The sequence below is a fragment of the Durio zibethinus genome, chromosome 24 (assembly GCF_047325235.1).
Source record: "Durio zibethinus cultivar Kanyao isolate XHJ-2024 chromosome 24, ASM4732523v1, whole genome shotgun sequence".
NCBI classification, from domain to species: Eukaryota; Viridiplantae; Streptophyta; class Magnoliopsida; order Malvales; family Malvaceae; genus Durio; species Durio zibethinus.
In genome coordinates, this window is record NC_143185.1 from 6,395,451 (window position 1) to 6,467,539 (window position 72,089).

General features: G+C 28.6%; 4 protein-coding genes across 8 annotated transcripts; all 4 read right to left on the minus strand.

Annotated features, from left to right (window-relative positions):
* Positions 1 to 6,362: 6,362 nt before the first annotated feature.
* On the minus strand, positions 6,363 to 11,915 carry LOC111316790 (shaggy-related protein kinase zeta). 5 transcript variants are annotated; one of them, XM_022918933.2, is made up of 13 exons: positions 11,609 to 11,648; positions 11,439 to 11,482; positions 10,231 to 10,323; positions 9,860 to 9,919; positions 9,492 to 9,764; positions 9,341 to 9,415; positions 9,202 to 9,258; positions 8,420 to 8,560; positions 8,262 to 8,312; positions 8,077 to 8,172; positions 7,747 to 7,830; positions 7,372 to 7,473; positions 6,363 to 6,896 (listed from the first exon to the last, which is right to left on the minus strand). In XM_022918933.2, the coding sequence occupies exons 3-13, from the start codon at positions 10,318 to 10,320 to the stop codon at positions 6,801 to 6,803; spliced, it is 1,125 nt and encodes a 374-aa protein (XP_022774668.2). In that variant the 5' UTR covers positions 10,321 to 10,323; positions 11,439 to 11,482; positions 11,609 to 11,648; the 3' UTR covers positions 6,363 to 6,800. The 5 variants fall into 5 exon arrangements, with proteins under 5 accessions (XP_022774668.2, XP_022774665.2, XP_022774669.2 ...); XM_022918930.2 differs by lacking the exons at positions 11,439 to 11,482; positions 11,609 to 11,648 and adding an exon at positions 11,848 to 11,915; XM_022918934.2 differs by lacking the exon at positions 11,439 to 11,482 and having other exon boundaries at positions 11,609 to 11,915.
* A 2,280-nt stretch (positions 11,916 to 14,195) lies between these two features.
* On the minus strand, positions 14,196 to 15,099 carry LOC149511886 (secreted RxLR effector protein 161-like). Its single transcript, XM_089753446.1, has 3 exons — positions 14,761 to 15,099; positions 14,524 to 14,640; positions 14,196 to 14,210 (listed from the first exon to the last, which is right to left on the minus strand). Exons 1-3 carry the CDS (start codon positions 15,097 to 15,099, stop codon positions 14,196 to 14,198), a joined length of 471 nt encoding a protein of 156 aa, XP_089609572.1.
* Positions 15,100 to 26,868: 11,769 nt separating this feature from the next.
* On the minus strand, positions 26,869 to 29,850 carry LOC111316031 (Protein kinase superfamily protein). The gene is made up of 6 exons (XM_022918044.2): positions 29,532 to 29,850; positions 29,076 to 29,314; positions 28,705 to 28,840; positions 27,812 to 28,070; positions 27,587 to 27,719; positions 26,869 to 27,370 (listed from the first exon to the last, which is right to left on the minus strand). Exons 1-6 carry the CDS (start codon positions 29,704 to 29,706, stop codon positions 27,095 to 27,097), a joined length of 1,218 nt encoding a protein of 405 aa, XP_022773779.2. The 5' UTR covers positions 29,707 to 29,850; the 3' UTR covers positions 26,869 to 27,094.
* A 24,111-nt stretch (positions 29,851 to 53,961) lies between these two features.
* Positions 53,962 to 59,546, minus strand: LOC111316791 (Ribosomal protein L1p/L10e family). Its single transcript, XM_022918937.2, has 10 exons — positions 58,851 to 59,546; positions 58,598 to 58,675; positions 57,320 to 57,361; positions 57,130 to 57,232; positions 56,814 to 56,878; positions 56,681 to 56,725; positions 56,487 to 56,594; positions 56,310 to 56,397; positions 55,200 to 55,246; positions 53,962 to 54,402 (listed from the first exon to the last, which is right to left on the minus strand). Exons 1-10 carry the CDS (start codon positions 59,466 to 59,468, stop codon positions 54,322 to 54,324), a joined length of 1,275 nt encoding a protein of 424 aa, XP_022774672.2. The 5' UTR covers positions 59,469 to 59,546; the 3' UTR covers positions 53,962 to 54,321.
* Between the last annotated feature and the right edge of the window lie 12,543 nt (positions 59,547 to 72,089).

Below are 72,089 nucleotides of genomic sequence, written 5' to 3' on the forward strand. Positions count from 1 at the left end.
TCTTCCTTATTGTGGTCCATTCTCTACTTTGTTCCAGAGGTTTTCTACCTCTATTGATATGGCCTGCTTAAAAAATCAATAAGAACATTATTAGTTACTTTGATATATTCAATAAAAAAATTGTATTAACATAAAAAATTATACAATCTAATTATCCTAGGATTGTCTTCTAATTTATTTTTTAAGAAATCCTTTACAACTTGATTATCTATTCTAATAACAAATTTTTTAGGTACTATATAAATATGAAATCTAGTGACAACATTTTTTAGAGCAATAACTTGTTTTCAAATATTATATAATTTAATTCATTTGGTTTAAATTATCCTAAATTATAACCAAAAACTGACTCTTAATTGTGTACTTTAGATTTAAGTACACATCTCCAATGTTGATCTAAGATGTCTATTCCAAGAATAAACAATTCTTCTAGTTTAGGAAAATATACTTTAGGTATAAATTTAAGATATGATTTTATTTGTTTAATAATCTCAAAATTATTTTTTGTCCATGAAAAAAGTTTTTTTTTTCAACTTATCTTGTAAAACCTTTTCTTTTTTAAACAAGGTATTTATAAATTATCTACCATAATTCGACAGACCTAAAAAACTTTGAATTATTTTTGTCTTCCAATTGTTCTGGGAATTCCTTAATTTTTACTATTATATGATCTTGTAAAGTAAGATCTTTCTGAAAATAAATTTAATCCTAAGAATTCTATATATGTTTTTTCAAGCTTTATCATTTTAGGATTTAATATTATACATGTTTTGTAAATTCTTAAGCTATAAAATTTAGGTGTTTCCTATGTTCTTGTAATGTATTTGAAAAAATAAGTATGTCATCTATATAAACTACACAAAAATTTTTATACTTTCCAAATATTGTATCCATCCACCTTTAGAAGATTTGTGGAGTATTGCAAAGTCCAAATGGCATGACTTTCCTTGATAATGGCTTTTTGATATGCTAAATGTTGTCAATGGTTTTGATTCTTTAGTTAGCACTATTTGCTAAAATCCTTACTTATAATCAAATTTACTAAAATATTTAGCATTTTTTGCTAAATTAATTAATACTTGTTTTCTTGGGATAAAATATCCTTCGAAATCTAAATTCTGATTAAGTTTTTTATAGTTAATTACCATTCTATGCTTTCCTTAGTTTTGTTTAGCATGGTTTCTTACCATAAATGTTAGACTAAAGTATGGACTATTAGTTGGTTCTATAAGTCTTTTTTAAAGTTTAGTAATCTATATTATCAAATTCATCTATATCTTATTTAGTATAAATCATTGGTTTGACTTTAATTATTTTATTAGAATCTAAGATTTATACATTACAAAATCTAAGGCTTTGAGACCATAGTTTTAGCGATTCTTCACTAAAAGTTTCTTGTGGTACTTTAAATAACCAATGTTTTTCACTAATTGGTTTAACTTCTACCTGTTTGGTTGTATGGCAAAAACTAAAATTACATATATGCTTATGAGTTTTAAGTAAAGGAATTTCTACAGATTCTTTATCTATAGTAAATATTATATTATTAGAATTTAAGAAAAAAAGTGAATAGCTATCTACAAAGTTATTTCCTAATAATATAACGTCATGCATAAAAGGAAACATAAAATTTTTGGAGTTATAAATTTTTTATTCATAAAGTAAATTGATTCTATATATTTTTTTTGTTTTAATAACCTATTATGGTTTCTTTACCATCTATTTCTATTGCCACTACAAAATGCTTCATTGGTTCCCATTTTTCTAATGGTAAAGTATTACTTCTACAATTACATATAGTGACACCCATATCTATTAAAACATTTAAATAATATGACTTATACTTTATAAATTTAAATTTTGCTGAATATAATTATAATGCCTTTTTAGTTTATTATTAGAAAACGTAATAACTTCATCATCTCGAATTTTATATAGAGTTATAGTGCTAAGACTTCTTATAACTTGTGCTTCTAGAGGAAACAAAATTTAATACTAAGTTTACAGAATTGTAAACAGAGTTTTCTTGATTGTTTATGAGGCTAATTCTTGGAAAAATAGGTATATTAACATTTTTTATTCCTATTTGAGATTACAAATGAAAGGAAGGTCTATGTGAACTAAATGATTACTTATTTGCTATACTTTTAGGATCTTCATTTTCTCTACTTGAGAAGGAAGGTATTGAAGAGGATGAAGGTAGAACTAGATTTATGCTTGAACTACTACTATCAAGGTTTTTAAAATATAGGTTATTTCTTTAGGGAAAAAATTCTATAAGTTTAATTTTTCTATTAGAAGGAGTAGGTTTTGTGATTCTTTCAAATAACCATCCAATTGGTATTGACAAATCTTTAAGATTCATTAATCTTGGTTTGATTTTTGAATTAAAAGATCTAGGTTCAAAATTTTTTATAATCTTAGAATCTATTTTTTTAGTAGATGTATATGTTTGATTTGTGAATTCATTTATGGCAGTCCAATTAATAAACAAATCATGAGCCATATTTTGAAGTCCTGATTGTTTTGTCATTATTCAAAGTCTAAGGCAATCTTCTATTGATGTATCATCAATAGAGATAAAAAGTAATTTGGCTTTACTTTAAACCAAACTACTTCTATTACCAAATTTGATTAAATTCCTCTTATTAGAGCTTTAATAGGATTTTCAAATCTTTTATCTACTAGAACTACTATAATTGGAGTATCATTACTAGTTCTTAATAACAATTCAATAATTATCATTATAATTCCGAAATGAATATATCTAACTTCAGGATATTTTTGTTTAATTCTTCTAAATTTTTCTTTAGTAAATAGTGGAATATTACTGATCCTTGATTAAAATCATCAGCTATAGTGTTTCCACTAAATTTTTCTATATGTCTCTGAACTCAAGGTTTAAAAAAAAAAATAGAAAGCTTATATTTCCTGTTTTTTAGTGATTGTAGTTTTTCTAGCTTATCATCTAAAATATTAAGTTCTTGACCTAAAACATCATTTAATTTTGTCATTTGTTATTCTTCAATAGGTATCTCAATTGTTTTAGAACTAAGTTGATTATTAGTTTCAAAAATATTGCTATTGCTTATCATAAAAATATACTCATCTTTTTTTGAATCTAAATCTATTTCAAAGATTAATTCATAAAAAATTTCATTTTTTGAAATTCTTTTCCAAAGCAAAATTTTAAATATCTTTCTTTTAGAGTTTTAATAACTTTTTTAGCACTTTTCCCTTTGTTGGGGGTAATCCTTGGCAATAAGACCTTCATCACAAATAAAACATTTACATTTGGATTTCTTTTTAGAAGTTTTTCTTTTAACAATTTTTTTTTCAACTAATGCTTTTATGGCTTCCATTTAACTAATTTATATCTTTTTTTTTTTACTTTTTGTATTTCTTAGAATAGGTTTTAGATTGAGATTTACAACTGAATTTGCATTCGTTATCTAATATCTTTGTATACTATTTATCACTTAATCTACTTTTAACTTACTTAGCAGTCTTTGCTTTAATGTAATATTCTATGATCTGTTTAGAAATAAAATAAACTTTATTTCCTATAGAGTCTAAATAATCTTTATTTTTTACTGTGGGATCGTGGGGCTTTAGATATCTCGTGTATTGTTGATTATAGATTTTATCCCAAGGTAATGGTAATTTATGGAAATATAGTTATTTCCAAAATGTTGAATATGTTTCATCCAATTTTTGGTATTCAGTAATATATTTTTTAGAAAATTCTTCTAACTGTCTTATATCACAAAGTTTTATCATTGTTAATCTATAATTAGCTTCACTATTTTGATTAACTAGTTCTAATATTTCACAAAATTTATTTTTTAATGAATTTGTTATATTTTTTAACAAATTTGGTATAGTAATAATTTGATTTATAAAAGTTACCTTTTTAGCTTTTCCTTTTTAAGGAATTTCCCATTTTCTTAAAAACTGTAAAACTTATCTTTGAAATGTTTCACAAAAATAATTTAAAACCAGCTGTTTTTATAGTTGTTTACTACAATAGTCATATTGTGCCCAATCATTTATGATTTTTCTAGTCATTAATGGAGATTTTTGAAAGATCTAAATATGTACTTCCTTAAGCTACATTTTTTTTGTTTAAAGATTCTATAAAACTAGATTACAGTATAGGTTCTCTAATAGCTCTACAAAAGGTTCCAGTTTGTTTTATTTCATCTTTATAAATATCATCTTCAGTTCTATTTTCAAACCTATTTGAATCATCTGTTTCTTAGTTAGAAATTTCTCCTACTTTTTGTTTTCCTTTATCAATCTTTTGTTGATCAAGATCCATAGGTATAGATTTAATATCGATATCTTCATCTACAACTTCAAAAGATGAAGATTTTGTGCTACTAGTTTCTTTTTTTACTATTGTATTAATAGTTAAAATTGTATCTATCTTTATGTTCTTCATTTGTACTACTTTTAGCTGTAGTATCATAATTAAGCATATAATAATAATTAAATTTTTAAAAAAGCTTTTTATCAATTTCATAAAGTCCTTCTATCATATTTAAATAATCAATTATTTCTTTAAGAATAGTTACTTTTTCTATTTTATATTTAAAATGTTTTATAAGACTTTTATAAGATTTAAAATCAAACTTTTTTGTTTTAGAAAATTGTGATGCTTGAGATGATGATGGTTTATCGTCATTAAATGTAAGTATAGGTATAAGTATAGTATTTCCATAATATAATGGTCCAAAGTCATTTGTTTGACTTTTATCTACATCCAAAGATTCTAATTTTGGTTAATAGTTACTAATATAACTATTTAGATTCTTGGTTTGAATCTAAACTAATAACTTGTTCTAAACTATCTATTTTTTCTTCTAATATGTTTACTTTATTAAATAGTTTTTAAAGAAAGAAGTTGATAAGTTTGTTAAACCATTTATACTGTGGCTATCTGTAGGTATATGGTTTTCTAATTGAGGCTCAACATATAAGATATGATTAAGAAAATTTTTTGGACAAACACAATTTTCTACTTCTTGTTACATGTTCTTGGTATTTAAAATCATATGATTACCTTGTGAATATCTCCTAAAACTAGTGTAAGAGACTACTTTAAAGCCAAAATGCCTACACAAAGACAATAAATGTTTTGAACATAAAATCAAGAACATAAAAAACTGCATAAAATACTAAAAAAAAAAAGTCTTGCAAAGAGAACTCCAACTAGAATCTATTTATATATCTGCACTATATTTACAACCTAAGGTTTTGATAGCAATTACCAAGGGAGTACAAAAGAAAAGATAGTGAAAATTTTATAAAACTAGATCAAGAATACTAAAGAAGAAAATTATTCTAGAAGTCGATGCCCCATTATCATAACAAACACTCTTATTTGTACAAAATTTTTAAGGTTTGTGCATTATTTCTTCATTGATTTATTACTAGAATAGACAGGTAAACATTAGATCACATCTGATTTAGCAAGGGCAATGACAATCGGTGTTGGGAAGTCCTTATAGTTTTTTTCATTTTTGAAAGCCTAGTTAGAACATTGAATAATGCGAGTCCTATGTATCTTGCTTGCTAATTTTACGAGAAACAAAACAATGTAATTAGGGATTCATGGCAGCTAGCTAAAGTTGATGCCTAAGATCTATACTTCTATCTCAATACTTAGTCTACTTAATTACTCACCACTAAATTTCTCTATGGTATTATGGTCAGCTCCTTTAGAGGTTCGTAGCAGTGTGGAAACAAATTACCAGCAGCAGAACTTATTCGTGAATAAAATGACGACAAATTTTGCGTCAAGCTGATCTTTCAACTTTAATAAGAGGAGTTTCTTAGTACAGACTAAAGTAGTAAAGGTCATACATAAACACAAGATCTCGTAAAGGTCATACATAAACACGATCTAGTAAAGGTCATATAGAAATCCAAATACAAGATCTAGTAAAAGTCATCCGGTAATACAAGATCTCATAATTCATATATTTATATTATGTTTATTTCATATTAAATGTATAAAATACAAAAATAATCATATAACAATTTTATGTTAATATATTAAACACAAAACATATTATTTTTATCAAATTTATAAATAATTCTTGTAAAAACTTTAAATTATATAGCTTTCGTATTTTTTTTGGATCATGCCTCACTGATACTTGTAGCCCTATGTCAATCAAAGGGCCAGAGGAAAATTCTTGGCGATCTCTTGCCTGGCTGCTCCGTTAACCAAACCAAACCCCCCTCCCCCACAAAAAAAAAAAAAAGAAAAGAAACCTCCAGTATAAGTTCGTAATGTCATTTATAAGGTTCCAAGCAAAACTTAAAACTATGCAAATGCCAAAGTAACTCGACAATGGAAAAAAGAAAAGATGACTTGTATTGATGAAACCTAGCTTATGTTCACATGCCACAAATGAAAAATAAATAAAAGTGGCAGGATGTTTAAGAAGCCAGCCGAACTACCTTCAGCTTCTGCTGGGCTATTTAAAGCCCTTTACCGAGCTTCAAATGGATTCCATCACCTTTTTATACTCCTAGCTTCTTGGATTTTACCGATCAAAACAATGTACAAAAGCAAGGGAACAAAGTATGTTACAGCTAAAATTACGTAGTAGACAGATATCGCCAACTTCCATGTTGAGCCAGGAAAGGCAGTATCTGCATGCACCTTTGTGGGGCAAGAAATCCACTGAATAGGGCAAAAAGCTTGGCTTAATGACCAGGAGGTCCATCCTTTGCTTTGAATCCATCCGCTAATAGAAGAGTTGGTTCCTTGTATCGCATTTTATTATTTACGTACCAGCTGGATGTGGAAAAACAAGACCTACCTGCTGCCTCACATGCTCAGGTATCAGCCGGTTAATTAGCTCAGGGGAAGCTCCAGCTAACTAAAAATGAATTAGACATGAAAAGTCAGCGGATAAGTGACTACCAGCAACAAGAAAATAAGAATGCCCAACGAGAATGGATTAAACCAAAGAAAATTCCAAAAAAACATCATGCATTGATGAATGCATGCAATCCCATTGATGTTTCATGCAAAATGTTCTCAAATGCACGAGAGGTTGAGAACACAGGAGCCGATAAAACCGAAAAGAAAAAACCAACTGCTACAAAAGAAAGGGTCTTATGTTAATAATAGAATTGCAGACGGTGAACTAAGAAAGTCGAGGACCAAAAATCTCTTCAATCAACAGTATTAATGTGCTTCTCTCATTTAAAGTGCACAAAACTGCTTGGCTTCCAGAGATCCAAACAATCTAGTAGGCATGCAAACAGTCAACAATACAAGTGCTAAACATCAAAACTGCATGAAAGTAAAATAATAAAAATAAAAAATAAAAAAGATAATGAGAGACATACTTCTTGTTTAAAGTTGAAAAGTGGGGGTAAAGGGTGGCCATTCGGAAGGCGAGCATTAGGTTCACGGAGCTCATCAAAGAAAGGATGAGCTAATGCTTCTAGCTGTAATAACAAAATATAGAACAAGCTCGTAAGGAATACACTAAGCATTCACATCATTAAATGAAAAAATATCGAAGACATGCCAGAATCTTCATGTTGAAACACAGAAAATATTGCAGTCCTGACAAGAGATCTTTTTTAGTATAATAATTAAATGACATAATTTCTCACAAATATAGCCTTTTAACTTTGGAGCATGGTGATAAATTTTCATCGAAACAAGGCAGAAGTTAACTGCATCTTTACTATTCAAATAAAGAAAAGTTAACTCACTGCAGTACATCGAAGACTTGGTGAATATTGAAGAAGGCGTGATGCAAGGTCAATTGCTTCAGGAGGCATACGCTTGTGGAAAACCTGAACCGAGGACATTATTATACACATAGTCAACTATAAAAATATTGAAAAAGAAATCCCAGTCCAAAGTAATACCTTATCTTCTAATGGCATTATCCATTTCTCACACACACTTCTAGTAGAGGCACACTTTCTTTATTTAAAAAAAAAAAAAAAGATCCACATATTTTATGCCAGCTCTAAATACATATTCCAAAACTATCAAGCCACATTCGTAATCCAGAATGCAAATAATAAAAAGGATACCTTATGCCAGGGGTGGGCTTTGATCTGAGGGAATCTGAAATCTGTATAGTTGGGATTCATGCATCGAATTTCCTCTCGCGTTGGCGTACCAAGAACCTACAAGAGGACAACTATAAACACAATTATAAGACTAATAACTTACAAGAACCTCAATAACATAAAACATTAGTAGCACGCCTTTTAACCTTGATAATCTCTACAAGTTGGCCAACCGCATTTTCTCCTGGAAACAAAGGCTAAGGAAAAAAGAAAAGCAAACAAGATATTATCGAAGATGGCTTTGAGTAGCATTTAGAAAATTGTTAGTAACTGCTCTGTGAAGATCACCATGGAAGTTACTAACCTGGCCCAAAAGAAGCTCGGCGAGCACACAACCAGCAGACCATATATCAATTGACATCGTGTATTCTGTAGCACCAAATATGAGTTCCGGAGCCCGATAGTAACGAGAACATATATACGATATGTTTGCTTCACCCTTCACCTGATGGAAACCATGAAAAATGTATTAGAGAGAAGTCAGTGAAACATAAAACAGAAAACAACATACAACACCTCAGTTAGGGACACATTTATGACTATCTAAGAAGATCCAAACTTGTAAAAAAAATGCTACTCCAGTAAAAAAAAGATTTCAAAGATGTCACCCACAGCAAGAGTTGCTTCTGCACATGGCCTCTCTGAAAAAAAATAGTTAGCAGCAAACAGTCTAAGCATAACTGAAATGTGTGTAAACTTAGAGATACATTTATCAAGAATTAAAATGCCCCATCCATCCAATTGAACAGGCACAATAAACAAGTTCCAAAGGGAAAGCATAACCAAGGCTACCCTGCATGATGCTGCAGCTGAGCAACAGCCTAAGTAAACATTAATCATGAAACGGATTTCTCAACATAGAGAAAAAATAAATAGCCCACATGTATGCAATGCAAACATAGAAAATTGAGAGTACATCCATGATACAAACAGGAAAAAGCAACTTGTGATTTAAGGCTCACATATAATTAAGTTCAACAGAATAAATTGCAATTTCCTAGAAAGTGTCAGGAAACAGTTATCACTTCATGGCGTATATCATTAATTGAGAGACACAGGTGAACAATAATAAGGGAACGCACATACCAAGACTTTTGCACTTCCAAAATCACAAAGCTTAACCTGGTGGGTAAGAGGATCAACCTAAAGAATTCACACGTATTAGGTTGGGAAAAGTTGATATTGCTGAAAACTGAAAAAGGAAAAAAATCGAAAGAAAGCATACCAAAAGATTTTGAGGCTTCACATCTCTATGGCAAACCCCTGGAACAGCATGTATATACGCCAGCCCTCGAAAAATCTGAGTTACGTTTTCCATTTATTATCAGGATTTAGAAGTTAATAAACAAAATGTCCAGAAAGAAAGCAATCCATACTTGATATGTGTAGAGTTTCACATAGATGAGGGGGATTTTCTGGTTCACACTGCTGTAGTGCTTGAGAAACCCGTACAGAGTCTCAGGAACATACTCCATAACCAAATTTAGAAAAAGCTCATCTTTACTTGTGGTGGAGAAAAAACAGTGCTTCAGAGACACTACATTTGGATGATCCATTAAGCGCATCAATTGCAGTTCACGGTTTTTATACCGCCTGTCTTGCAAGACTTTCTTTATTGCCACACTCCCACCAGTTTCCAAGCATTTTGCCTGTAGATCAGTGAGATAAGGAACTCATTATTATTGACCAAAAAGATTGGAATTTACTTCATTGTCAACTAGTCCGGAAGCATAGATGTTTGCACCTGAAAAACAATTCCAAATGACCCGGTGCCAACAACCCGTTCTGCCATGTAACTGATGGTCTGCAAGCAATTGTGAAAGAAACTACTATCAAGTAACCAGAAGAACCAAAAAACCACAGAAGAAAACAAACAAACATCAGCAAATTTTTAAGTCTTGGTTCTCAATTAGGTTATATACAATGCTTAGATAGAACAAAAGAAGAAAAATGAGAAATCATCTAAAACAACCACAATACTTACATGGCAATCATCAGTTTTCAGGGAAAATAGACAATTAATATTTTAACTTCAAATAAGAGCATGCAATCTGACATAATATAAAAAGGAATACAGTAAGAAGGTATAAAATGGAAAGCAGATTGGATGCCAACCTCTTTTGGTTCACCATTTTTGCCTCCGATAGTGGTGGAAATGATGTGGCCTGTGACTTGATCGTTGCCCTCAATAACTGGTGCAGACATTTCCTGAAATAAGAGTAACAAACAGGATTAACTTAAAAACTATAGGCTGCTTTACTTCTTATAACACTTTTTTTCTCCTATAGATGATTATTTCTGACAGCAACACCAATGGACAGCTGTAACTAGCCGGTACTATAATCCATGTCAACTTGACCATAAATCATACATAAACACGTTGTAAAATGCCGTTACATAGCAAAAACGATTGTTGACATTAATCATTACTTCAGTAAACTGTAACCCATGTTCCATCATTTCCATTATTGCATTTGTGAAAAACAGATATTATGACCTTGATCCTGATTGCAATTTTTAGTAGGTTACCATTTCCGGAACCAGGTTTTCATTAGACTGTATGTGAAAAAGGCCAATCTACATATAGAAAATATCTTACATAGGGAACATCAATTAAAGCTATGAACTGTAAATCAACAATAAAAAATAAATACTTACAAAGGAGAAATATAATCAAATACTACAAGCGTATGGGTATTATTGCATGGAACCAAAAGGCATCTCAAGAGTGCAAAATTGAAGAAAAATAAAACGCAAAGATCTTGGTAGTACGTAAGGCAAAGCATAATATAACTGACCATATTTTGCAAGAAGGAATCACATGCCCCAAATAAATAAATAAAGGTATCCATTGTAAACAAGAAACTTGTTATAAGAGAATCAAAAGACATTCACTTCCAGAAGCAAGCTACAAGAGATTGAACAACAATCTACCTAATGATAAAAAGAGGAGCTACAAAAAGCTTTCAGAAACCACAGCAGCTTTTCACAATACAAAGGAAACTCCTATAAATTAAATCATACCCAATTTTGGTAAAGAATCAAAGATCTAGCAACAAAGTTCACTTAAAAAAAACATAATTAAATATACAAAACAAAGAGGAAATAAGCTAATAACTAATAAGAGAGCTTATATGATAAAATAAATAGGGCAAAAAACCCTAATGCTCTGTTTGGCAGCTGGCAAGAAATGCAGAGAACAATAAAGATAATGAAGATTCTAAAACTTTTTTTTCCCTATTATTTCACTTGAACTAAGCAAATGCAACTATAAAAACGAAACCCCAAAAAAAGTAAAGTTCAAAATTCAATTCTTATTTCACCTTTTTCTGCCTAGCTAGATTTTCTCAGAAATGAAGTGAAGTAACTGAACCAGAACAAACAAACTCAGTTTCAACTTACCAGATCAAGATCTTCATGAAGCAAAAATAAAAAATAAAAAAATAAAAACAGTATCACTAAAGAAATGAAAATTAATCACAACAGAAATTACCTTTAATTTATATTTAAAAAACAGAAAAAAATTGATCACAAAAAACTTCTAAGACAAAAAAAAAATGGTTTTAAAAGATAGAGAAACTAACAAAACATTTAAATCTATTAAATTTGAGTGAAAAAAAAATAAAAAGAAAAAGAAAGAGAGAAAGCTAGATCAAAGAAGATCTAAGCAAAAAAAAAAAAAAAGTAAATCTATTTTTACAAATATAAAGACAATAACGAACAAAAGAAAACCTTATCGGAACGCGTATTTCAGAGAGTCATTGTCTGCTGATGGTTGTTTTTGTTGAAGCTGAGGCCCCAGGTTCCGCTCTCTTCTGTATTTTTTTTTTTAATTTGTTATTTTTTATATTTTAAAAATGAAAATAAATCAATAATCTGTCTAATCTAATTTCTCTCTCCTTTGCCTGAAATGTTGTTACTCCACTTAGAGAGTACGGATAACGCTCCGGTTAAGTTGGTTTATCGCCGTTTCAACCCCTCCGTCACAATTTATTTATTTTGTATTGATTTTTACAAAGTTTTAAAAAATTTTAATTTTAATGTATTTAATATTAAAATTAATTTTTTTATAAAATTATAATTTTATGATTTTTAATATTAAAAATAAAAATTTTTAAAATATAATTTTAAAATATAAAAAAATAAAAATTTTAAATATTTAAAAAAATAAAATATAATTTTAAAACATCTAAAAAATAAAAAATCAACAAAAAAAAGGAGCATCATCTTTTAATTTCTTTTAGCATAAATCCTCATTTTTCTCATTCGTTAAATTTTTTTTAGGCGTGTATACTTTGATAAATCTATATAGTCTACATTTTATTTAGATTTGTATTCTATGTTTTTATCAAATCATGTAAATTATATATTTTATTTTATTTTTATTTATTTTACATATTATTTTTAATAATAAATAAAAATAAAAAATTTAATAAATATTTTGAAAAATTGCTAATGAATCATGCTTAATATGATTTGACACAAAAAATAATGTCTAGCTTAACACTATTCATAAAAAATTACAATTATATATTATATTGGATCATATTTTTTACATTTTTATAGACCGTATCAATATAATCATTAAACAAAATAATTTTGAATTGATATAATTTAGTGACACATAAATTAATATTTAAATAAATTATATCAATACAATACATTTGACACCTCTAAAATGGAAGGTTTTTGAATTTTATATTTGTGTTACTTCACAAATGACTGCGAATATATCAAATAAGGATTTATTGGAGTGTTTATATTTTTGTTGGACTATTTATTGCTTGACATTTGGCTTGATATTGTGAGAACATATCATTTCTACACAAAGAGTCTGGGTCGGTTTTTGTCGGATGGCTTCTATAAGTAATTCTCAGGTTAGGTTTTGCCCAAGCTCTCAACGGCACAAGTGGCTAGTTTGTCTGACTATGTTAGGGTAAGAACCAATGCTTCACCACAAATCACATTGTGAAAATTTTTTATCATGGTTCTGACTGTTTATAACTCTTTTGTCAAATATAACTCTCATATTACTTTTACACAAAGTCTAGGTCGATTTTTGTCGAGTGACCTTTATAGATACCTCAAAGCTAGTTTTACGAAGAGCGTTTCGACTATGGATAATTCATAGGTTGGGTTGACTATCATTTGTCTAAGTAATAAATTTCTAAAATCTTTTATTTTTTAAAATAAAAATATATTGAAAAAAAGAAAATAAAGGAAAAAAATCAATATTTTTTTTGTTTTAATTTTTGAATAAATTCTATCCAAATCTTGGAATTTTGAAGATAATACAAATCAAGTTCATTAGTTTACTAAAACGCGAAACCCTCTGCAAGTTTGCTTAACACATCATATGTCCTGCTTCCTCATTCCAGCAGAGAGAATTTTTAGGATTTCAAGAGGAGGCGAGTAACTAAATGCACAGTTTGTGCGACTTTTGTGGGCTCAACCAGACCTTTGCATTATGTTTTTCTTTTACGAATAGGATGGCTTCAAACTTAAACTCACTCGAATTGCCTAGGATTTTTGGGAGTCGAATTTGATGTCCTTTTCAAAGCTGATTTTGGCTGTATTTTTCACCTTCACAAGCTTTCATCATTACTTCATTGCTTTGAACCATTGTATGTATGCAAATTAAGCTTTGAATGATTGTTTCTTTCTATGATGATTGTGATCTGAATATTAGAAAACCTATATGTGATATGAAGAAAATTTGACCGTAAATTAAGTCTCATTTGTTGTGCGTGATTATAGTTTAAAGAATATATAATTAGAGATGACAAATTAACTTATATCAAGTAAATTTCAATCAATTTTAATCTGATAAAAAATTTTTAAATAGAATATCAAATAAGAAATAAATCAAGTATTTTTTTTTTAAATGGATAGAATCAAAAGCAAATTTTAAGATATTTTGTTTTGAAATATATATTTTTTTATTTTTATTTAATTTTACATATATTAATAAAATTATTATTTCATATCTTAAATTAAAATATTGCTCGCTTTATAAATATTGATGTAAATCAAACAAGGAAGGACAAGGCTGAAAAAAATTCATTCTTTAAAAACGGACATCACAAACTGACACACTACATTCACAAATATCACACACTTATTTACACACACAAACCACACCGATTAGATAAAAAAATAAAATAAATAATAATTAAAAAAAAACAATGTTTGCCACTAACTGATGTTCTCCCACTACATATATTTCAACAAACCAAAAATCTTGACTTACTACATTGCCTCCCTTAAGACAAGATTTTCTATTTTCATCATTCCAAGCTTCTCCTTCAATTTAAAAAATGTCTCTGACTTCAATGGTTTTGTAAAAATATGTACGAGTTGCTCTTCTGAAGAACAAAATTCAATAGATGTCTCTCTTTTTTTAATAACCAGCTCATGAATCTTATGAAACATTGTGTCTATATGCTTCGAACGACCATGGAAGACTGGATTCTTTGTCAATGCAATTGTTGACTTGTTATTGCAGAAATTTGGTGCAAGATCATTCTGTTTATGAAACAAAAACTCAAGAATTTTTCTCAACCACACTACTCGAGTAACACAACTAGCAGCTACTGCAGTTGAAAGAGCCACCACCTACTGCTACTTTGAAGACCATGACATTACCCCTGTTCCAAAATGAAAAGCATAGCCTGATTTACTTTTTCTACGTTCAAGATCACCAGCACAATCACTATTCATATAACCAATGAGTTGTGAAGCATTAGTAGGGTAGTAAAAAATTCCTTCACTTTGAGTGCCTTTGACAGATATCAAAATCTGCTTGGCTGCTTGCAAATGAACTCCTTGTGGTGCTTCCATGAATCTACTCAGAAATCCAACTCCAAAAGTAATATCTGGTCTTGTAGCAGTCAAATATCCCAAACTACCTATCAGACTTTTAAAATTTGAGAGATCCACATCTTTGCTAGTTCCATCCCTCATCAGTTTCAAGTTTTCAACCATTAGTGTCTAGATTGGCTAGGAATTCTCCATTTTGAACTTCTTTAGAATATCTCCAGCATATTTCTTTTGTGAAATAAAAAAGCATTCATTCATCTGCATAACTTCAATACCCAGAAAATAAGACATTAACCCCAGGTCAGTCATTTCAAACTGACTGATCTCACTCCTGAATTCTGCAATTATCTTTGAGTTGTTGCCAGTAAATTAAATCATCAACATAAAGAGTGACAAAGAGAATGTTACCAAGCTCATTACTTTTGATACATAAGGCATGTTCATATGGACATCTCAAAAATCCTTGATGTACAAAATAAGAATCAATGCGTGTACTAGGCTTTACGTGCTTGTTTCAACCTGTACAGTGCCTTTTGCAACTTGCACACTATATTTTCCTGCCTTTTCTTCACATACCCTGGAAGCTGTTAAACATACACCTCTTCTTCCAAAAAAAACCATTCAAGAAAGCAGATTTAACATCCATTTGATACAATTTCGAATTATTCTGGGCAGTAAAAGAATCATCATTCGAACTGTATCAAGTCTAGCAACAGGAGCAAATACCTCAAAGTAATCAATACCAGCCTTTTGCTTGTCCCTTTAGCAACCAACCTTGCTTTGAAGCGATCAATTTCACCATTTAAGTTGTGTACTTTGTTTTGCATACCTATTTACTCCAATTGGCTTCTTACCAACAAGTAAATGTGTCAACTCCCAAGTGTCATTCTTTAAAATTGCTTGAATTTCTTTGTCCGTGGCCTCCAACCACTGAGAATTAGTTGAAGCTTCTTCTAAAGTGACAGGATCACAATCTGCAAAAAAAGCAAAATTAACTATCTCCTCGACAGATAGATCATTATCATTACACAGAACATAGTCTTCCAATCAAGCTGGTGTAGAGGGGTTCTTTGTTGAGGTGAGAAAGCGATGTAAACAAGTAAAATAAGATGTGCAGGGTAATGGTGGAGAGGAAGATTGGAGCATATCCTAAATTATTGAGTGTAGAAGCAAGTGATGATAGGTGGTGAAGTAATGCTGAGTAAGGAAGAGAATGAAACTGAAAAAAAGATTTAGGAAGAAAGAATTACAAAGAGAATTGACTAAGTTTACTAAAAGTCTCGAAAGTCTCCCAATGACTATTGAAAACTCCTATTTATAAGTTTCAAAAATAGAAGCTACATATTTTGAATATTGAATAGGAATAATGGTAAATAATGAGAGAATTGACTATTATAAAAGTTATTAGGTCATGTTTGATATATAGGATTATTGATAGGATAGGATGATAATCATCCTATATCATATTTAATTTATATCTAAAGAGAGGGATAGGGACTGCAAGGAGGATTAATACCCTTTTAACATAAGATTATTCAATCCCCCCAAGTAGAGAGGATTATTTTTAATCCACAAGATTAAACTTACATGTCCAATTATACTCTTAAAAATTACATTAATAATTTAAATTATGTAAACTTTGAGAAATGATAATTTTGACAAATAAATAAATTATCTTATCTTAATCCTTACATACATCAAACACAAAATAAGATAATATTGTTTAATCTAATCATATTCATAATATCATTTTATCTTATCTTATCTTAATCTTGTATACCAAACATAACCTTAATGTATTGGTTAGTGAGAGTTTAATTAGCTTTTTGGTAATAGGCATAGTGAATATAGAAGTTCATTATCTGTTCTAAAGGAAATGGAGAAGCACTCATATTTCAAGAAAAGGTTGAAAAAAAATCTCTTAACTATCTTCATATTTGATCCACCAAACCAAGCTTTATAGAACATCCCAATAATGGAATCAACCTAAGAACCTGGTCATATTCCAGAGTTATTTTCACTTCTTCTTTTGATGAAATAACATTTGGTAAAGCGTCTTTTATAGAATAATTCTTAGTAAAGTAACATGTGTCTCAAGAGCTTTCGGTAAAGGTGTTGGTCTTGTTCCTTAAAAAAGTTATTCTGAAAACAACTATTCTGTGAAGATGTTGTTCTATAAATGAATTGTTCATTGAATAGTTGTTCTGTAAATAGTTATTGTGTAAAAGAGGTTGTCCAATGAACATTTATTCCATAAAATAACCTTTGTTGAAATAGTCTTACACATGTTCTGTGAAGTACCCTTCGCTAAAATAGTTTTATCACCTATTCTGACTTATCTTTAATTTTAACAATTTTAAAAAAATTTTAAAAAATAAAATATTAATAATAAAATCAAGTATCTATATTTTGCTCATTATATGAGAATTCTTAGTATAAGAAATTCTCATTCACTAGTATAACAAAAGAGTAAAAGCAAAAAAATATGAAAATAAAAAATATTTGTTCTTGTAATTTAAAAATATATGATATAAGTTTCATGAAAAGAAAAAAAATTATATATATTTTTTGTGACTGTAAATGTGTGGATTCATTATCTCTTGCATGAATATTGTTTGATGAAAATCAAAGAATGTTTCATGTATATAATAAGCAAATTTTAATATTGTAAATAAAAAAATTACCTGTTAGATAGGTTATGTATGAATGTGTAAGCCATACTATTAGTGTTTCTAAAAAAACAAATAATGCAAGTTTTTTCTTAGAAAAAATAGATGAACAAGTGGTGGAAGTGTTTTCTTTTTTTTTTTAAAAAAATAAGTAATAAAAGTATTTTTTAAAAAAAATAGGAAAACAAGTAATGAGAGTATTTATCTAAAAAATAGGAATAATGAAAAGAAATAGATAATAAGTGTGTTTCCCTAAAAAAAAAAAAGGAACATGATTAGAAAGAATAAGTAATGGTAGAGTTTCTCTAATAGAAAAATTATTAAAAAAAATAGATAAGAGAGTACTTTCTTAAAAAAATAAAAAAAAAAATTTATTAAAAAGAATAGTTAATGAAAATATTTCTTTAGGAAAATATAAAAAATAACAAATAAGGTAAATGGTGGCTAGTTTATATGTCCCACGACATTAGGTGGCTGTCCAAATGCACCCATCAAGTCATTCCTTGTGCCTCTTGTGAAGCTTCCAAAAAAAAGGAAAAACAAATTGATGTATCATCCATTCTAACCATAAAATGAAGATATGTGCGAAGATGCTGAGGATTTGCATGTCTCTATTATATCATTCAACAATGCCATTTGCATGTCCGATCATTCTTTTAAAAATTTTACCGTGCCCCTTAGCCAAATCAATAAAAAAATTAATTGCAATATAGTAGAATTTTATATAAAATATCGAGAGTATTAAAATTTTTAAAAAATAAAATCTGATGAAATTCGAAGAATAAAATTAAAGATTTTGAGATTTTATTAAAAAAATTTTCTAAATAAAAAAATAAATATTTATTATTAAAAAAATTGATTCTCTTGACCCTATAAATATAAATATAAGAACTACATTAAAAGAATTTTCAGTTAAGTGAAAGTTTAATTCCTCTAAAAAAAATGATCTTTTGAATAGGTAAGTGTTCTTTCTTTTTTTTTTTTTCAAGAATATAGAGTTTTGTACTAATAATTTTTAGAATTGTATGTAGATAATTTTTAAAAAAAAATTTTGTAGAAGTTTTTCAAGTTTAATGGAAGTAGGCACTGTTCTTTCGTCTTAAAGTCGTATGCTACTTCATAAAAGTTTAATAGAAATTGTTCTTATTCTAGAAAATATTAATAGTTCTCGTTCTTAAAAAAAGAAAAAAAAATAATTTTCATCATAATTTCTCTCTGACAGTAAGTTTCTTTTTCCTTTTTTTTTTTTAATGGGGACACACAAGATTATAAAAGATAAAATCCAATGCCCAAGCTAATTAACTTCTAAGACTCGACCACTTTAATACCCCATAAGTCTGCCTAGTTGTTTTTTTTTTTAACTCTACGGTAAGTTACTAGAATGTTTATATTGGTTTAGAATAATCTTAATTACCTCATTTAATTGGACATGCATGAAAACCATAATAATTTTTTTTTTTATATAATTTTCACTGCATCTAGCTCGACGCACATATTCTTAAAAATTTACACCTTTGTAAATGTTTGTTATTTGTTTAAAAAGTTCCAAGTTGCTGGAGTCTTAATTATTATTATTATTTTTCGTTCTTTTCTTTTTTTTTTTTTAGAGAATGTTAAAAAAATATAAAATAAATATGAATGAAGACTTATCTGGGTTTCATTGTTGATTTTTTTTTTGTAAGTATTTTTTGCTCTCTATGATGTAAATTAATTATGACTTGCCTTCCCACACTGCTCAAACTCTGTGAGGAAGAGAAAATATAATATTCAAGAAGATTCTATTCCAAAAACACATCTTGAAAAGAAAGTATATTTTCGCATTGAAAAGAATTGTGTGCTTCTTTCTAATTAGTTAGATAAAACCATTAAAAAAGGAAGAAAAGATCATTTTTGGGAACAAGTGCTTGAGAGAAAAATTTTTTCTTATCAAATTCCCTTGCGGGCTATTCTTGGTAGAATATTGGTTTTGAAGAATCGACTTACAGAGTTTATATTCTAGGCTCATCTATTTTAAAGTTCAAGTTTAAACATAGAGAATTTTCAATTTTGTTATTAAGTTTGGCTTAAATTTGCAACCTATTCAAGATTGGGAAGATTGGGTAAACAAAGTGATTGAACAACCTACTTATGCATAAGCTTTGTTTTCAACAAGAGTGCTAGATGTTGTACAAATCACCTCCTAACTTTGTATTTGTAGAAAAGGTAGAATTGATGTACAGCATGCTATCATTGCCAGATGGAGTACTTTTTTTCATACTATTATCACAGCTTAGAGAGAGTTCACTTTTACTCTTGAAGATGTATGCATTCTTTCTTAACTTTCTTATTTTGGGAGACACAATATTTATACTATTAAATTGCCTGAAGAGGAAGAAAAAATTCGTAGCTTCTTTTGTGATTTGCTCAAGTGTTTTCCTTCAAACACTCTATAGCTATAGTTACTTTCACGTTTACTCTTAACATAGGATTATTCAATCCTCCTTAAGTGGAGAGGATTATTTTTAATCTATAAAATTAAACTTACATATCCAATTATACTCTTAAAAATTATATTAATATTTTAAATTATATAAACTTTGAAAAAAAAAAGATAAATAAATAAGTTATTATATTCTAATAGTTATATACATCAAACATAAAATAGGATGACATTATTTAATCTAATCCTATTTATAATATCATCTTATTCAATTCTATCATAATATTGTGTATCAAACATAATCTTAATGTATTATTTAATTAGTTTTTTGGTAATAGGCATAGTAAATTTAGAAGTTCATTATCTGTTCTAAAAAATAGGAGGAAGTATTCATATTTTAGGAAAAGATTAAGAGAAAACTTGTCAACTCCATATTTAATTCACTAAACCAAACTCTCCCGCACATCACATTAGTGGAATCAACCCAAAAATCTTACCATATTTTGGGATTATTTTCATATTTTTTTTCAGTGAAGTAACATTCAATGAAGTGTTTTTTGTGAAATAATTCTTAGTAAAGCAACTTGTGTTTTAAGAGTTTTCAATAAAAGTGTTGGTTTTGGTCTTTGAGAAAAATAGTCTTAAGAACAGTTATTCTGTGAAAGTATTATTTCGTGAAGGAGTTATTTTTCAAATAATTGTTTCATAAATAATTATTTTGTAAAAAGGATTGTTCTGTGAATAGCTATTTTGTAAAATAGCTTTTATTAAATTGTCTTATAATTTGTTCTAACTTATTTTCAATTTTCACAATTTTAAAAAAATTTAAAAAATAAAATATTGATAATCAAAATCAAGTATCTACAGCTCGCAAGGAACGTTGTTCCGATGGAACAGGGGATTCTAACCGTGGTAAAAAATTGGTAGAGGAACTTGATTCTGCAAGTGGCTGCTCTTCAACGCATCCATCAAGAAGTATAACTTTTCTTTCTTCTACCTTTGAAGACCAATTCCATTCTCTTCGTCAAAAGTGACATCTCGACTGATATTAACTTTCTTTGTCTGTGGGTTGTACAATGTGCATGCCTTTGATCTGTCCCTATAGCCGATAAAAATGGACTTTTCTCCTTTATCATCAAGATTCTTTCTCAGCTAATCTGCAACGTAAGCATATGCAACGCATCCAAAGATTTTAAGATGCCTGATAGAAGGTCTCTTTCCACTCCAAGCTTCTTCTGGTGTTTGATCACGAATGCTCTTTGTTGGATACCTATTTAAGATGTAAACAGCACAGAGAACAGCTTCTGCCCAAAAATCTTAGGCATATTTTAAAATTTTGGCATGTACCTCACCATATCTATGACAGTCCTGTTTTTCCTTTCAGCCGCTCTGCTCTGCTGAGGAGGGTATCTAGCAGTTAACTGATTCTTAGTGCCATGTTTTTCAATGAAATAATCACAAACAAGATATTCTTGACCACTATCAGTTCTTAAATTTTTAATTTTACGACCACTTTCATTTTCAACAACTGCCTTGAATCTTTTAAATGCATCACATGCCTCTGATTTTTGTTTCAGCTAATACAGCCATGTTTTCCTACTGAAATTATCTATAGAAGTAATAAAATACTTGCTACCAACCATTGAAGAAACTTCAATTGAGCATAAATCCGAGTGGACAATCCCCAAAGGCTGTTGGGCTCTCTATGACACGCAAATGCCACAACCAGTTATCATCACGAGTAACTGAACTCAAGCATGAAATTTTGTCATGTTGAATTCTCAAAGGAAAAAGACGATTTGCTGCCACTTTTACCTTTGCTAGTAATCTTTCTTTTTTATCAGCAACATTGCAAGTTCCTTATTTAATCTGCATTTCATATCCTTTTCTTGGTGAAGACCAGGAACATAGAAAACATCAAAAAATATAATTGTAAGAGCCATCCTTCAGTTTGATAGAGATCTGAGCTTTTCCCATTATTGGTACTGTGGAATTATTGCCAAATTAATTTTACTTCTGAATGGACAGATTCATCTAGTGACAAACATGTCCTTTTGCCCTCACATATGATTACTGCAGTTGGTATCCAGGCACCAAATATTTTGATCGTGCACACAATGTCGCAGGCTAAAAGTATAGTTTCAGTCTCGTCAGAAGTTTTACCATGATTTTCAGCAACATCGCTCTGCTACCTTGTGCCCAAACTTTCCGTAGTTGTAACAATTAAAATTAAAATTTTCTTTGCTGTCATCACCACGTCCTCTTCCTCTCCTGAGTTGTATACAAAATTGTTACCATGTCAATTGTCTGGGCTTCTTCCTCTAATGTTTCTTCTTCCTCTATATTTATAACCACAATCACTGTTAGATCTTTCTCCTTCACTTGGCTCTTTAATGTTTATTTAATTGGCTTCTCGGACTTCTTATGTATTCGAGCCACATAACTTTCCAACGTGCCTTGCAACTCTGCAATGGTCATTTCTGAAGTATCATGAGACTCCATGATTGATGTCACTACACGATGCATCGTTGGAAGAATTTTATCAACCATTGTAGACGTTTACATTGATCATACTCCCCTTGCAACAATTGTAGTTTCGTCTTTTGTGCACGATCAACTCCCCTCCGCCAATTTTAAACTATCCCATTCTTCTTTGGTCTGGGCATATCAGCCTTTGCAATCTTACCAAAAATTTGTGAAACCAACACCTTGGTAAATTTGTGATAGCGCCACTTAGTCTCTATGTTATGCAGTTGCATCAGCTCCTTCTTGAATTCGTGTGTTCACAAAACTCCAAAGATTATGAGCCCTCAAATGTTTAGTCATCAAAATCACCTAATAATTATAATCCAGCTTTTCATCGAACTTTGGACCTGACCAGACAATATTAAAACTCTTTGCCATGCATTTCAACAGGAAAATTACCAAGCTCTAATATCATGCTGGTTTTACCAATGTAGATGCAAATCAAGCAAGAAGGACAAGTTAAAAGAAACTCATTCATTAAAAACAGACATCACAAACTTACAAACTACATTTACAAATATCACACACCTTTTTACACACGCAAACTACACATATTAGATAATAAGAAAATATTTAAACTACTTCTCCACTAACACTTCTGCTAACTTCCACTAGCTGGAGTACTCCTACCACACATATTTCAATTATCATTACAGTTAAGTTCAACTCTCTAATCTATCTAATCTATAGACTATCATATGTGCTATTAGCATAAAATAGTTTATGTTTTTTTTTTAAGTTTCATTATAAGTAATGTCACACCAACAATAAGTAACAAGTATAACATAGTCTTGATCTAGTTCAAGTGCAAAATAAGCATTGTTACCTATTGTATCTCCTTTTTAATGATAAACGAGCCATTACTATTTAGAAGAAAATATTTTAGTTAATGTTGAAAATATATGTGAAAAGCAAATATATGCACTTCATAGATAAAATCTAAGACATATCCAATAAAAAAAATTTAAAAATCAATAACAAAACATTTGTGGATCAATGACTAAAACCAAAATGAAGAATACATATGAATGATTTACATCTTTTTAATCAAGATCTAAATGAATTCTAAACAAATAAAACAAGAACACATTTGAATCAAACATATTATGCAAAACAAATAATAATTTAATAAATAGTAGACACAATATTTATTGATAAATAAAAAATAAACTAAATAGGATGAAGATGAATTCACAAAAGTTGTAGTTGATGCTAGTTAAAACAAAGAAGTCTTTGCTTAGGGATCTGTGATGTTGTCTAAAAAATAAAAAGTGATCTTTGTTATTCAACAAAATTAAAGATTCCGAATACGTCGTTTTTTATATTATTAATGTCGTAATTATTATTAAAAATTAGACTTTTATTTGATTAAATATAAAAACGTTTGTAATATCAAGAACTCAATTTTCAAGAAGGAAAAATTAAATTTATTAAGATTTCTCAAATATTGTGTTTCTATTGAAAAAATGTAGTAAATAATCATTGATACTACGTTTAAGTCTCCTATCGCATTATTCTATTGGAAAATGAAAATCATACTAGTTGTCAAACATTGCAATTCCTTTAATGGAAATCCAATAAATAAGCACAATTATTGCTTTTCAAAGCTACCGAACGTTGTATTCGAGTGGCAAAAATGACAAATTTTAAAAAGTTATCAAATACATCATTTCTGTTAAAAGAAACACGATAAATAATAACAATTCCTACATTATAAAATATACATATGCAATATTCAATGTGAAAATTAAAAAATTTATAGTAGACGTCAAATATTTTCTTTATGTTAAAATAAAAGCAATAATTAACACTACTCAATTACAAAAAAAAATAAAATTTACTACTCAATTAAAAAAATTCCAACAAAAAATAATTATAATTACTGCGTTTGTTTCCAACAAACACAATATTTGACATTTATAAAAAAAAAAAAAAAAAAATCTTACCATTCGTTGATTTTGAAAAAGGTAAAATAAAAAGAAAATATTTTTATTCATATCAAATGTGAGATAAAAGTAATTTTTTTTAAATATTAAAAAATTATAAAAAAATATGAATTTCTGATTCTAAGATTTTTTAGTATTGCAAGAAATCTAAGATTACTTTAAAAATCAAATACTCGTGAACCAAACATGAAAATCACATTTTCACAAATACAAATTTCGAAAGAAAATTTCAAATTCTCCCGAACCAAACACTCCTTAAAACTTTTTTCCTTAATTTTGAACACTTTAAGTTTTTTTTTTTTCTTTCAATTTAGCAATGACACTTGACATATGAGATGATAGGACTATTTAATGTGACACAATATCATTAGGAGAGAAAATTCACGTTAATCATCTGTTAATTTCTAATATTTAAGTGACTAAAATTTGCAATTTAACAAATATTGATAACAAATTATGATTTTTCATGGTTCATTGATCAAAATAAAATAAATCCAAAAAATTAAGTAAAGCAAATGTGCAATTTTTTTCTACTTATTTATTTGTTAAGGTTAAAAAGAGATGAAAGAAAAATAAATATCAAAATTCCCCATGAAATCACATTATTTAATGGAAACTTACGAGAGGATTTTAAAACTTCCACCATCGAACTTAGAGGATTGGGACATGTTTTTTTACGATATATATTACAAAATAATAATTAATATAATAAAATTTACACATAATAATTTTCTCTTACGAAATTTAAAAATTTTACTAACTATATATGTAATAATAATCCTTATTTTATTATCATTATATATATATATATATATATATTTGTAAGTTACTATGTAAGCAGAGGTAAAATGATTTATTATTAAAAAAAGATGAAAACATATAGAAGAGGCTAAGAGGTTAAGGTGCGAGGTCCAAGGGGTACTTCCCGGTCCTCCATCCATACTATCAGAATATAATAGTAATAGTGAGTGATGCTAAATCCATCCCTATTTTTTTTAATACCCTACCTAATTTTTTTTAAAAAAAATTATAAATAAAATTATTTAATTACTCTTTTCATAATTTTTTTGAAGTTTTATAATTTTTTAAAAATAAATTTTCAAAAAATCATATAATTTTTCAAAAATAGATTTATGAGAAGTAATAAACTTTTACGAAAATTTGATTTTCCTTAAATTTACTTTTGGAAAGATTTATAATTTTTTAAAGATTCATTTTGGCTTTTTAAAAAATTTATTTTCAAAAAAATTTATGACTTTTTAAAAATTCATTTCCGAAAAACTTGTATGAAAGAGAATAAATAATTAACTAATTTCACTTACAAAAATTAAAAAAAATAAAATAAAATTAAGGTGTAAAGAGAAAAATCTAAAATGCATTTAGAAGCACTCTATAATAATTTCTAGCAAAGAGATTAGCTCAAAGTCAATCCGCCATTGGATGGAGCTGAGTAGAATATTTTGGATAAATAATTTAGGTTCAAGTAGATATGTAAGTTTCAAAATGGCTTAATGCCCAAATAAATCGTTTAACTTTACTTTAAAGTGTACATAAATTTTCAATCTTTTATTGCATGAAATTAAAGTTATAAACTTTTATTTCATTAAAATTACTTACCAAATCTTAAAAATTGATTAATAATATACAATTGACATAATTTTTAAAATAGTATTACCTTAAATATTTATCATTTAAGTCATCCAAATAAATTTAACTAAACATTTTCTACAAATTAAATTATCCAAGTAAAAAAATTTAACAATCAAGGATCTAATTACAATAAAATAAAAATTTATAATCTTAATTTTATACGATAAAAGACCATAAACTTATTTTCATTTTTTAGCGAGATTCGAGAGTTTATTTAAGCATTTTTTTTTTTTTGGTGATTGTGTCCTTTTTCTATAAAAAATGACTTTGACATTTTCAATTTTTTGATTTAATTAGAATTTAATTAAGAATAATTCATCATTCAATTCCAGAATCAAAAATAAAACAAGTCACACTTTTAATCATGTGCCAAAAAACAAATGAAACTTGAAGATTTCACCATTTGACAAGGTTATTTATGGACTCAATCAACACATGCTTTGGAGAATACAAAATTCAAGTAATACTTCATATAAAGGTTACAAATTGTTATTATTGCAATTTGTCATTTATTCAATCTGGTAACCCATTTTTTCTTCTATTAGTAAGCTTTTAATGCCCTAATATGTATACATACATACATATATGTATATGTATGCATATGTATATGTATATAGATATAACGGGTGATGCCAGACTCAACTCAAAAACTCTGATCCTGTAACTCAATATCTTAACTACTGATAGGATGCAATACTGGTATTTAACCATTTTAGGCAATCAGTAGAGCAACTAACCTTAGCACAGTTTTGTTACCTCTTCAATTTGTTTATAAGATCGAATAACTTACATACGCTATAGACGTCACAGGGGCTTTCTACCAAATAGAGGCAACAATATTACAGCAGTCTAGTTTCATCTCTAAGCAGTTGTCCGTAATGCTACAACGCTCAATAGCAGCGTGGCATCTATCTTCAGCTAAAGACAATTGCACTTGCTTTTTGATATTCTTATAAACCTGCCTCGCTAGGATCCTGGGATGTGGGACACTTAGCGCTATGGATGCTCGAGCAGCTACCAACCTTGGCAGTTGATCTGTGAGTTTTCACCAATGGAACCAGTGACTGCACAACATCTGCCATCAATGGCCTATAGTCAGCCTCTGGTTGCACACACATAGCGGCAATAGCAGCAACCTGAATAACTTGTTTCATTGAGTATTGACCTTCCAGTGCTGGATCCATAATCTGTACAACCTTTTCCCTATCTGTTAACCGAGGCAAAGCCTTTGGCACAAACATAAGACAAGAACTGAAGAATGAGAAGAGTAACGGATGCAAGGATTTACTAGTAAAGAGGCAATTAGAAAAGTGAACTTAAACAATTATTGAGGAAAACCATGACTGTGTTAAATCTTAAGCAAATAGGATGAACTTAACCATCATAGAATGACATACCAGATTGCATGGGATTTATCACAAGATGAAAGAGATTAAACTCACCCATGATACAAGCACACCTTCCCCAGGAGGTCTCTTCGCATCAACTGGTACTCTGCCTGTAAGCAACTCCAAAAGAACAACACCATAACTATACACATCTGATTTTGTAGTTAGATGCCCCGTTAAGGCATATCTGCACAGCATGGCAACCAAACCCAATATCAAAATGAGGCAGTTATAACTGATAACAAAACTGTTAAATATTAAGAGTTTATTAGTTAATACTCAGGAGCAACATATCCCTGGGTGCCCAATACTCGAGTTGAAACATGTCCGCCAGCTTTGTCAGATCCAAGCTTGGCCAATCCAAAATCAGAAACTTTGGCGTGAAAGTTTTTGTCCAGAAGGATGTTACTGCTCTTAAAATCTCTATGAATCACTGGAGGGCTAACATGTTCATGGAGATATTCCAATCCCTGAGCAGCTTCCAGAGCTATTCTCAACCGAGTTTCCCAGTCCAATTTTAAGGTTACATTGTTGGAACCTGCGTTTTGGAATACAACCAGAAAAATCAATTGTTAACAATACAGTTCTACTAATAAATCAATCATTCCAGATCAAGCCATGCCTGATCTTGTTCCAGAAAAGACGATAAGAGCTTGGACAACATCATGTTACTCAACTTTAATTTAGTCTCAAATAGAGCGAAAGTCAAGCTTGTACATGATCTTGATTGGTGAAACTGAGATTAGGTATCTGACAATTGTATCAACACAAACCATTCAAGGGAAGAACATCTAGCTAAGCTCTAAAGCATTTCTGAAAATTCAAGATCACCATTGTAGATTTCTTTAAAGAGAACTAGTGAAATAAAAAAAAATGTAATATATAAGCATCAACCCTTCTAAACTTAATAAGAAAAAAGATCTACAATATCGCCACTTTCTTTTAGGGCACCCCTTGCAATCCACTCTTACCTTTTGGGACCCCCAAAAAGTGCATGAACATTTTATCAATTTAGAGAAAGGGGAAAGCAATAACTGCAGAAATACAGTGCCAACAATGCCACCCTGTTTTAATATTCTTGATAATAAATCATAGATCCAATCATCCAAATAAAAGGCCAATTAACAGCTCATGCACATCAAAATTTTAAAAGCTAAACGTTACTAACTTACCACTAATTGGATACAAATGTTCCTGCAGACCACCATTTGCCATAAACTCATAAACAAGCAATTTGCGACTGCTATCGGAGCAATAACCAATCAAAGCCAGCAAATATGGAGAGCGCAGTCGACTTAGCAGTTCCACCTACAATTAGATATGGTCAATCAATCAAATATAAACACCTCTTTACAATGACAACATCATTTCCTGCCTAATCCAGTTAAGCAGAAGTAAATTGAATCATACATTTTTTTCCCTGCATAAATGTAAAGAATGAAGTAAATTGAATCATGTATTGTTGATTGCTTAGCTTGGCACATGTCAATTACAGATAATAAAACACTGGAAAAGAGAAATTAGAATGATATTCATAGTGGACCTCCATTTTAAATTCCTCTTCTCCTTGTTTTCCTGCTTGATCCATTAACTTAATGGCAACTTTCCTGCCATTACTAAGCACCCCCCTGTATACCGACCCGAATCCACCATGGCCAACCACATTAGACTTGCTGAAACCACCAGTTGCTGAATGCAACTGCTTAAAAGTAAAGACGTGAAGCCCTTTGTCCATAGCGACTTCAAGATCGGCAGAGCTAGCTTTGTCCTTACAATCAACCGCTTTAAACACAAAAAGATCACCATCCATCAGTTTGCATAAAAACGATTTCATTTTCTTGATGATTACTTACACATTGTCCCCCACTTCATACCATCAAAAATCCAAGTCCAAAAAGACCCAAAATGATCACTTTTGAATGCAATGAAAATTAAGTAAAATAATTTTATTTAAAAAAAAAAAAGAATGCATTGGGGCAATGGAAGCAAAGAGACTTACTGGTAATATGGGATTTGGATCGCTTAGAGAGGACCTTGTTTCGAATATAACAATAGTAACTAAAAGCCACTAAAAGCGAAGCAACAGCCACTGAAGCCAGCACTACAATGGCCACCAACGCAATGCGCTCTCTCCTCCTATAATACGAATATGAGTACTCATCCTCCCTCTCCATTTTCCTTTTCTTCTCTGTTAAAAACCCTAGCTGCCTCTCAATCTAAACAAGAAAAACTTTCAACTTTCAGATGCGCTTTCTCCCTCTCCTTCTCTCTGTGTCAGTGGCTTTTACTCTTTTTCTTCTTCTCAGGCGCCTACAGAGAGTGGTTGAAAGTGTTTTAGTCCTTTTTTGCATTTGAGTGCCTTAACTTAATTATATTTTTTATGATTTTTATTTTTAATGCAATTTTTATATGATTTATATTTTATTCACTCAACAATTTAATATTCAAATTTGTACTTTATACAATTGTAGACGATCACTAGCTAATACAAAAGCATACCTCAATTCTTATAGCTTTAATTCATTTGTAAAATTTTCTTAATTTATATATATTAATAAAAAATAATTTTTTTGATAAAAAAATTTGAAGATAAATAAGTTATTCAATTTCTTATGTTCAAGTAAAATGTATCGTACCTGACAATTTAAAACAAGTGATTACAAGTCATATATTCGAGATGATCTCAATAAATGATAACCGATAATACTCAAACTCAAAATTTTTTCATAAAAAAAAAAAGATATTTAATCGATTAAATCAATCACTTAATGATAAAAATAAAACTTTTACTTCTTTAAAAATTAGTAAAACTTCGTTTCCATCTTCAAAAATGTTTATTAAATGCATTTGGATTTTACTTTTATGACAAGTAGCTGTCCATTTACTTCTATGATTCCAGTTGTAGGTAAATATCCATAATTCTCATATAGATTCCAAAAAAAAAAAAATGTGTACCTTATCTTAGTTTGAAATAAATCATATATTATGAGTTAATATTAAATTTTGATATTATACTTTCATTAAAATTTTTCATTATGCTTTTCATTTTTTTTTTTTTTTATCATTATACTTTTAATTGCATTTATTATTGAAAAAATAAGGAACTGAAATATTTAACAAAATATTTCATTAATTTAAATGATAAATTTTGTAGTTGTACTTTCAATTTTAATCTTTTAAAAAGTTGATAAAATTAGAACATTTCACTTAATATTTTGTTAATTAAAATGATAATTTTGATATTTTAATTATTTCGTTTCCAAAAATCAATTAAAGATATGCTAATATTCTTGAAATTAATAAATTAGCAAGTTGGTTAATTAATAAACTTAAATAAAAGACACAGCAAACTCATTCGTAAAAGGATTTTGTTAACAAATTCTTTAAGAACACTCTTTTGGGTTATTAGATTAAATAATATTTTTTAAAATATTAATTATAATCTACAAAAAAGGAAAATTTTTTTAAGAATACTCTTTCGAGTTATTGTATTAAATAATATTTTTTTATGCATTAACTATAAACTAATAAAAAGGAAACCTTTGGGACAAAAACAAAAGAAAATGAAATGTAAAGGATGTTTACATAGAATAATAGAAAATATAGGGCTCTAAAAATAATTATAATTACAAAAAACATGAAAGCGAGAGGGACAAAACTCTGCGCTCCCCGATGTTCAAAAAGTGCCTTCACACTGTTGTATCCGTACTGCCACTCTTCTATTATTTCGAATGATTTGTTTATCGCTCTTCTATTATTGACACCATTCCGAAGTTCCTATGCAAAAGTGTTTCGAATGATTTCTAAATAAACCTTTACTTTTGTATATTTATTTTTTAATTTTTTAAATAAAATTATTTATTTATCATTTTCATCTTAATTTTAAAATTTTAATATATTTTTTAGATAAATTATATAATTTATTAGATATATATTTTTGATGAATTATAATTTATTTAAAATACATATTCAATAAATTATATAATTTATCAAATTTTCATATTTGATAAATTTTAAAAAAAAGTTACATTTAGACTTTTTTTAAAAAAAATTAAAAAAATATCTTATAAAATTTTTTAAATTTAGATATTTAAATCAGAAAACTTTTTAAAAAATATAATTTCAAATACTTTTAAGAGTTTTCAAATTTTCAAAATTTTCAAATTTCAAAACTCTAAAAAAAATTTTCAAATTTATAAATATAAAAGCTTTAAAGTAAAAAAAAATAATTAAATAATTTTATTTAAAATGATTTTGAAAAAAAAAGTATGAAAAAAATCTATTTAGAATTTCCCGAATGTTTCATTTCGTGATGCTCAAATGACTGAATTGCCCTTATATTCTACCCTGCAAGTTCAACCCAATCTTGTCAGAAGGGTTATAAAGTAAGTATAAAATATTTTATCTTATTGTAAGATCATCAAATAATAATCATTAAATATAATAATTAATATAAATTATTATTTTTTATTAATAAAATTAAATATTTGTTGAAAAAGTATTTTACTTATACTATAAAATTATAATTGTTTATTCATAATAAAAAATTATATTGGAATCAATCTTTATAAGTAAATTTTATATAAAATTTTAATAATTTTTATATAATTTTAAATATTGATTAATTCATTCTATTATAATAATTGTAGATGATATGTTTTACTTATTTATTTGTTAACTTAATTTTAATTAATTAACATTGGTACACTTGGGGACTAGGTAATAGCCCGACAAACAACGTAAAAGACAGGCTGACAAAGGCGTGGCTAACCAAGCATGGGGTCTGTTATTCCCACAATTTACGATCACTCATATTGCGTTAGTCTCTGACCATAATCTTATATTAATCAACACTGAAAATAGCCAAAGGCCTGTCAATGCAGAAGCACAAATACAGATTCGAAAACATCTAGGTGAAGGAAAGGGAGTGTGAAGAGGTGATCAAAGGGGCTTGAGAAGAAAGTAATGGGGAACAACTAAAGGGAAAGCTGGCTTGCATGGGTGAGGAACTCATGAGATGACACAAAAAACATTTTAATTGATTGCATGAGAAAGTTAGAAAGCTTGCAAAAGATCTCCTACAACTAAAAGAACAAAGGTCGAACCAAGAAAACCTTAAGAAGACGAAAGTGGTTCGGGAGGAACTAAATATAGCCATTGAAAGAGAAGAGTTATTCTAGGCACAAAGGTCACGAGTCGAGTGGCTCAAGGAAGGGGATCGCTACACGGCCTTCTTTCATGCAAAGGCTAACCAGCGTAAAAGGTCAATAGCATAAAATGGTTGGATGATAACAAGGGTGATTGGTGTGTTGACGAGGGGAAGATCATAGAAATTGCCACCAATTACTTTCGAGGCTTATTCCAAATCCAAGGTCGTCGAAGCATGGAGGAGATCCTAGAAAAATCGAGTGTCCGACAAAATGAACGGTATTCTATTAATGGAGTTCACTGCCGAGGCGCTGCAGACAGCCATAAAACAGATGCACCATCAAAAACTCCTAGACCGGATGGTATGTTTGCATTATTTCACCAGAAATTTTGGCATTTAGTAGGGAATGATGTAATTCAGTTATGTCTTTCATTCCTTAGCGGGGAGTGGTAATCTGAGAGAAGTAAATTATACCAACATAGTCTTGATTCTTAAACTGAGAGACCTTATGAGCATCACTTAAGACACCAAATTTTGTCTCTATTGTTTTTATTTTAGTTTAATATTAATAATTTTAATAATAATAATAATAATAATAATATATTTAAAAATATATAATAATAATAAAAGGGAAAAGGAGACAGAAACCAGAGGGTTAGTACGGCATCGTCGCTGCCCCTATCCAGCCCCAGACCAACTCTCTGCCCAGCCCCTAATCAGCCCCATTTCAACTCTCATTTCAACAAGCTCAATACCCATACTAGCACCCCAATCCGAGCCTCAAACCCATACCTAAATACCCAAACAAAAACACACAAATAGAAACAAAAAAAAAACAAACAAACAGTCCTCCCGTAGGGAGGAACCTCAGCCCCAGAAAGCCCTGTAAACAAGCAAAGAAATCATCAGTGTCTTTTTTTAAAAAAAAAAAAAAAGAGAAAGAGAAAAAAGATCGAAAGCTTTGAGCTCCGATCTACACTGATCAGAGTTGTTTCTGGTAAAATGGACGTCAGATCCAGGAAAAGCATGTTGAAGAGCACTTCTGAGAGTATTATTGAAAATTTTTGGCCATCGACGACCACCGACAGCCCCCGTCGGCGGTAGCCGATGCGACAGTCTGGCGATCAGACGGCCAGAGAGCTCTGGAGGTCTCCCCAAAGCTCTCACTTTTTTTTTTGAAGCAGAAAAACAATGAACAAATAAAAATTTTAGTTATATATAAAAGACTAGAGAGCAAAATGACGTCATTTTAGGCTAGGGAGATCTGCGCATGGACCCAATTCGACTTGAAATCAGCGTAAACCGACCCGCCAACCCACTTCAGCCAACCTTGAACCGATCCAGATGAACCATCAATGAACCGATCGAACCAGTGTGAACCACTGGACACTCGAACCGCTGATTGAATCGTCGAACCGATCCAGACCAGCGTTGATCGGACCGTTGACCAATCCGGTTAAGGTAAAAAAAAATTTTTTTAAAATTTTTATTTATATATATTATTTTGTTATTTTGAGTATTTTTTTATTTCATGTATGATAAATTTTTTTAAATTTATTAAAATAAATTTTTATTTGTTTTTTTTAATAATAATAAAAATGAAAATAAGTAAGATAATAATTAAAAAATATTAAAAATGCTTAAAAAATAATAATAATAATAATAATAATTTTTATTATTTTTCTTGCTTAGATGATTGCGGGAATAAAAAATATTCTTAAAAATAATTTCGCCTAGATGTTGAAGAATTATTATTAATCAATTTTTATAAAAAAATAAATATATGAGAAATTATTGATTAATTTTCAAAAATCACTAAAATCGAACTTGCTCCGAAAATTCGTCTAGATGTTAGAGATTTTTAGAGATGTTTGTATTTTTTAAAATCCAAAACCCCTAAAACTCAAAATCCCTTAAATCCAAACACCCTAAAATTCGAAATCCCTAAAATTCAAACCCTTAAATTGAAATCCCAAACCTCAATTTTTAAAATCAAAATCTTAAAACCTCTAAACTCTTAAATCCAACTTCTTAAAATCCAAACTCTTAAAATTCGAACCCCAAAATCCAAAACCCCTAAAACTCTCCAAACTCTAAAACTAAAACCCTAAACCTTCAAAACCCCAAAATCCAAAACCCCTTAAAATCAAACCTTAAAACCCTCAAAACTCAAACCAAAACCCTAAAATCTAAAGTTTCAAAATCTTAAAACCCTAACCTTTAAAACCACTATTCAAGCCCTACTCGAAACATTCTGAAAATCTCAAGGACACGTGTGAAAATTTCATTTGAAGGAATTTGTTCCCGAATACCGCCTAGATGATAGGGTGTTTAGGAAACTTTACTTCATTAAGTTTTTTTCACACGAGTTCTTAATTCACATTAATAATAAGATTAATAAATAAAATGTATCATAGTAAATTGGGATCTTAAATATAAACAGTTGCACCTAAGCTTTGCCTAGATGTTGGAGAGCCGGGGTGGTCTCATTATACTTAAGAATCTAACTTTAAAATTGCATTTCATGTTTCATAACATTCATTGGTATACATACGTTAGCGTGTTATCATCGATAATTATCTGTATTAGTTTCTTTATAATTTTTATTTATTATTTGATGATAAAATATTTCATAATAAAAAAGAATAATACATAAAAAATTTGTGATATTATAAAATAAAATAAAAATAATATTTTGAAGGAAATAATTCTTAGTACTCTGCCTAGATGTTGGAGAGTCACTAACAATTATTTTTTATAAAGATTGTTATTTCATTTTAAAGATTATCGTGTTAAATCTTAAGCGAAAAGAATTATTTTAAATTCTACCTAGATGTTGAAGAATTTTAAAATAATTCTTTAACTTTAAGATTTTTTCAATATTCCTAAATAAAGAGCTTTAACAAAATTTTATTTTTCCAAATGAAGAGAATTAGTGTTAAATTTCAAATTGAAACCATTTTTATCTCACACTAAGAATAGCGCATAATTAAATGGTACCAATTTATGGGCATTGTGGGGGTGCTAATCCTTCCTCACACATAACCGACTCCCAGACCCAACCTGATTTTTCATAGATCAAAATTTATCTTTTTGATAAACTTTAAACTTGCTTTTATAGTTTTATTAAAAAGATAAACTTTTGGGTGACCAATCACACTCTAACAAAGATTGGTGGCGATTCTTTATTTTATTTTTTCTTATTATAAAACACTTTACATCAAGCGGTCTCAAAACCGTTACGACAATCACACAATTTAGACCCATTAGTTTGTAATGTGTTGTATAAGATTATTGCTAAAGTGTTAGCAAATAAGCTTAAATGTGAGTTACCACATCGCATAAGTGAGTCTCAAAGAGTTTTTCGTCCATCCACTTAAGCATTTCAAGTGAAAAAGATGAACACAGAAAGATAACCTTGAATGCTTTGATCCCTTAAAAAGTTCTTTATTCATATCCTCAAGCAACCTATAAAACTTTAATGCTTCTCTTTCAAGTTGTTGGTCACGTACACCTATCCCAGGTCATCAAATTCATTCATTTCAACATTTGATTGATTAAATCCTTCATTTTGGGGAGAAAGATTACTAAAATGTTAGTTATGAATGTTAAAAGCATCTCGCAATATACCTTCAATGTCATCTACTCTAAAAAGATCATGTTGGTATTTGAGAACCCTTGAAGTTGAAGAAACTCTAGTGGAAGACCTTGACGGTATAGACTCTCCATGAAAATACCAATTAACATATCTCGAAAGAAGTCAATACAAATTAAATGTTCAAAAATAACTTAACGCATTTGTCACTCGATATTAGCACACTTCACACATGGACATAATATCATATTATCTTCACTTGTATTCTCAAATGCAAAATTAAAAAAAATTTCCACTCCATCTTTGTACTCTTAACTTAATCTTGACTTTTACATCCAACTCTTATCCATTTAGTACTTGCTACATTATCAGACCAAATGTATATAAATAATTTATATGAAAATAAACATGTAAAATTCTTAAGTTTACTATGTTTTAAACAAAAGATAATAAAAATACTAGTACTTACACAAAATAAGAACTCTTTATTGTAAAGTAATTTATCAACTACTAGATATTATGAATGTTAAAACTCTATTGCTAACGTAGATAGTACCCAAGAGTATTTGTAGTTAGGATTGAAATAAGGTGAAATAAGATGGGTTTTGAAGAAATTTGTTTTCACCAAAAAAAAAATCGTGAATTACAAAAGCTGAAGGAATAGTCGAATAAAGTAAAAGCTAAAGTATATAAGTAATGAATAGTCAAAACAGGGTTCTAAAAGACAATGCTCGAATACTAAAAGCTGAAGGAAAGGGAAAGTAAATTGTACTTAGTCTGAAAAGAAAAATAGTATAATAATAAAGATGAAGCTTGAAGTTGGTGATTAGATGCGCTAAGTTTGGAAAGACTTTTATTGGATTGGATTACGGAAGACATTTACTAAGAAAAACACCTACAATAATTCCCTCTTAAATATTTTTTGAATATATTATAGGTACCTTTAACAAGATCGTAGTAAAATTCTTTGGGATTATTAAATGTGTTTACGCCATAAAAATGCCTTCACTAATTTCATCTAAATTTTTTGTGTATTTATTGAAGGCGTTTTTTACATAATACACCTTCAATAACTCCTTCATTTTTATCTTACAATATTAATGAAGACAGTTTTCTATAAAAAAATACATTTAATAATTTTCTTTTAAAAGTTGTTTGAGATTATTAAAGGCGTCTTTTATTGAAAATGCCTTTAATATTACACAACTTAAATTTTAAGGGGTTATTGAAGGCTTTTATTCCAGAAAAATACCTTGACTAATTCGTTTTATTTTTTGAAGTAATTTATTGAATGCGTTTTCTAGTGCAAAACACCTTCAATGTTTTACTACTCAAATTTTAAGACGAAAAATGAAGGTGTTTATTATAGAAAAATACCTTCACTAAATGCTTTTATTTTGTTTTATGTATAAACACATTGAATAATTTCCAATTAAAATTATTAGTATTATTATAGCGTCTTTCAGTGAAAAATGCCTTCAATAATTCAGAACTTAAAATTTTTTGTGGTTGGTGAAGGTGTTTATTATAGAAAAACGCCTTCACTGAGTACATTTCATAATGTACATAATTATTAAAGGTGCTTTTTATAACAACCGCCTTCAATAATTTTTTTTTAAAATTTTGAGATTATTAAAGGCGTCTTCTATTAAAAAACACATTCAATATACCATTACTATTATAGAAGACATTTATTCCAGAAAAATACTTTTACTAATTCTTTTTAAGCTTAGTACATAATTGCTGAAGGCATTTGTTAATAACAAATGCCTTTAATAATTTTTCTCTAAAAAATTTTAGGATTATTAAAGGCTTCTTCTATTAACAAACACCTTCAATAATTTCTTTTAAATTTTTTACATAAATATTGAAAGCGTTTATTGATAATAAATGCCTTAAATAATTTCAACAAACGCCTTCAATAATTTTTCTCTAAAAAATTTTAATATTATTAAAAGTATCTTCTACTGACAAATGTCTTTAATAATTTCTTTTAAATTTTCTACATAAATATTGAAGGCGTTTATTGATAATAAACACCTTTAATAATTTTCTTCTAAAATTTGCTGAGATTATTAAATGTGTTTTCTACTGTAAAACACCTTTAATATTTAATTACACAATTTTTGACACGGTTATTGAAGGTGTATATTCAAGAAAAATACCTTTAATAATTCTTTTTAAATTTTGTAGATAATTAGTGAAGGCAGTTGTAGATAACAATCGCCTTCAATAATTTCTTTTAAAAAAATTTTGAGATTATTAAAGGCATCTTTTATTATAAAATGCCTTCAATAATTTATTATAAACTTTTAAAGTCCATAATTATTGAAGGTATTTTCTATATAATACGTCATCAATAATTTCCTTCATCCTTATCACTGGGATGCTAGTGAAGGTATTTTTCTACCGTATAAATACCTTCAATAATTTTTAAGAATTAGGGGGCTAAATCGTATACTGAATGGTTTGCTGAATAATGTTTCTGATGGTTTGCTGAAGGGTGTGTTTGAGCACATTGCTGATTGGTGTGTTGAATGATGTTTCTGTACGTAATATGGTATTGGTTGTATTTAATTACGTATTGTGTTAAATTTAGACGGTCATATTATGTAATTCATATAATTATGATCAAAAGTGCAGGCATTACGGACTCCAAACAACATCATTCTTCTTCTAATAAATATGCACAAGACACACATGTAGGTCAAAAAAGAAAGGGAAGAGGCCTAAATAAACAAATTAAAATGAGTGACATAAAAATTCATGTTGACTTCAATCAAAGTGGATAGCTTGTGTTTGAAAGAGCTACCAAGATAGCTACTCATATTTCGTAAAATTTGTTAAATGATCATTTAATTGAAATTCAATATGTTCATATTAATTGTGTTAACTTATTTAGGAACGGTTCGATGTCCCAATTAATTGTAAAAAGATTATGTTACAATTTGTCAAAAAAGCATTCAGAGACTTTAAAAACAGATTGACAACCCAATATATTTTACTGTTGACTGGTGAAGGTGATGTATTGGCTGTTCTACCTGCAACATATGCAGATGTGATAAGTGTTGAAGATTGGACATATTTTGTTCAATATCGACTTTCAAAAGATTTCTCAGTACGTAAACCCATTACCAAAAAAATTATTTATAAGTCTTTATGCAATATAGCCTTTGATCTTCATATGTGATTGACGTAATTTTTTTCTTTTGTAAAAAATCAAAGAACACCAACGGAACATTCGAGCCAAACAATAACATCACCATCGAACAGCGAGAAAGGGATATGTAAATGTGAAGTATGAGCTTGTATTTATTCACACACTTATTTTATACTCATTAATGAATATTTATGAACATTCATTTCATACATTATGATTCTTTTATTATGGTAATTTAACAAGAATCAGCGAGTTCTGGCATAGAAGTTTCTAAATAGGATGTTTAAAAACAAAGATATCTATGAAAGGATGGATCCTTTACAGATGAAGCAACTGAAGAAATGGCAAAAAAGATTATATGTATAACTATTTTTTTAATATAATGTATGATTAACATTGTGGTTGTATGCATGAGTGTATACTAGCTTGTATAAATTTATTGTTACAGCCCATCTTATTATTGGCTTTTAGGATGATTATGCTGCCAAAGTCAAATCTGGTAAACTGGCAACCCAGTATGGCAAAGATCTTTTGTCTTTAGCATTAGGCGCTAAAGAAAGGCCTGGTCGAGTTTGTGGGATTGGTAAATTTATCTTGCCATCAAAGTTTTTTGGTAATTAACAAAAAATCTTGTGAATGAAAAATGTACAATATGAAGCAATCATTGAGCAATAACAGCAATGAATTGATGACCATGAGGAATGCCTCACTGAGCAATAGCAAAGACTCGTTGCTTTGGAGTCCATGTTGGCAGCAATGTAGCATAACATACTAATAGGCCGGTTTGATAGCATTGTCCCCATAGGATAAACTTTTGTTGCAAGTAAAGAAGCGAACCTATCCTCCAATACCACCCAAAAAGTATGATATTGTTTATAATTTTAATATTAATTTGTTTATTATATTGATTGATTTGGTTTTAATACTTATATTTCATTAAATATTTTAGCAGGATGTTCGGACTCACAATATAACCCTTGCTCAGGCTTTCATGGATGAATTATCCAAATATTCGCTAAAGCATTTATCCAAAGAAAACTTCATAACCATTAAGTCTGAGGAAAGGGTTATTTGATAAACCATAATTTCTTTCATTGGTGTGAAAGAGGTTAAAGAATTTTTTTAACTGGATAAATTATCAGTTGTTGATATCGTTGCTTATATGAGATTAGCTTATAAATACAAATATGCACATTCAATATATAGTAATATATATTGGTGTAATATTAACTAGCAGTGTTGATTGTTATCATGTAGCTTTCTATATAGAGAGCTCAAGGAGAGACAGTTGACCAATAGATTTAGATTCATTGACCCCAACTTCATTAGTATGCAGAGGGCACAGTCGCTTATCGTGCTAATCATGTGATCCAATGCATGAAAAGATTGGCTGATTATTATTTGCTCCCGTATAATGCACAGTAAGTTATATTTCAACCTTACCTAAATCTGATCTGATGCATAATCTGAGTATATCATTGTTATTATTTTGTAGTCGTCATTGGGTGCTTATTGTCATTGACACCAAATCCTTAATGCTATATTTACTTAATTCAATTAATCAAATGGTGATGCTTGACTCGAACATTCAAACTTTTATAAAGAGATATTATACTTTATTATATTATATATCTTCTATTTTTTCATAAGTAATTTAATTAATGTATTAAGTAATTTTTGCCTTTTTAATTTAGGGTAACATCTGCATTTGATAAGAGATAAAGAAACCAAAATAGGTATCATTACCGGTAAATATGAAATATATTCTTTTATGTTGAGTTTATGTAGATAAACGTTTCCTAAACCCACTCAATTTAATTTTCAGGTACCTCATCAACCCAGTAATACTGAATGTAGATATTATGTCATTCATTTTATGCGAGAGATAATGTTAGATGATTTTATGACCACACCATTCAAAGTTAGAATAAATTTCATAAACTCGTTATATCTTCAAAAAAAATAAAAAGGTACATTATGCTCTCATTTATTAACATTTACTTTTGATTTTTTCTTTAATGAGAGAGTAAAGAAAGCTTCACAAAAGAGGAACTGGATGAAGTCCATAAAGAATGGTGTGATTATGTATTATCATTTATCAATGTTGATAAACTTTCAGGTTAGACATTGTTGGTTGAATGTAAATATATAAGGAACAAATTGTTATAATGTTTTTAACATGCCATGTTGAATGGAAACTTTAAGTTTATACATTGGGGTATTGGTTTCATATTATTTTTATACTTAATATGAATATACTATGTGTACTTAATAAATTATTGAGTACGATTATTTCAGAAAATATATTAATATGACAACATTATCAGTTTTAATTTGGGATGTGTGGTCAATTTATTAAAATACAATAATGTTCATTATGTAAATTCCAAAATATAATTCGTAGTATCATATATATAAACCAAATGTTTTCTGGGCATAAATATACAATTAACATTAAATGGTTTTTAGGCATAAACCTACAACTGACTTGACATATATAATATTAAATATGTTTTTTTATGGGATTAATGAAATCATTTTTAGCAAGAAAACGCCTTAAATCATCCCTAATAGAAAATTTTGAAAGTGTTTTTTTTATCAAAACAACCTTTAATAATCTCCCAAAATTTTGTTTTGTGAAATATTAAAGGTGTTTTAGGTAAAAAATACCTTCAAGAATCCATTTTGACTTTTTTGTATGAATTATTAAAGGCATTTGAAAAAAAATTACCTTTAATAATACCAACTAAAAATTAATCGAATTGATTATTAAGGGCATTTTCCTACGAGTAACGCCTTGAATAATCCTTAACAAAATGTTATTGAAAGCGTTTTTGAAAATAATCGCCTTCAATAATTCGACCATTTAAATTTATCATCTTGAATATTAAAGACATTTTGAGCCAAAAACACCTTCAAGCATCCATTCTAACTTTTGTCTATGGATTATTGAAAGCGTTTTTGATAAAAACTGCATTTAATAATCACAATAAAAATTTATTGATTGGATTATAGAAGGCGAGTTCAGCCAAAAATACCTTCAAAAATCGGCTTCATATTTTTTCTATGGATATTCTCTATCAAAAACACTTTCAATATTCTCTATAAAATTTTTAAAGCAATTGGTGAAAGCATTTTTGCCTAGAAAATACTTAGAATAATCAATTACAAATAATATCTGCAAATACCCAAAAAAGGCTAAAGAGATGGATCGAACCTACCACTTTATGGTTAACATTCGTACAATCCAAAAATTTTGATATGATATTTATTGAAGGCATTTTAAAAAAAAAAATGACTTCAATAAGCCTATGGGATTTTTTTGTCCAATTATTAAAGACGTTTCTTGTAGAAAATGCTTTCAATAATCTCATACAATTTTTTATGAAAAATTATTGAAGGCGTTATCTACCAAAAAATACCTTCAGTAATTCCCTATGAATTTTTTTAACTGAATTATTCAAGGCATTTTCTACCACAAACACCTTTAGTATTCACTGAAATTTTTAAGGCAAGATTATTCAAGGCATTTTAGTCAAGAAATGCTGCTGATATCAAGTCTTGGGTGGTATTTATAAGTAACAACACCGCTATTTGAATATTTAGTGACGTTTTGATAATAAATGCTTTAAGTTTTATAAAAATACGGAAGCTAATAATGTTTGTAAGTGAAAAGCTACCACAAAATTGTCGCTAATACGCCATTTTCTTGTAGTGATCGTAAAATTTGTATCATTTGACATAAAATAAATTAGAAATGTTGTAATACTCTAAGAAAAAGTAAATATAATTCCAAACATAATGTAAAGTAAAAGCAAGAGTAAAAAATAATTAATTTAACATAAATAATTAAATTGGCAACGTCAAAAAATTAATATTTTAAAATAATAAAATTCTAAATAAAAATTTTTAATGTAAAAAAAATAATTGTAAAATTTGTATCATTTTATAGAAAGTGGGTTAAAACTATAATAACACCTTAAGAAATAGTAAAGGTATTTATAAACTTAATAGAATGTAAGAACATGCGTAAAAAGATATTATTCTAACATAAATAATTAAGTTAATAACATAAAAGATTTGATATTTTAAAATATAAAAGTTCTAAATAAAAAATTGTTAAAGTAAACATGTGAAAATAATTTTAAATTTTTATCTTTTTATGTAAAATAGGTTAAAAGTATTACAATACCCTAAGAAAGTAAATAATTCTAAACGTAATGTAAGTTGGGAAAAGGCATAACAAGTTATTATTTAATATAAATAATTAAATTGGCAACATAAAAATATTGATATTTTAAAATTAAAAAAAATCTAAATCAAAAAATAAATTATTAACATAAACATGTGAGAATAATCATAAAATTTGTATTGTTTGGCATAAAATGATTAAAAGTATTGAACACACTAAGAAAGATTAAAAATAATTCTAGATGTAATGAAAAAAAAAGAACAAACATAAAAAAAAAAATGTTATTGTAGTAATCACATGAGCGTAGCCATGATTAAAATGTGAGTCATTTGACCCTACTAAAAGTTTAAATTCCATTACAGCATATACCTTAATACAAGATAAATCATAAATTAATCCCACTAAAATCAAATTTTGAAATAAACTAATCCCATTAAAATGAAATTTTAAAATAAATATATAATATAATAAAATAAATTGAGGTCAATATATAACTAGAAAGAAATAGAAATCACAAAAAGAGTTATTAAGATAAGAAAAACATTAGTGTTATTTATGCAATAATTTTCTAATACTAAAATTAGTTTTGATTTTACTAATTATGACTACAATTATAAAAAAAATAAAAAAATTTTCTTTATGATGTAATTAATATAAAAGAAATAACCATTATATTCAAATATTACATATAAAAATTAATTGGTAAACCAAACAACAAACTAGCATATAGTTGGATAAATCCAAAATAAAATTGAACCAAACCTATAAATTGAAAGACTTAAACATGCGAATTCAATGTTCCAAGATATTGACATTGCCACTAAGTCAAGACCCAATTGGCAATATATAAAAACTTTTTCAACAATGAAAAAAGTAAAATATTTGTTACTTAATCAATTAAAGACACCTTAGTAAATAATTGTTTTATTACATATATTGAAAAAATACATTTGATATATTGTGATGATTTTCAAAATATGAAAATTCTTTACAACAATTGTAAAAAAAAAAAAAAAAGAATCTTTATAATGAAAATTTTATTTTGTATTATTATTCTCAATATAAATAACCGAGTTTTTAAACTTCACAAATAAATTTATGTAATTAATATATGTTTAATAGACATACGTTAACTCTCCAATTTTACTTATGAAATTTAAAACTCCATTTTTATATAAGATAATAATCTTTTTTATTTGTATTTATTTTTTGTAATGACATTATTATTTTTTAAAGATTTTGTACTAAAAATTTTATATTCTTATAATTTTATATTTTAAAAGATAATCTTTTAGTCCTTTTTATAAGTTTATTTTTTTATTTTCATGGATTAAGAAATAAAAAGTAATAAATGATTGAAAAATAAAGAATCCCAAGTGTTTGAAAAAAGAAATATAATATAATTTTAAGAGATTTGATAAAAAAAATATATAATAAAAAATATAATTGCTTTTTACCCTTACTGAATAATATTTTTGACTGTGCCACTAAATAATCATAAAATTTGTATCATTCAATTTAAAATTGATTAGAAGTGTCTTCAGATCTTAAGGAAGACTAAAGCAAATTCAAAACATAATGGAAGATAAAAATAAATATAAAAAATATTATTGTAATGTAAATAATTAAGTTAGCAACATAAAATAATTGATATTTTAAAACAAAAAATTATTAAATAAAAATTTGTGAACATAAACATGTAAGAATAACCATAAAATTTATATCATTTGATGTAAAATAGATTAGAGTGTTCTAACATTCTAAGAAAGAGTAAAGATAATTCAAAATGTAATGGAAGATACATTAGGAGTAAAAAGATATTGTCGTAATATAAATAATAAAATTGGCAGCATTGAAGAATTGATATTTAAAATTAAAAAAATCTAAATAAAAAATTTATTAATATAAACAAGTTAAAATAATCGTAAAATTGATATCATTTGGCATAAAATGAATTAAAAATGTCATAGTATCCTAAGAAAGGATTGTGATAATTATAAACGTAATGCAAAGTAAGAACTAGCGTAAAAAGATATTATTATAATGTAAATAATTAAGTTGGCAACATAAAATAATTGATATTTTAAAATAAAAATATTGTTAATGTAAAAATATGAAAATAATCATAAAATTGATACCATTTGATATAAAATGGGTTAGAAATGTCAGAATATTATAAGAAAGAGTTTTGATAATTCTAAAAGTAATTAAAAATAAATATAAATATAAAAAAAATTATTGTAATGTAAATAATTAAGTTGTTTTTGTAAAAGAATAATATTTTAAAAAATTATAATATTTTTATTTTTAAATTAATAAAATAAGTAAAATTATATTTATCTTATTTTACAGGTTTACATGTTAACATGTCCTTCCCTTTTTCATATTTTTGATATAATTTTTTTTTCAATTTCTCATGAGATATTATTATATTTATATTATTTTTAATATTTACTTGTTAATCCTTTTCATATTTTTTGATGACTTTATAACAAGGTCGATAAATTGTGATCTTATTATAGACAAACCCTTTATTCAAGCATTTAGTTTGAACTTTGGACCAAATCTTTTTTTTTTTTTTTTTTGTGATGCTAACTATCTAAAAAAACACATAACTAGACACAACAAACAAAATGGGCTTGGATTATCAACAATAATATAATTTGTCAATAAAGTGTTGGATTTTTATTTTTTGTATTAAGAGTTAATTTTTACTAGTCTCATATATAATAAATAAATAAATAAATTTGCATAGGAGTATTTTGAGTTCGGATCACATCAATGATGAGATAAAAATAACTAATGAGAAGTCAATCAAATATCATATAACGAAAATTTTAAATTATGTTCTTTTTTTTTTTTGTGAACTAATAGAAGTCACCCAAATAGAGCAATATTAACAAGTACTAATTTAAACAAATCAATCAACATACCATACCCATATGGACATATAATTTTATGTGGAAAACTTTTCCAATATGAAAAGAAAAACTATAGGTCACAAACAAATTCTTCAGTATCAACAATACCAGAATAAAAGTTTTCTTTAATCAAAACTAGAGACATACAATCATAATATATCAAAATTAATCAATTTTGATAACAAAACAATTTTATAAGAGAAAATTAGAAAAATCTCAATAAAATGGTGGCTTAACAAATACCCACGAATTTGTAAATAGGAAGCTCCAAATTCGATCTTTACTATTTAGAATGAAGAATTATGAATCGTAGACTCCTTGATAAAATTTTAGGTCAATTGAACCATGAATCAACCTCTATCTAACCTCTTGATCAAAATTGAACAACACCATTTCTCCTTTTTTTCTTTTTCTAGTTTATTTTCTCTTTACCATTAATTACTGTTGCTTCTTACAAAATGAAGTAGTGGTTAAAACCTTTAGAAAAATAAACCAATAACAAAAGGGTTAAAATGTCCTTATGTCTTATGTAGACTATAGGCCAACTTTACAAAAGATGAACAAATCAAACAAATCTTCCTTTTCTGATTATGTGGAGAGAATAACCATCCTAACGATCTAATGACCAATTTTAAGTTTTTTCCCTTGATAGTCTTTTTCAACATATTAGAGCTAGTGTAATCGGTGTCAATCTTTTCAAGCTTAAACAAATTGTTATTGAAAGCATCTTTTAATTAATGTTACCTCACATCAGTATGCTTTAATTTTTATAAAATGTAGAATTCTTACCAAAATGAATTACGTTGTTATTCTCACAAAGTATCACATAACATTGCTATTTAAAATTAAGCTCTTGTATGAATTTTTTTCATCCATAGTAATTCTTTACATGTTTCAGTTGCTACAATATACTTTGCCTTTATTATAGAAAATGCAACACATTTTGGTAGCTTTAATTGTCAATATATTCCTACCAAAAAATGCAATCAAATAGTTCAAAATAAACTTTCTATAATCCACATTTTCTACCATATAAGTTGGTGTAGCCAATTAATATTGGTTTCCCACTTCCAAAAGTGTGTCTTAAGTTAAAAATGTCTTATAGATATCTATTTGAAAGCTGCCAAACCGAATCTCATGGCTTAAGCTCCCTAAGCTCATTTCAACACTCGTGCATCCATTATAGGTCATGGTTCTGCCCCTAAAACTTTCATTGTGCCTTTAGGCATGGTCTTCCTAACATTTTGATTTGGTCTTAATTGCCTTAAAATTACTTCCTGTCTCAATGAGAAATTTTGGGCTTGGTCTTTCTCATGGACCATGACATTCACCCCCACTCATTCTAGCAACACCCTTATTGCTAGGGGGATGCTACACTTAGACTGCACATTTCTGTACATGTTGACTCTATCTTTTAACCCTCAAACCAATTTTTTTCTATGTCAGTCCCATACTCGAACAAGTACTCTGCTGGTTGTTCTCTTGAGTATCATTTGTCCTATGTTACACTGGCCCCTTTCACTTACACGCCCAATGTTTCCTTTACTTTATCTGAGTTGCCTACAACACATTCTTTTGAAAGGATCTGGCTACACTTTGGGACTCATACTATGACACTCTACTGCCATTTTGCCCTCATTTTTTAAAGAGGTTTCACCCTCTCAACATAATCAAAAAGCACCGAGCTGCATTGCCTTGGGCTCTTTCTAGTGCTCATCATCGCTACTACTTTTGCCTACAGACAACTTCTTTGCGTGGTTGATGGTTGAAAGCCTTACATGCCTTCGGTATTCTTTGACCCTATGCTGACCACTATACAAAAAGTAACTTAAGGGTTTTTTCTCTTTGCCCCTGCTGACGACACTATCAATCTTGCAAAATCTGGGCTTTTTTACAACCTCTTCTTCCCTTGAGGAATAAACATCGATGTCTTTTCCACTCTGACTGTTTTTCCTAAGCTTTAAAGATTTTGTGCACTCAACCTGAGTCTTTGATTTTGTAGTAACACTAGCCTGACTTGACTTCAGCATGCCATTCTATTACAACACAATCTTTACTCTTGGCTTTCAACCATCTAAAAAATGCTTAGGCATTGCCACCTTAGGTCTTAAGCCCATACCAACAATTACGACAGCATGTAACGTAGTATGATCAACCCTGAGCCTTATTAACTCTTCTTACAAGGTTAACAGCATGACTTCTAATGCCTCATTTCGCTGTATAAGCATCTCTAATTCCTCGTTCAAGGATCATTTCCTATTATTAAACCTATCTTTCAAATTAGCAATGGTCATCTTGCACTTTTGTAATTGGGTGTCCAAGGACATCACCATGTCTCTTGATTTAGCCTTTTTCACCTTATCTATAGATGGGCACTCATCAAGGCCATCGATCTGGCTTCAGTGATTTTTCCTAGCCATGCCACAGCCCTAAAACACACTGTTACTCACAAATGTATAAAATCAAATAGATTACTTTAACCTTTTGCACACTTTAGTGATCTAGTTCTACTCTTCATAAACTAGCACACTTGTCTATCGACATAGAACATTAGCATACACACACTAATAGGTACCAATATGTACATTGGTTCAGCATGCCTTACACTCTCGGTTAAGCACCAGTCTGCATACCTGTATCGTACATCTAGCACTCTTCCAATAGCACAGTAACCATTGGTCGAACACTTAGTTTGCATTCTTGCATGCCCATACCTTGTGCACCAAGGGGCATATCACTAACACATGAGCATAAAAACGACCTAGAATGCCTACACCAACACGTCTAAAACCTTTCCCAAGTCTAACTCCGATTCCAGTAACATCCAGCCCTAATCATTTTCTTTGGACTAGCTTCTGTCAACTTTGAACCAACTTCAAACCTGCTCTGATACCGTTTGTCATAGGCCAAGGCTTAAGTTCTAACTCGTGCAATTTTAAAACTTGGAAATTGACTCATCTGATATCTTAGATCAACCTTCAACTGGATCGATGCACAGATACTTGAAACTTTAAGGCCAACCACCCTAAGCTACTGCTAGACAAGGCTACACATAAGGTGTTTGATGGAAAGCTAAAGAGAACAATAGAGGTAAGCAAGCATAAACTTGTATTACTCAAGTTATGAGTAAAAAAAAATTAGTGTTTGTTCCTTGAAAGATGAAAGGACAACAAAAAAGCTTAGATTTTACAAAGTCAACAATATTGCCAGTAGAGGTTACAAGAAAAAACCCTTGAGTTGTTTTATATGTGATGGTCAACACAGGGTTTTGAGTGCCCAAGGCTTGCAAGGTTTTCAACCATCAACCAGACAAAAGAGCTGTCTATAAACAAGAGTAGTAACAGTGATGAGCATCAAGAAGAGCCTAAGGTGATGTAGCTCTGTGTTTTTCAATTATGTCAAGAAGGTAAAACCTTTTCAAAAGATAAGAGCAAAATGGCAATGGAGTGCCATGACATGAGTCCCGAGGTGCAACCAGATCTTTTCAAAAAAAAATGTGCTATGAGCAATTCAAAAAAGTAGAGAAAACATTGGACATGCAGACAAAAGGGACCAGTGTAGCATAAGGCTGATAATACTTGAGAGAACAATCAACAGAGTACTTGTTTAGGTATATAACCAACATAGGAGAAATATGGTTCGAGGGTTAGAAGAAAGAGCCAATGTGTACTGGGGCATGCAGTTTAGATGCAACATCCCCTAGCAATGAGGGTGTCATTAGAATGAATGGGGAAGAATGTCACAATCCGTAAGAAAGAACAAATCCAGAGGTTTTTACCAAGATAAAAAATTATTCTAAGGCAATCGAGACCAAGTCAGAAAGCAAAAAAAACTAGGCCTAGAGGAGTAATAGAGGTTCTAAACGTAGAATCATGACCTTGAATGGGTGCACAAACACTAAAATGAGCTCAAGGAGCTCAGGCTAGAGGATTCGGTTCAGCAGCTTTCAAACAAACTCAAGCATAGGTGCTGGAGTAAGCTCAAGCACAGGAAAAAAAGAACCAAGCACAAGCCCAGAGAAAAACCCTACGTAGGCACTACTAAAGAATAAGTCCAAGCTGGTTCAAACTTTTTTCTAATAGTCTTTATAAAATTAAAACTATCATATTATAATCCTATTATAATGACCTGTATATATTGGACTCTTTATATGCCCTAAGATAGGAACAATATCAGCCATTAATTTAAATGGGCCTTAGCTATAAATAAGAGGTACCCTCACCCTCATTGTACACACACCACACCATAATATGCACACATAAATCCCTTAGCCTGCACCAATGCCAACTCTAGCTCTTCCCACCAACTCTGACTCTCATGGTAACTCCTAAGTCTTAATCACTACCTATCTCACTATTTTGGGCTAATTTCTCGTGACCTGGACCTCTAATGCACCTCAAGTACCTGGTCCTTTTAGTTGTCAGATTTTGTCCCTCTAAAACTTGAATTACTATTCAACTCGAAGAAAACTATTAGGCTTGGTCCTTTTCACAGACTATGACATTCTCATCCACTCATTCTAGCAATGCCCTCGTTGCTAGGGGGATGCTACATTTGAACTGTACATCTCTGTACATGTCGGCTTTATCTTCTGCCCTTCGAACTAGATTTCCCCTATGTCAGTCCCATACCCAAACAAGTACTCTGCTGGTTGTTCTTCCGAGTATCATTAGCCCCATGTTGCACTAGACCTAGACCTCCAATGCACCTCAGGACCTGGTCCTCTTAGTTGTCAGACTTTGTCCCCCTAAAACTTGAATTGCTATTCAACTCGAAGAAAACTATTAGGCTTAGTCCTTCTTGCAGACTTTGATATTCTCATCCACTCATTCTAGCAACGCCCTCGTTGCTAGGGGGATGCTGCATTTGAACTGTACATCTCTGTGCATGTCGGCTTTATCTTCTGCCCTTCGAACTAGATTTCCTTTATGTCAGTCCCATACCCAAACAAGTACTCTACTGGTTGTTCTTCCGAGTATCATTAGCCCTATGTTGCACTGGTCCCTTTTACCTTCATCCTCAATATTTTTAATTGAAAGCGACTAATAACACCAACTGCATGGTTTATATTTAGCTTTATGCATACCATTACATACATTACATACATTACTAGTGAAGCATATTTCTTCCTTTTCCTCAGCTATTGAAGGGCTCTACTTAATACTTAACTTAAAGCGTGTATCTAGAGGAGAACTAACCATTTTAACATAATCCATATTGGACCTTTCAAACAAGTTTTCAATATATTACTACTATGACATGTATAACTTCTTGGCAGCTTTATTTTGATCAATTCAAATTCCAAAAATTTGTTTCATAGGTCCTATGTCTTTCATAACAAATGATCTACTTAATTACTTCTACAACCTACAAATTCTAAGAGCATTTTTGCTAACAATCACTAAGTCATTAACATAAAGCAGTAATAAAATAAAATCATCATCAGAGAATTTTTAATATTAGCCATTTTGATCTAAAATAAAATATGCAAAATTTACACTAGTATAAGTGAATGCTACTTTTCATAAAATACTTCGGTTCCTTTATTTTTTTTATTAAAAAATCATCAAAATTGAAAGTATAATGATAAAATTGGATAAAATTTAATATTGAATTATAATATAATGATAAATTCACCTTATTAATTAGTTATTCATAGAGCTTAAACTTTTTTATCTAAAAATATATAAACAAATAAGGAATGAAAACCTTACGCATTGAAGTTTTCTCAAAACCTTATGCTAAGTACAAAAAAAAAAAATTATACTTTGATACATACATGTATATCTTCATTAAATTTTTAGATTAAATCGTAATTTATTTTAATTTTGATATATATGTGTGTGTGTGTGTTTGATTTACTTGATAAAAAAATTAAAAGAAAAAATTGTTTTATTATTAACAACAGAAACATCATGATCATTTATTTATTTCTCTTTCAAGCAGGAGATATGTCGCATTGATAGTTTAGGAGGATATTTCTATAGTTTTTTTTTTTTTGGTAATACAGAATATTTTTCAAATTTTGTTCTACTATAATAATTTTAAGAACACACTTTTGCACATACTTTTGGTACGCTTCACTCAAGGATTGAACCTGATTAAAAAGAATTTAAAAAAAAAAAAAAAAAACTCTGCTTATTGATTGGACTATCCTCTTGTAAGTCTATTGAATCAAATAATGACATTTATAAATAATAATAAATTTTATATTTGTAACATTAACAAACTATTCTTCAATTTAATAATTTTTTATTTTTATTAATTTTATGAAATTACATGTTTCCAGAATTAACTCCCTTAATTCAATTATTTTGTTAGGTAATATTTGATATGAGATAATCACTTAAAAAATCATGGTAATTTATATATAATGCTTCTTACATCACATATTTAATAAAACACTTAGTGATCCTGCATGACGATGATCTTAAATCACTAAGAATGATTAAATCACTACTTTAGAAAGTGATTTAATTTTCATCTAAAAATGTAAGAAACTTTTATCACTAGAAGTAAGTGATATATACAATTAACAATAGTTAATATTATCCATTTATTATATGAATTAAAAACTTTTCTTAAAATTAATTGCTATTATTTTATATTATAATTTTTATACTTTCAAATTAATATTTATTATAATAAGTTCAAATATTTTATGTGATTTTTTTAATTTTTTAAAATGTTTATAATATAATTTTTTTATTATAATATATTAATTTTATTTTCAAATTCAAATATTTTTTTACATAATTTTACACTATAAAAACTAATTTACTATAAATAAATATATCTTAGTTAAAAAAATTCAATTATATCTATTATAAAGTAAATAAAATTTTACTAATATTTTATATACAAATTATCATCTTTTAATAATATTGAAATCATTAACTTTTGTAACTATTATAATATGCATAATTATTTTGATACTTTCAAACAAAATAATGTTTGATTTCTAAATACAATGATCTTTAATTACTAAGAATTAATAATTTTGAACCACACAAAGTAATTATAGATCAAGAGTGATAAAATCACCTAAATAATAAAATCACTTTGGTAATTAAATTATCATGATTATCTTGAAAATGATACCAATGGTATCTTAAACTAATCAACAAAAGTGGTAGGACTAATTCTTTACACCTAAAACTATTATTTCATGTCATCCACTAACGAAAGAAGTTTTAAACTCATAAATTTATAGAATTGCCAATGCACATTTGAATATAATTTCAAAATTATTAAGTTTACAGAATTACTAAATGAATAGGAGTTAATTATATAAACCCACTTGTGAAACTTTCAGTAATACCTAAGAGTATAATCTAACAGACACTGACAAGCTTATTATGCATGCTTAATTGCTGATGAATTATATAATCAAGAAAACTTTATCAACAAGGTTGACAAATAAAAAATCAGCATGTTGAAATATTGGTGTTGTCATCTTCAACCCACTGAAAGCATTTTGACAAAATGTTTGAGAAAAAATGGGGCAACACAATGAAAAACTAAAAAGACACTGACCTTGGTTTATACCAGCAGGGACAGATCTAAAGCTGTTCTGAATATCAGCATATTACAAAAAAAAAATTCAAACTATTCATCATCCTATACCTACATCTTGGCATTACATAGGACCTTTCATCTTTAAGAGGAATGAAAGGGTTTCAGTGAATGCACATTCGTCGCTAAGGAACTATCCACTCAGGAATTAAAATGCATCTTGCTGTAGTTGTGATCTGCTGGTCCGGGTAAATGACTCAGGCATTAAGATACACTTTGTTATAGTTATCTGCTGCTCTGGTCAATGACTGTATTGAGACAAGAAAACCTGGACCCATCTGCAAACAACAATTGAAATTGGAAGTGGATTTCTTTAAAGGAAGAAGATAAAGTTAGGCATGCCCAAAAATACCAACATTGTGGGAAATTGATGGACAGTTAACACAGCATTAGTGTCTGATAATGCATGGTTCAGATGATGACATGTGCATCTCATTTACATCATCTAAGTGAAGGATTCTTCCTAAAGACTGTTTTAAATTACACGCTACTTTTGTCTTCCAAGCTAAATATTGTCACATCCAGATCCAAGGTTAATAAGGGAACAAATGCAAGTGCCTAAAAGTTACATGACATTCGCATTTCACAATAACTCCAGATAGCAACTATCTGGTTCAACTAAATTAGACTATATACAGGAAGAGAAAAAGGAAATATTCCCTCATGTCAATGCACAATATGTTGAATCTTGACCCAATAATGGAAAATAATAATAAAAATAAATCACCATCATGTTTTATTAGTGATCCCTCTAGTGTTCCCCTGATACTAAGCAGCATTTTAAAATTTGCCAATTTAAGTTAACTAAAGATTAGCATCTTGATAAGGGAAGATAGAAAACTACAAGATTAAACTGCTAGATTCTGAATAAGTGGCAAACATTAGCTTGTTAGATTAATATCACTTTGGAAGGCTGTCTCAACATAAAAAAGGAAACATGTGCATGAGCAGGTTAATGTTAAAGTTTTTTATCCACTCACTGGACAAAGAATTTTGGTATTATTGACATTTTATAGTTGCACATTAATACAGTCTAATTATACAAAGGAAAATAAAATAAATATGATGAACTTACAGTGCTGCATATATGGAAGGAGTTCACATACCCAGCATACTTGGAAGCTGTAAAAAAAAATATTTATAAAGAACAAAGAATCTATCAGAAAACAGGCTCTATGCAAGAAAGTTACTGATGCAGGACTGTTCCAGAAGTTTACTCAATTGGTTATTTTGGTGTGTTTTTTATCATGTCTGGCATTTTACTTTAGTTTACAGTTAGTATTTATAATTTAAGTTTAAAGGTATTTGTTGTCACAGGCCTTGCATGTGATACTTATTTCTTTTATCTAGTTTATTGAATTTTAACTAATTATAATATGTTCCCAATTGAAGTTATTTGCATTAAAAATTTAAAATTTAATATTCCTCAATGATTATATTTGCAATAATATTGCTTATTTAAATGCATACATATAATGGTTATTTATCACATTCCAAGAATTTCTATGAATAATTTTTATTTCAATTGTGTTAATAAGTAATTAAGGGAAACAAATAACATTTTCATATATTTTGATTTGAGGATGAGAAATTGTTAAGATTAAAACTTATTTCATCTGAATTACTATTGTGTTAAAGAGGAAATCATTCTCTTGTGAAAGTAACTCAACATAATTATAACTCTTTTACATCTAAAATATAAACCGTATTATTATTTAATAATTTTAATTAAAATTAATTAAAAATGGCAATTTAAAAAAATTAACAAAGAATGTCTTTTCTCATCAATCAAAAGTTTGACAGACATGTACTTTTATATATAGTGGCCACATGATAGTATATGATCTTTTAATTAGTTTGAATGGCTAGGGTTAGATGGGTTTATATCCAAGAGCAAGGATTAAAATTGTTGCAACCCTAATATAAAGTCCTTTAGACACATTAGGGAGCCATATTATATTTGGTTATTATTATTAGAGGTCCTACAACCCTAAACCATATTTTCATTGTTCCAACTTTGACTTTACATCAATTTTAGCCTCTATTTTGGTTTTCTTTTTATTGTTTCTACTTCTACACTATAACAGTTGCACTCTATAAAAAGAGAATATCTCCATGCAAAATATAGTGACATGCCTAAGACTGAACAAATCAGCAAACATAAAATATAATGTGTAGCTCTTACTCTTCTTTAATCCTGCGGGCTTTGCTTGCAAAATAGAATTCATAAATGCACCAACGTTGTCACGCAAAAACTCCTCTGACAAGCTCACCTATACCACGAGTGCAAAGTTCCATGACCTCACTTTCAGCACAGATATTCTTAAACGGAAAGATTATGCTCTTAAGTCAGATATGTAACCTTTCCAAGTCCGACATGCACAATTGATGTTTTGTCCATTCTGAATTTTACATGACCCTGTTTTGCATCTTTGACTGCCTTGGTTACATCTTTGGCTACAGTACCTTGCTATACAAGAATTTAGTTATGAGGGTTTTACAAGTCAAATATTGGTCTATGCATTAATGAAAATAAACATTAGATGATAAACTTACTTTGGGGTTTGGCATCAGACCATGCTGATTCAGAATCTTTGATATCTGCACGATGTAAAAACACATATCCCTTGAAGCAACAAATGGAAATAGTAACTAGTGACTATTTACAAGAGCATCTGAAATCAAGAACCTTATAAAGACGTTTCATGAAACCATGAGTTGAGAAACATCGGTCAAAATCAATCTTGCCAGTGCCTGCATGGATACAAGCTCAGGTTCAGAGCAAAATCATAGATTAGTTAAAAGATGGGTCAACAGAAGTATGACACCTCCTTCCTTCTGTAAAAGCTAAAGAAAACAAAGGAAATGAGAAAGCAAAATTACAGGCTAAACCTAAGGGGCAAAAAAACCTTAACAAGGGTGATGTAACAATAGTTAATTTAGACAAGGCAGCACTGGAATTAAGTAGATAGAGGCAATAAGTATTAAAAAGAGTGGTTTAGTACTTGCAATTTCCTCGATAAGTTCAGCACCACCAACAATATCAGCTCCAGCTGCTCTAGCTTCATCAGCATCTACTCCTTCAGCAAAGACGGCAACCCTAACTTCCTGAATACTCAAATGGTAGTGGTGTAAAAAGATTAGAAAACAGTTTACTGTAACCTACTTCCATGGTCTAGAAAAAGTTTTAAATACCTTCCTAGCACCATGAGGAAGTGCCATTGTACCACGAACAATCTGCATTTCAGTTGAAAGAACAGTAAGTATACAAAATAACACCTACTACAAACAAATATAGGAACCAAAAGTTGTAATTAGTTCAAAAGAATGAGGGGAAAAAATGAGAAACAGAGCAGGGCAAGCCACATCTCTCCCATAATTCCTGCCCCCCCTCCCTGGCCACAGTCAATCTTCTTTGAAAATGGGATTTGATCCCAAGTGTTTGCTCTAATCCCCGAAGTACTTTATCAATAGACCTAGCTGGCATCTTCACACAAGCTTCAATGTTGCATTCTAAGAAGTTGACATCAAGTCAAGCAAATTAAGGTCGAAAAAACGATGACAGAAAAGAAGATAAGGTGATCCCACTAGTATTCCCCTGATACTAAGCTGCATTTTGAGAAAGAATATTAATTCGAAGAGAAATCTTGCTATATTTAATTGATTGGTTTTGGAAAAGGTGGTAAGGAGAGGGGACAAGTGAATCTACATTTACCGGTTATCTATAAATCTTCCATTCGAGATTTCAAAGGGCATATGTTTGTTAATAATAAAAGAAAATTTCCTGTTGCAGATTCTCTACAAACCTCTCTTGTTTTTAAGGAGATTTTAAAAATGCATTGATAGTGGATTTTCACTCATAATATCTCTTCTCCACATTTCTCTCTTTAGTCTTAATTGCAAGAAAGAAAGTGTTTAAATTCTCTTCTCTGTCACTCACACTTCTATTTACTCCTGTCCTCATCCAACAAAGGAAACTGTTTCATTTCTCTGAGATTCAATTCTCTTCCACCCGCTTCTCTAAATCTAAACAAACAGTATATAATATTTTTAAAGAATGCAAAGGACAGCATCAACTATATGCAAGGTTTAAGATAAAAAAATGGAAAAAGGAAACAAAGAAATGAAAAATTGATTGGTCTGTTGCCATTCAGAAAGAACTAAATTGCTTAGATCTGTATACCACTGACTATGAGATCTACCAAGAGCTCATATAAACCCCTTAACACAAAAAGAGTATCAAGAACCAACACGCACTTGATTGGATATAAATAAATGTCTATCACATTTGGCTCCCCCCCCCCCCCCCCCCAATAGCACATTTGGCAGAACTGTAATTTATAAAACATGAATCATTCAAATAAGGAAAACCATTACGAAACATGTACAAAGCTTTTCCACAAAGATTCATCATAATAAAGATAGATTTACAAGATGAAACATAAGAAAGAATCCAGACAGACTGATACTTACTAGCTCAGATCGCTTTTGGTCGATACCCAACCTCACATGTGCTTCAACAGTTTCGTCAAACTTCGCTTTGGCATTAGCCTGAACGATTTACTAGAAATGGTATGCAGTAATTAGCAATGATAACAAATCAAAACAAGATATAACTAAGCAGTGAACCAAATCAAAACAAGAACTTACATACCACTATAGGAGCAGAGGTTAAGTGAAAAGAGTCAAATTGTTTCAAAAAGAAAGAAGAAGCATTTACACGGACCTTCACTTCCTTAATGGCGTCCATCAAATCAAGAACAGGCCGCTTCTCGGTCTTCTTCGCAGGGTTAATCAGCATAGGAAAGGGAATCACAACTTTCTCCTCCTGAGCCGCAATCCTAAAAGGTCTCCTCCAAACTCGACTCTCAGCCTGAATTCTTCCGCTCTCTCTCACCATCTCCTCGCTTTCTTCCTTCCTCATCTCCCCATCTTGTTCAGACACCAACAAGCGATCCTCGGGGAGAGGGGCCACGCGTACAGGATACGACACGGGTGAGATGTTGGGTAAGTCTTTGACATAGCGGAGGTCCTCCCGGCTCCACATGGATCGAGGCCCTTCGGGGGCTGCTGGTGCATGTTGAGGGTTTTGGTCTGGTTGTGTTTGTTGTTGTTCTTGTTGTGGGTGAAGGGGGGTTGGGTCTTTGGGCTTGGGGGCGTAGGAGACTGGTTGAATGGGAAGGGATTGGGAATGGTTGTCGACAGAGGATTCGGAGTCAGTTTGGGGAGGAAAGGAAGAAGAAGAGGAAGAGAGGGATCTGTTAAGAGGGAGGAAAGGAGAAGAGGAGAATTGGGGGAGGGAGAGGCGGCGTGCCTGAGAAAGGAGGAGCTTCACGCCTGTCATTTTTTGTTTATTCAACCGAACGTACGTCACGGTAGTGAAGGGTTTTGGCTTTTGGGGTTTTAGGCCTATGCCATAACAATTTCAATTTCGAATTTACCCTTGGACGTGATTTTATACCGCTACACAACCTCCCTTTGGTATCATATTCATTTGCAAACAAACGATCAGATATCCATTAATATTAGAGTAAATTTTTTAATTCTATATATTTTTAATCATTAATTTTTTAATATATTTAAAGGATGAGATTAAATTTTTACTTGTTTTCTAATCCATAAGATCTATTTAAATCAATGATTATAAAAACTATAAAATTCAAAGTTTTATATTAGTATAAATTGTTAGTAGTTTAGAATAAGATGCATTTACATTGAATAAAAAGATTTAATTATTGATAAATAAAATTAAATTTTTTTTATTAATTTATTCATATTTTAAATAATTATGTTTGAATATAAATAATTATCATATTACAAATGATTATAATTATTATAATATAAATAAATTATTACTCATAAATGTCATAATTATATAAAAAATCATAACCATTTGAATATAAGTTTATATTTATTTATTCATTATAAGTAGATTTTTCAATATAACCATTTTTGCTACTTCTTTTTGAAAAGTTTTTAGGTTTTATTGTATCCTAGAAGCATAATTATCTTTAATAAAGTGTTTTTCACGCCTTAAAGTCAAAATTTTTTCTATTATTTCTCTTTTCTTATTTATTTTTCTAACAATTTAAAGGCAATTATCAAAAATTTATATTTTGCATGAGAAAGATACAAAAAAAAAAGAAAAAGAAATAGGCATGATTTGGAGATCAATATTAAAGGAGGCTCAAGGTATCAAAGGATTAATATTTCCATGGACCAAAACATTAATTTTTATAAAGATCTTTATTAGAGGTATATATTTTATTTTTTGCATAATTGTTGGTAAAAAGATTGATTGAATGAGATAAATACATTAATAATTAATTTCATTAGTTTGTAAAGTCAAAACACAATATGTAAAATATTGATTATATTGCAAAAGTTTATACATATACCGAAATTGACTCTACAATTGAGTTTAATAAATCATATTATATTTATTTGAAAAATCAATATTTATAAAATTGGGATGAGAAATAGCCTAAAAACATAAAAGAGATAGACATGATTTAATTTACGACAAAAAAAATTATCACTTATTATTAAGTAATGAATTTAATTGGGCTCTTATAGAATGGTAGATTGTTTAATTGTCATATCTTGAGTATATATAGAATAAACAAATTGTCCCATAGCTTTTATGAAAACAATCAAAAATTAATAAAGGAATTTACCATAAAAAATTAGATGTAAGTGGAGAATATATGCAGAAAATTAGATTTGGTTGCAAGATTTATTTTATTTTTAAATCATGGTATCAAATTTGAGATAATAAATTGAGTTAAGCTATTTGTATGGTTTTATTTTTATTATTCGTTTATAAATCAAAAGTTGATATATATATTTTAAAATTTATTATTGGTTCAAATTTTGACTAGTGTTCAATTTTCATGAAAACCAATTAAAATTAAATTGATGTATGTGAATAATTATTATTAAGATATGGTTTTTCAAGAATTAATTGGTGGATAATAAACCAATTAATTGTTATTATCAAAAACATGGGCGATGTGACATGTATTATGCCTATTGGGTGTATTACATTAGAAGTGATTTTACAAAATAAAATTTTATTGTGATCAATCACAAAGAAAAAAGTTTAAGGTACAAATCAATTTGTGTTTGATAGCCAAAACAAGTAAGACAAATAAACTCAAGAATGTGGAATATAAATGTTTTCTGCTGTATAACTATGATTGATGAAATTGGCTTACAAAATGTAGAAGGTTAAATAGATGCTTGTTTAAAAAGAAAATATCAAACTATATTACTATGAGATTTATAGAGGTCTAAGTTCTGAAATATTATTCTCGTTGATGATAGCATTTATAAATTGTTTGAAATTATAATGTAATAAGTTAATGCAAGTTTATTATATGCAATGAATATATAATTTCATGAAGAATTGTGGCTAATGGTAATGTAAAATACATTAAGTATGTATATCTATGTCATCCCTATATTTTGTAAATTTTATGTTAGTATCACTAACTAAAATTTGGCCAACAATTTGGGCTAATTAGATGATTGATTAAAAGAAAAGGCACATCATTAAAAATATTAAAGCATTTGTCAGTTACTAGCATTTTGAAGAATGCTCATCAATGTCATGTTTATAAGTTAGAAAAGAATATGCAAATTCAATGTTCCAATGGACTAGTACATACATGTGTTTAATTTCATTTTCTGATGGCATGGAGAACATTGGTACAGTTTGCCATATATTACAAAAATGAAATGAATAGGATGGAATTTTCTTTCTTATACGTTAAGAAAAATATGGATTATGGAGATAAAATGCCATCATCCAATTAATATATTATTGGTTAAAGACAAAAGACATTTTTGCTTTTTGTACCTGAAAAAAAGGCCTTTTATAGGTTGTTAAAATAAAAAGTGCATAAGTTTATGTGGTTTTCAATAGTTTCATGACAATGGTAAGGCTATGACTTATTATACACCATATTAACATATAGGCTTAGATAATAATATTAGCTTATGAAAGCCATAAGACTTGGAGTTAGCCAATCAATGATTTAACCAACGCAAATTCATCACAAGCTTTTTCATGAAATATGAGTAGAACTCATTATAATTATTGTTTATGCTATTTCATAAAAATAATTCTTTGAATTCATGTTTCATGACTTGCATTGATATGGTGACTCAGATATAAACATATTGATCTCAAAATGATTGTGAAAGTATTTGAAATTAGAGTTAAATATATTATGGACTCTTATTGTACATAGATATATTGTTTCTATGAGTAAAGTAAGAATTTATTATATATCTTAAAATGTTATGACGAATTAAAAGTGGTAAATAATAGAGATATATACTTAGACTACATGGTGATGGAGAAATAAAGTTCTCATAAAACTTTGAAATCAAGTTTAGAGATTTTGCTAGTCATGAACTTGGAATTAGCCATTAGGCAATTAATATATGCATTGAAAACTCATGATAGCATTTGAGATAGTTGGCTTTCATTAAAAGCCATCACTATAAATAAGATAACTTTAATAGCCAAATATACATCATTTGTAGGTATGATGTGGATTATTATGGTTTGCTTAGAATAGCCATAAGCCAAAATTGATGCCATAATCTTGATCACGTTATGGTAATTTTTTGTTATATATATGGTCTAATTCATGTATTATACAAATGATCTATCATCTATGGTTTTATATAGTGAAAATTTTAAAGTATATTTACTTTAAAAGCCATGAATAATTCAAAGATATTGTGAATATGAAAACTTTTATAATAGCAAAATGAATGCTATTTGATCCATTTTGGTGATGAAAATGGTTTTATTCATGGCAATAAAAATTATTAATAGTGTCCATGATGAAATAAATTCATATAAATATTTATAAATTGACATAAAAGTCTTAAAATAAGACTATAGAAGCATGATTATATTTGAAATTTACTTAATGATGTAAACTCTTATATTGAGTTAAAGTATATTTTTTATAGAAATATTAAGATATTTACTAGTTATCTTTCACTTAGAGTGGATTTGGAGGCTTCCTACTTAAAAAAAAAATTAATGAAAAGATAAATGAAATGGTAACTTGATTAAGTGTATATGATATCTTGATAATTAAATGAGACATTCTTTAATAAAAGAATGCATACTTGCACATGATGGGGGTAATAAGAATTAAAAGAAACAAAAATTACCACCATAGTGTTGTAAGATTTTAGTATAATTTGCAAGTTATACAAGCTAATAAGTTTAGTACACTTATTAAATTAAAATCATAAAAAGGTCTTTAAAAATCTTGAAATGACTAAAATGGTTTGGTTTATTCATTGAGTTTATCCAATTGTACTAGAAATATAATTATATTAAAGAAGTATAAAAATATGGACATGGAATGGCTAAAATTTATGAGTATAGAGTTATGGCTAAAGTTATGGCCACAACCAGTACTAACTATTTCTTAAAATGATAAAAATGAGTTAATAATGTCTAAAGCATATAAATGATATGCAAAATGAAAAGTTTAGACATATTAGCCTGAAGTGATTATATAAAGATTCAATCTTAAATGGAGATAATTATGATAAAATAAAATTGAATTTCAAGATATTTGATTAGTAGTATTACAAGTAGAATAGATTTAAACCCTTACTATTAGACATCAATAATGGGAACCCAACTTTGAATTAGTAACCTCTAATTACAAAATTTAATGGATAAAAACAAGTTATTACTATGTATCTGTTAAGTACTACTAAAATCCATTCAAATTTTAGAAATTAGTGTGATCTATTACGTAGAGAGTATGAGTTTTTATACTCTTAATGGAGTTTTAAATATCTAAGGCAATTGAGACATAATGAAAACTCTACCTATATAAATATAAAAGTGGTACCACTTTAATAAGAAGAATTGGAGTATTTCTTGTAAATATTTATAAATAGGATAAGTACAAGGTCATAATAGTGTTAAAGTGATTATAGACCTTTGATAAAAGAATAAATAAGTATTATATGTATTATATCTTCAATTCTAACACCAGCAGTTGAAGTTTAATCTACGGACACCATAACTTCTTTAGATTTCTAAGATACCTTTTTGTGTTCATAATATTTATTTATGTGAAATGTTAAAGATTAAGCACCAACATTTCAAACTAGTGGAGGATTATTGGTAGTTTAGAATATGGTACATCCCACATTTGATAGAAAGATTTAATTATTGATGAGTAAAATTAATTTTTGTATCAATTTTATTTATATTTTAAATAATTATGTTTAAAAAAAATAATTATCATATGACAAATGGTTAAACTATTTGAATATAAATAAATTATTATTCATAAATATCATAACTATATAAAAGGTCATAACCATTTAAATAAAAATTTATGTTTATTCATTCATTATAAATAAACCTTTTAGTATAACCATTTTCACTACTTATGTTTGCAGAGTGTTGAGATTTTGTTATTTTTCACACTTCAAAGCCAAAATTCTTTTCTATTATTTCTTTTCTCTTATTTATTTTTTCTAACATAAATTAATGTTTTTTTAAATATATATATATATATATATTAAAGATTCACTATTGTAATTCTTACACTTTTGTTACTATTTGATCAAAATTAAATCATGATTAAATTGAATCAAAATAATGTTTTTAATCGTAGCATTTTGAACAAATAATAAAAAAAGTGTAAAACTTACACTAATATAAGTAAATCTTTAATATATATATATATATATATTATAGATATGTTTGGTGCATATAGAGATAGCAAAATAACTGTATTCAATCGAATTCTACCTACTCCAATATGATAGAGGTGAATTTAAAAAAAAAAAATCAGGGTCTAGTTGGAGACAAATTGGGTTTTTTTAATTAAAAATTAAGATCAAATTAAAGGTTATTTTAAGATACTTTGCCTTGACCCACCTAAGATATATATAAAAATTATTTATTTTATTATTTATTTAATTTTAGATTTAGATTTATATATTATATTAATAAAGTTATTATTTAATACTTTAATTTAAGAGATTAGCTTAATAAAAATATTCTATTTATATATAATTAAAATGTAATTTATAGTAAAAATAATACTATTATAAACATTATATTAAATTAAAATCATTAAATTAATTTTTGATAGAATCAAATCAAATATGAGTTACATATATTTATGTAGGGTCGAAATCAAGTATAAAAATAATAACCTAATATCAGGTTGCGTTAAAATCAAGTACATTTATTAAAAAGTAAAGTTGGAGTCATTTCGCCTGCCTCGACTCATTGCCAGCCCTAAATGCATAGAATTATGGATGGTATAGGATAATTATCATTCATATTTATGTTTGGTGCACATAAAAGAGGGAGTCAAGGAGAATTGGATTGCAATGAAGACTAGTCATAGTTTTAATATAATATGACTCAATACTCTCCAAAAATTTGGTCCATTTGCTCTATACATTATTTTAGTTTGATACATAGAGAATAAAAATCTACAATTAGGTTTTTAAACTTATATTCCATCAAGCACTTTGGCCTTTAAAACTAGTATTGTTACTTAAGTTGCTAACGTAATATGAACATGCAATGAAAAAATGACATGTATAAATAAAATCTAATCAATGCTACAGCCTTAATGTTCAAGTCAACATTAAAAAGAAACTTTTAAAAAATAAAAAAAATTTAAAAATTTCTAAAATACTAAAAATTTTAAATAATAAAAAAATTCTTGTAAAGTTTTAAAGAATTAAAAATTCTAAAAAAATTAAAATCAAATTCTAAAACAATTTCAAAAACTGAAAAAATTAAATACAAAATAAATCTAAAAGTTTTTTAAAAAATAAAAAAAAAAGAAACATGAAAAAAATATAAATAATTCAAAAAAATAAAAAAAATTTGAAAGCATATTATGAAATTTTCAAAAAAATTAAAAAATCCAAAAATTACATAAAATTTGAAAAATTCACGAAAATTTAAAAATAAAAAAAATTTAAAACATTCCAACAAAATTGAAAAAAAAAAGAAATAATCTGAAAATTTTAAAAGTCAAAGATAAAAAAATTGAAAAAACAAAAAAATTGAAAAAATCACATATTGTTTACCTTTATCTTTCCTTTTTATTCAATGATTTTTTTTCCGAACTTTTTTTTTTCATTTTTTTCTTTAAGTTTAAATTATTTTAATTTTTTTCAAAATTTTTGGAAATTTTAAAAATTATTTAGTTTTTTCTTGAATTTTTTGGGATGTTTTTTAATTTTTTAAAATTTCAATTTTAGGGTTTTTTTTATTTTTTAGATTTTTATCTTTTTTAAAATTTTTTCAAACTTTAATGGATTTTGAAAATTTGTAATTTTTTTAAATTTTTAATTTTGTTATTTTCATTGTTTTACCTTTTTTAAAAATTTTAAAAAAATTTTAAGATTTTTTAAATTATAAGGGATTTTTTTTATTTTTATATGTTTGGAGAATTTAACGATTTTTTTAATTTTTCAAAAAAATTTTAATTTTTAGATTTTGTTATAATGTTTTAAATAGTTTTCAAATTTGTTTTAAAACTTTCTTTTAATACCAATGTGGCAATAGATGATGTGATAATAACTGAATTTTTTTGCACATATAATGATTTTATTGGGTATTTGTTAGCCCAAAAACTTAAATTAATCCAAGAAGTGGGGTGAATTGGTTAATTATGAATTTTTCAAATTTAATATTCAATGAAAACAAAATTCATAAATTAATATTTTTAAGCAAATAAACATAACAAATATGAACACAATAATATTCCTAAATGCAAAGAAATAGAGATGGAGAATGGCCATTCCTTTAGGCACCTACGTCCTTTCTTTTAGCCTTACTTGCCAAGAAACCCAATCCACTATATATGTGTTGAATATTACAACATACATCTTCAAAGTTCTATACAATCAATAACACAATCTTAAGTGTTATCCTCCTCCTTAAGCTCACAATCTCACAATATAAGTCTTGAAGTGTTTTGTAAATTCGAACTTCTCTAAGATTGAGTTTTTGCTAATTTGAAGTACAAATCAAGATTATAAAGGATATCAAGAGAGAAATAAATACAAGATGAATTTTTTACACTTTTCACATAACAAATGCTCTTTAATGCTTGGAAAAGATAGTAGGTGGAAGCAATAAGTTTTTCTTGGCTCTTACTAGCTTGAAATGTGATAAGATACCTCTTTTTATACGTAGAGAGTGGAAGATTGCCATTGCTTGCATTAAATGTTTAGAGCCTCTATAAAATTTCATACAAAAATAGCTATTAGGGGCTTTTTGGGCACAAGGGGATCAATCTCTTCATATAGGGAATTGATTGGGTCAATTGAAAAACAAAGCCATTTCACATGTGAAAGCTATACCAGATCGATCCCCTAAACCTAGATGATTGATCCTCTGCCCAGGGTGATCGATCCTTTTTGTGAAAAATGAAACAAGTTTTGCTATAGCATAAAAAACAAATCGATCCCTTTAGGGATTGATTAGGTCATGCTAAAAACTTAACCAATTGATCCCTACAAGAAGGGATTGATTAATTCTTCAAATTTTTGCACAGGTGAACTTTCTGGCCAAAAAATGGATCGATCTTTTTGCTTAGGGGATCGATCCCTTCATTTTGGTGATTGACCCCTTTTGTCCCATTTTGCCCAAAAATTGCTTTTGTTTCATTTATTAAGTGTTTTTTTTGTTCAAAAGCAATTTTGGCAAGATGAAAAGTAGGAAAAATATTCAATTTCATATTAAAAAAACTTGGTTCATGGTAAGCAAATTTTTGTTTTGTCATTTCAAAATACATTGATCAATTCAAGGCTAACAATCTCTCCCTTTTTGATATGACAAAACCAAATGAAAAAAAAAATTGGTTTGAAAAACATTTTTCCTTTTGAAAGTAGGTTCCCCTGAATTTAAGCATGAAAATATTTTTAATAAGCTAAGAACGAGTAAATAGCCATCCATTATTTGTTGGCACATTAAGCACAATATCAAAAGCATTAATAGATAAGGCAATATCAAGATATTCATTTAAGCATAAGCTTAAAGATTACTCCCCCTATAGCAAGTGATTTAAATCTAAAATAATTTTTCTCACCTTATTAGCATTTGTAACAAATTTTCAATTTTAAACAAATAAGCAATATAAACATATTTCATATCTTCCTTTTCCTTTTGCATCTTTAGCAATTTTTTTTATTTCATATGACTTTTCTCCCTTTTTGTCATATCAAAAAGAATAAGACAATCAAAGTAATATGGTAATCAATTCAAGGTAATAATAAGCTCAATACATGTTCAAATCAAACAAACTTAATACCACAACTCAATGTCATAGCAAATCATTAAAAATACCAATTACCAAACAATATCGATTTTAAACTAACTCCAACACAATATGCCAAATGCTATTATAAAAATGAAATGCGTATGTCATTTATATAAATGTTAAGTTTAAACATAATACAAATTATCTTTAAGAAAGTTAAAAAAAAAAACTTAAAAAGATAGATATGTAGGGAAAACATCTAAGGCATGGTATTAAGGTCGATCATGGAAGAAGAGGATAAGGTGGGAAATGGTGAAAGTGTTAGTTCATCTTAATCCTTATTTGGCGAATTTCTTAAATCATGACATTTTGATATAGCTTTAAATTTTTAAGCCTTGAGTTCATGTCACTAATCATAGAGTGCAAGCTATTCATTTGAACCATCATAATTTGTAATGCACGTTGATTATCAAACAGTGGACTAGAGTGGCTTTCTTACGGGACATGTACAACATTTGAAACATTTAGAGCATCATGCTCTTCTTCTTGTTGTACAACTCCAATTTTAGACTTTCTAATCTACAAACTAACTGCATTTTGTGTATAACTCATACTATACAAAGTATAAAATTCAAGAATACTAAATGGGTTATTAAACACAATCTCTCTATTACTCCTAGTGTTAATAACTAATTTCTTCAATAAATTGCTTATAGCAACCCATAGACTAAAGTTTAATCTCTGTTTTGCACCTCATTTATCATGTCATTGAAGATAAAGTGCACAAGATTAGGTTTTTCCTCATGTTTGATCTTGTATATCCACCAGTAATCTTGTTTCCTAATAATTGAATATTGGTTGCCAAATGGTGCCAAAATAGAGGTAACTATAAAGTGTAACAATTTGCCATACATAAGAAGTTTAGTGGCCTATGTAGGAGTAACTTTCAAGCTTTTATTCCCAAAGATATCTTAAGCTAAGTCCAACATATCACACTTAGTTTTTGTGTCCCAATCATCATCTAGCATAAAAGTTTCAGCTAATAATTGCTTATTAACCACAATCTTTCAACCCATTACAAAGTTCTGAACCTATCAAGATAATATCTATTTCTATTCCCTTCAATCTTAATACATGTAGCATTACCATAGAACATCTTAATTAGATTTTCATAAACTATTCCATCCATACACAGATAATTCATCCAACCAAAATCTCTAAATACATTCAGATAAGAAAACTCAAAAAACTTGAGGAATTCAAGAAATATTATCTTTTTATGCTTAACATCCTTATAAGCAAAATTTGTTTCATACTTTTCTTTAATAGCAAGATTCTCAAAATTATGATTGAATGAAGGCTTAATTAATGAATTAGAAGCTTCCTTTAGAGGATTTCTTCTTGGTCCAACACCTCATTTGGTTTTAGGTGCCATGGGAATTTTTGGAAAATTAAATGGAAAAAAATAGTTAAGCTTTAGTGAAATTGATAAAAGAATTTAATAATGTAATTGATACGAAATGATATATGTTTATGAGAGATAAAGATATCGAGTGAATGAATGATTGTTAAAAGGGGATAAATGATTGTTAAAAGGGGATAAAAAATCTAGAGAGATAAACGTATGGGAGAATTTTGTGTAATTTTATACTTTTTTTTATGAAAATAAATGAATATTTTGCCAAAAAAAAATAATATGGATGATATTTACAAGAAATTTTGATAGAAAATGATAAGTTTTGAGGGAATTTAGAAAAAAAGGGAATTAGAGTTCTAAGAGGCAATGGAATAGAGAAGAAGAAGAATGAGGCTCAGGTAAGGTGTTTGATGAAGAAGAACCAAGTTTTTAAAGCCAAAACGGGGCATTTATTGTGACTGGCAATTAACCTGATCGATTAGATTCCCTAGGGGATCGATCGATTCAAGATTTTCCTAAACTTTTTTTTTACTACAAGTTGAAAAATCAATCAATCTAGTTCTCCATAAGATCGATCAATTCACATATAGCCCTTTTTTTTAAATGAATTTTTTAAAATGGAATGTATGTAATATGATCATGCAAAAATACATCAATTTATCACACATATGACCATTAACACTTCATCAAGAATATATCAACATAAGCACATATTTGTTTAAGTAAAAACATAAATAAATCAAATAATCAAGAATGACATTTCAAAGAGCATTTATCATACCAAGTTCACATCTAATTGTATAAAATCTATCTTTATCAAGAGGTTTTATAAAAATATCAGCTAATTGATGTAAGGTATCAATATATTAAAGCATAATATCACCTTTTCGAACATTATCTCTAATGAAATAATGTCTAATTTTAATATGTTTTGCTCTTAAGTGTTGAATTGGATTTTTGGTGAGATTAATGGCACTAGTATTATCACATTTAATGGGAATGCGATCCATGGTAATTCTAAAATCCTCTAATTGTTATTTAATCCATAAAACTTGAGTATAACAACTACTGATCATTACATATTTGGCTTCGATTATAGATTGAGTAACACTATTTTATTTCTTGAAAAATCATGATATAAGCATATTCCCAAACTATTGACAAGTACCAAAATTATTTTTTTTATCAATTTTACAACCACCAAAATTCACATTAGAATAAGCATGCAAAGCAAAAGATATCACAAATTAAGAGTGTCCTTAAGGTATCTGAAAATTCTTTTAACAGCAAGTAAATGTGATTCTTTAGGTGATGATGAAATCTAGCATATAAGCACACATTAAACATTATATTAGGTCCACTTGTAGTAAAATATAATCATGAACCGATCATAAACCTATATAATTTAGAATAATACATTTATGTTATTTATCCTTGTCAAGTTTTGTTGAAATGCTCATAAGTGTTGAGTAAGGCTTTGATTCCTTCAATCCAAACCTTTTGAGCAAGTTTTTAATATATTTGGCTTGATTGATGAAGGTACCATCTTTTGCTTGCTTTACATGTAATCCTAAAAAAAATGTAAGCTCTCTTATCATGCTAATTTCAAATTCATCTTACATAATTTTAGCAAACTCTTGACAAAGATATTCATTAGTAGCATCGAATATAATATCATCAACATAAACTTGCATAATGAGATTGTCATTTTCTTTTGTTTTAATAAAAAGTGTAGTATCAACCTTCCCTCTATTGAAATCATTTTCAATTAAAAATTTTGATAATATTTCATACCAAGCTCTAAGTGCTTGTTTTAAACTGTATAAAACTTTTATCAATTTATAAACATAATTTAGAAATTGAGAATTTTCAAAACGAGAAAGTTGTTCTACATATACCTCTTCATTTATAAAATCATTTAAAAATGCACTCTTGACATCCATTTGAAAAAGCTTAAAATCTTTAAAATATACAAATGCAAGCAACATCTTAATGGCTTATAACCTTGCAACCAGAGCAAAGGTTTCATCATTACCAATTCTTTCTTTTTGACTATACATTTAACCTACTAACCTAACTTTGTTTATAACAATATTGCCATGCTTATCCATTTTATTCTTGAAAACCTTTTTGGTGCCTCTAATAAGATGATCACTACGTCTAGGTACAAGATTTCACACTTGGCTTCTTTCGAATTGATTCAATTCCTCTTGCATAGCCAATATCCAATTATCATATCCTAAGGTTTCCTCTA

Coding starts and splice junctions, on each gene's coding strand:
- LOC111316790 (XM_022918930.2), bottom strand. CDS start 10,320: ATGTCTGCACCAGTTATTGAGGGCAACGATCAAGTCACAGGCCACATC. Junction 9,920..10,230: donor AAAATGGTGAACCAAAAGAG/GTTGGCATCCAA, acceptor AATTGCTTGCAG/ACCATCAGTTACATGGCAGA. Junction 9,416..9,491: donor TGAAACTCTACACATATCAA/GTATGGATTGCT, acceptor AACGTAACTCAG/ATTTTTCGAGGGCTGGCGTA.
- LOC111316031 (XM_022918044.2), bottom strand. CDS start 29,706: ATGGAGAGGGAGGATGAGTACTCATATTCGTATTATAGGAGGAGAGAG. Junction 29,315..29,531: donor ATCCAAATCCCATATTACCA/GTAAGTCTCTTT, acceptor TTGTGTTTAAAG/CGGTTGATTGTAAGGACAAA. Junction 28,071..28,704: donor ACATTTGTATCCAATTAGTG/GTAAGTTAGTAA, acceptor TCCAAAACGCAG/GTTCCAACAATGTAACCTTA.
- LOC111316791 (XM_022918937.2), bottom strand. CDS start 59,468: ATGACAGGCGTGAAGCTCCTCCTTTCTCAGGCACGCCGCCTCTCCCTC. Junction 56,595..56,680: donor GTCTGATGCCAAACCCCAAA/GTAAGTTTATCA, acceptor ATTCTTGTATAG/CAAGGTACTGTAGCCAAAGA. Junction 55,247..56,309: donor GCCCGCAGGATTAAAGAAGA/GTAAGAGCTACA, acceptor TTTTTTTTACAG/CTTCCAAGTATGCTGGGTAT.
- LOC149511886 (XM_089753446.1), bottom strand. CDS start 15,099: ATGGTTGAAAACTTGAAACTGATGAGGGATGGAACTAGCAAAGATGTG. Junction 14,641..14,760: donor CTTTTCATTTTGGAACAGGG/GTAATGTCATGG, acceptor TTTCATAAACAG/AATGATCTTGCACCAAATTT.